This window comes from Cydia pomonella, chromosome 11 (genome assembly GCF_033807575.1).
Source record: "Cydia pomonella isolate Wapato2018A chromosome 11, ilCydPomo1, whole genome shotgun sequence".
Lineage (NCBI taxonomy): Eukaryota > Metazoa > Arthropoda > Insecta > Lepidoptera > Tortricidae > Cydia > Cydia pomonella.
In genome coordinates, this window is record NC_084713.1 from 20,264,334 (window position 1) to 20,336,422 (window position 72,089).

The 72,089-nt window shown below is 35.9% G+C and overlaps 3 protein-coding genes across 5 annotated transcripts; all 3 read left to right on the forward strand.

Moving 5' to 3' along the window:
• The first annotated feature begins 33,459 nt into the window (after positions 1 to 33,459).
• On the forward strand, positions 33,460 to 48,189 carry LOC133523054 (organic cation transporter protein-like). 2 transcript variants are annotated; one of them, XM_061858562.1, is made up of 7 exons: positions 33,460 to 34,404; positions 35,573 to 35,801; positions 37,897 to 37,981; positions 39,028 to 39,198; positions 40,929 to 41,570; positions 41,856 to 42,037; positions 47,977 to 48,189. In XM_061858562.1, exons 1-7 carry the CDS (start codon positions 34,196 to 34,198, stop codon positions 48,136 to 48,138), a joined length of 1,680 nt encoding a protein of 559 aa, XP_061714546.1. In that variant the 5' UTR covers positions 33,460 to 34,195; the 3' UTR covers positions 48,139 to 48,189. The 2 variants fall into 2 exon arrangements, with proteins under 2 accessions (XP_061714546.1, XP_061714545.1); XM_061858561.1 differs by lacking the exon at positions 47,977 to 48,189 and adding an exon at positions 42,535 to 42,897 and having other exon boundaries at positions 33,462 to 34,404.
• Positions 48,190 to 48,323: 134 nt separating this feature from the next.
• Positions 48,324 to 53,397, forward strand: LOC133523055 (organic cation transporter protein-like). 2 transcript variants are annotated; one of them, XM_061858563.1, is made up of 8 exons: positions 48,324 to 48,838; positions 49,026 to 49,261; positions 50,296 to 50,533; positions 50,608 to 50,692; positions 50,890 to 51,060; positions 51,602 to 52,243; positions 52,319 to 52,500; positions 53,092 to 53,397. In XM_061858563.1, the coding sequence occupies exons 2-8, from the start codon at positions 49,062 to 49,064 to the stop codon at positions 53,248 to 53,250; spliced, it is 1,677 nt and encodes a 558-aa protein (XP_061714547.1). In that variant the 5' UTR covers positions 48,324 to 48,838; positions 49,026 to 49,061; the 3' UTR covers positions 53,251 to 53,397. The 2 variants fall into 2 exon arrangements, with proteins under 2 accessions (XP_061714547.1, XP_061714548.1); XM_061858564.1 differs by having other exon boundaries at positions 52,319 to 52,455.
• A 112-nt stretch (positions 53,398 to 53,509) lies between these two features.
• LOC133523056 (organic cation transporter protein-like) lies at positions 53,510 to 57,941 on the forward strand. The gene is made up of 7 exons (XM_061858565.1): positions 53,510 to 54,511; positions 54,674 to 54,905; positions 55,090 to 55,174; positions 55,544 to 55,714; positions 55,852 to 56,493; positions 56,768 to 56,949; positions 57,226 to 57,941. Exons 1-7 carry the CDS (start codon positions 54,303 to 54,305, stop codon positions 57,379 to 57,381), a joined length of 1,677 nt encoding a protein of 558 aa, XP_061714549.1. The 5' UTR covers positions 53,510 to 54,302; the 3' UTR covers positions 57,382 to 57,941.
• The last annotated feature ends 14,148 nt before the right edge of the window (positions 57,942 to 72,089 follow it).

Here is a 72,089-nt window from a genome sequence, read left to right on the forward strand (position 1 = left end):
GAGTCATGGGTGTTTTCTATGTATTTAAGTGTTTATAAATATTGATCTTATATATATCGTTGTCTAAGTACCCTCAACACAAGCCTTATTGGGCTTACTGTGGGACTTAGTCAATTTGTGCAATAATGTCCTATAATATAAAAAAAGGATTTAAACCCTTTTGAATACTTTGAACGTTCTGCTTCGTAGTCGGGGTCACCAGTATCACTACCAAATAGGCTAGGAGGTCGCCAAAGGTCAAATATAAAGGTGACTTACTAATAATAAAGAAACTATCCGTGACTTATGAACAAAAACATCCAATCATAAAAATTCTTTAGGTTTCAAATCTTTCAAACTTAGGTAGAATCATTAGATTGCTACATACTACCCGGGTATTCTATAGCAAAAACAATAAAAAAGAATTTATATTTTAATTTAATAAAATGATATCATTGCATATTCAAGTGCACCATTTTTTTAACAGAACTGGATTGTTTGCGTATACATATTTTAATTTTATGTTTTATCGCCTGTCAGACGTTATTTAGTCCAGTTTCCCGAATAAATCCATATCAATAACAAATTCCAATCAACATTATTTTTATCGAAACACCGTACAAATGAATAGCATTTCTAATTTGTTTGTAGCTCGTCACTTAGCGGAATGTTTTTGCAATTGAAAATCGCTATTTCGAATCACTTCCACGCAGCACGCGCTGAATTCTAAATGACGAATGACTTGAATGCAAAGTCGACTCCATACTCTCATATCATCGTTGAAAAGTACAATCATATTGAAATAATCAACTCTTTCTCGCTAAAAATAAGGTAGGTTTTTAAGATGTACGATTGATTAAGATATGAGGTTTGGAAAAGTAGTTGTGCCACGCTACACTTTTCTCTCGCTTTTCTCCGGTAACAATGTTACGATTTTCCTTGATGCTTAAAAATTCTCAATTGCTAATTCATTTCGAAGGTTTTTTGCTGGTATATAGGGATTTTGGGTTAAAATAAATCGTGTCATGAAATATAATGATGACCTGTCTAATGGATAGTCATCCTACCTATGAAGCCGATGGTCCCGGGTTTAAATCCTGGTAAGGGCATTTATTTGTTAGACGAGCACGAAAATTTGTTCCTGAGTCATGGTTTTCTATGTATAAATAGAAAGTATAGACTTAAATATTTATCGTTGTCTGAGTACCCAAGGAAGTAGTAGTCGTCGCGTAGTCAAGGAAGCGTACTTGGGGCGACCAACCGGCCGTCGACCGATCGGGCGCCCCAGGTACCGCTGGTGTGATGTCGTGGAGGCGGACCTGCGTCGGCTGAATGCCAATTCATGGCAGGAAACCGCGCTGGATCGGGACAGGTGGCGTTCTCTCGTTTCGGAGGCCAAGATTATTTTTGGATCGCTGAGCCAAAGCAGTTAGTTAGTTAGTCTGAGTACCCACAACACAAGCCTTATTGAGCTTACTGTGGGACTTAGTCAATTTGTGTCATAATGTCCTTTATTATTTACTTATTGTAATATTGTAATGATAGGTATAATACTAAAGGTACAGTAAAGAGATACGGTCTATCTGAGGTGGGAATGTAAACGCTCCAGGTAGATTTCTGATAATATTTATTTATATTTTATACGTTCAGCTAGATAATAGAAATATCGACTAACTCAGATGCTTGCCTCTTTCAGAATGAATCGCCTGCATATCTTTACTCCTTCAGCATTTCATTCAGCGATAGTTCTGAATTCAAATAATCGTTGCCAGTTATCTATCAAGAGACAGTACTGTCAACTGCGGAGATAGTTGACCCCCCAAGTTGTTTTCAGAAGGGTCGACTGTATCTACAGCTCACTGTGTATTCGCCGTAAAATAAGAAAATATAGTTTTGAGAAGAGAGTTGTTACAAAAAGAAATAATTTTGAAACATTCATCCTAAATAAAGATTATTCCCAAATCAACCCTTAGGAGTTCAAATTAATACCTATCAATAATCTAATATTATCGATGGATTTTGTTATAAACCAAGGATAACAATCATATTAACTCTCCCATATCTACTATCTTTCCCAGACACCCCTTCGAAATTTCAATCCACAGGAAACAATCACACAGTAAATTGGTTAATTGATAGAAACCAGAACATTTATGAGACAGACAAATCATCGATATATCCAGATTGGTCCTTGTTTCATGAGAACCAGGTTCGTGAGAATAATGTGCAAAGGCCGAATCAAAAATGCACAAAATAAGTTTGCATTTAAATCTTTATATGCTTTCTTTGCTAGCAGACTGAAAGGTTTCTAAGTGTTTGTATTAGCTCATATTTATGTATATAATTGTATGTGTATATTATATAAACTTATGTATATTTATTGTATATGTTTTTTGTCGTTGTTGTTGAAATAGCATCGCCCACAATCTCTCTGCTTTGCCTTAGGGTTGACTGGTAGAGAATGCCTCATGGCATTAAGTCCGCCTTTTGTACTTTAAGGTTTCATTTGTGCTATATAGATCAAATAAATAAATAAATCGCAGGTTATGATGGGTTCAAACCCTACCACACCAAGGAATTCCTGGTGGGACTTACGTATATTATTATGCATATTCTCCGCCTGCGCGCCTGCTTTGATTTATTTACAAGTATAAAATAGGTACTTAAAAACTAATACTAAATAAAAATATAATATTTGGCCCCTTGGGCACGGTGGTGCCGAGGATGCTGTCAGCATTTCTCCGCTTTATTGCGACACTAATACCTTGCATGAGGAAACTGCCTCTTCGGTCACCAGTGAAGTCGACCAGTCTTTTAGTAAAATTTTTGAAAACCCAATTGTTTTGTTTTATTTAGTATTAGTTTTTAGTATTATTTTTGTTTTGTTTTACTTTATAAATAAGTTTATATATGAAAGAAGAAGAAAGAAGTATGTAGTCATTTCAAGAATGATAACATTATGAAGTATAAAGTAGATCCTCTGCCAGTTTTCCTCATCCTCACACCCTAGAACCTAAATGGTCACGCACTGTGCGGTTTAAGAGGAACTTCCTCCTGCACACGCTCCGGTTGTGGAATGAGCTACCTGCCGAGGTTTTCCCGAGGGTCTACAGTATGAGGTTCTTCAAAAAAGGAGTGTACAGATTTTTAAAGGGTCGGCAACGCGCATGTAACACCTCCGGAGTTGCAGGCGTCCATAGGCTACGGTGACTGCTTACCATCAGGCGGGCCGTATGCTTGCTTGCCACCGTCGTGGTATAAAAATAATTAACAGGGAAAGCTATTATGAGGGATCAGGAGCCTTCGCCACTCTTCTTACTAATATTTTGTATCAACATTAATTAACTGATAATTTTAACAAGATACGATGTAAAATGTGTATTAAATCAAATTAAAACCCATGTGAACGCCGGTACTTGAATGCTGGGATGATTTGGTGGAGAAATGAGTGCTAATACTTTCTAAAAAATTGGTTTAATAACTAGTAAAACTACAAGGTGTAAAAAAATTATAGGTTAAATAGCACGTATTCCATTTGGTGGCTTGAGGACGAGTGAAGGACGCGGCGCTGTCGGTAAAGCAGTAGGCTCGCGTCGATCGGGCAGGTTTCTTGGCGTATGCGTGTGTGAGTGGTGCATCATATATAGTTTGCACAAACACATGCTAGACGTTAACAACCCACATCTCCATTTACCAAAAATTCACCCCTATCTAAATTTCAATCACTCCAATACAAAACAATCACACACTAAATTGGTTAATTGATCCCCAGACCATTTATCAGATAGACAAATCATCGATACGTCGAGGATATTTTGACAGCGCATGAAGGGTTGGATCGGTAACAAGGGCATTCGTTATCACCGTGACACAGCATGTTTTGTCGGTGATATATCACTGGAGGGGCATTTGACCAGAACCCGAGTGGAGAAAATACAGTAGGACTTCTAATGAGTTTAAAAATTCGTCCGTCCGTATATGGGTTATTTCGTATAAAACTCTTCATTTTTGGAAGTCGATTAAAAATGTAGCCTAGACCGCTGACACAATACTAAGGGTATTATAAGTTTTCTCTCCTAGTATTATTTATCTGTTATTTTTTTTAATAAATAGACAGTGGATTTTAACTTGGTTTTGATTTTCACCGAGTACCTGAATTGTGATGAACTCGACGACTGGCACCTATTTAGCTTGACAAAGGAAGGGGGGGGGGGGGCTAGTTCTGCCATCCCAACTCCTCGAGGAATCCTATCAAACCTTTGATTTCGAGTAGGACCTCGGGGATCCGAGATGTAGCCCTGTATGCCACTCCGCTGCATTCAAGCACCATGTGAGAAGCTGTTTCTGCTGTCTCCATGCATTCTCGGCATAGGGGACTGACCATGACCTGTTATGACACTGATTACTGGCTCAGTCGAAACGAGCACCTTTTTACTTACTTGTACTTTTTTCCCATCAGATTTTGATAAAATTGGTAAATTTGAATAGTTCCTCATTCTAAGCGAAATAAATACGAAATAACAATTTGTGACAAAAAAAATTAGATTCTCCATTCAATCACGAAAATACTAAACTGAGAGGAAGGTTTTGTAGGACACACAGTAAAATTGCAATTTAGTGGATATGTAGATTTCCTTATAATATTGCACAAAAAAGGAAAATCTATATATCCACCAGATTTACACGATGGCTTAACCTAGCCACATAACACAAGTTCGCAAACACACACACACACTACTTCTGGCACACACACATGCACTACCCACACAAACACACGCTCAAATATGATGTTGAATCTTGAATAATATGTTTATTTAGTTGTTTTAATTTAGTTATTGTGTATTTTGTAGCTTGTATTGAAGTAATTACTTTTAGTATTAAGCACTGTATCATCTACTAATGTAAAAATAGTTGTCAATCGCTCTCGCAGACTGCCAAGATACAGGCTCAGCCTAATTTGGAGTCTGATGGATATATCTTATGGTAATAAAATATTTGTATTTGTAATTTATTGAATTATAACGAAAAAAAAACTAAAACTAAATAAAAATTTACCCAAAAACTGTTTGTAAATTCTTCTTGCAGGCCTACTGTGATCTTTCTATTGCGGAATGGTGGACTCTTTGTTTCCCTTCATTTCACTGACTGTGCGAAAGTCAAGGGTCATTTGTTGTTAAATTTACGGTCCCTAATATTAAAATGCCTTAATGCTAAAATCGTTTTTTGCGAACTACATGGATATCCGTCATAAAGAAAGACCTCAAAAGCTCCAACACGGACCCAGAGACGACCCAGAAAAGACCACTATGGAGACTAAGGATTAGAAAAGCCGACCCCAAATAGAGATGAGAATAAGGCCTGAAGAAGAAGAAGAAGAAGAAGAAAGAAGATTGCGAGACAGGGGCTGCGATCCTCGCTCTAGGTCGTATCTGGTTCAGCAGGTCTTCATTGCGGTTCAGCGAAGAAACGCAGCGGGAATAATGAGGACCTTTGAGCCAGGTACGATTCAGGGCGGGTTATTTTAGATTTAGTTTTGTTAAAACATGTTTGTAGTTTAAATGTTATTTTATTTATATTTAATTTTAATGTGACATTTTGTAACTGTAACTATACTTTTGTATTTTTACCATAGTGCAATAAAAGATGATACATTTTATAAATACTTAGATACATAGAAAACACCCATGACTCAGAAACAAATATCCGTGCTTATCACACGAATAAATGCCCTTACCAGGATTTGAACCTGGGACCATCGGCTTCATAGGCAGGGTCTATACACACTAGGCCAGACGGGTCCTTAAAATCTACTTATAGATTTTCCTACTTAGTTCCTTTATAACTTAGTATTTTAACGACGTTTGATTGTTTTTAAATTGACGTATAAATAAAGTTAAATATGTTTAATTTATTATGAATCTGTAATATTTGATTTTAGTATAATAATTTGGCGGTGTTATATAAAAAAAATATTTATCAACGTAATTCGACGCTCCAAGTATAATATATCCTTCGAGAACGTTATGATTATGTATGTATGTATGTACTCTTTAGTGTACAAAGGACAAAATATAAATATGGCACAGGATAAGCAGTACAAAGGTGAACTTATCCCTTTAAGGAATTTCTTCCATTTAACCTTTGAGTAGATGATAGTTATTGCGGAGGATTTAGTCTTAAAAAAAAAAAACAAAATCATGACATTTTTAACACACTCACCGCCTAGCTAAGGTCGTAACGCTACGTCGTGCTCGATAACATGGGTTTCTCGGTATGTAGTAGTCTGCTGCTGCTTCTTAGAGGCAAAACGTCGTTATTAGGGCTGAATGGGGTAAACATCATGTGATGTCTGAAAATATCGATACGGACAAAGTGCCAAAAATATGTATACACTACCCTAATATATGGGCCATAAAGTCGTGTATACATATTATTGGCACTTCGATCGTGTCGATGTTTTCAGACGTGACTGTACGCAGACAAAGCTACGACCTTATCCATTCACAGACTCGCAATGACGAATAATTGTTGAGTTCTTTATATTAAACACAGCAGTCTAAAACTCCACTGACCTCACTCATATTACTCGTATTTTTTTTATAAAACATCGGTGGCAAACAAGCATACGGCGCCACCTGATGGTAAGCAGTCTCCGTAGCCTATGTACGCCTGCAACTCCAGAAGAGTTACATGCGCCGACCCTAACACTCCCCGCCCTCGTTGAGTTCTGGCAACCTTACTCACCGGCAGGAACGCAACACTATGAGTAGAGTCTAGTGTTATTTGGCTGCAGTTTTCTGTAAGGTACTTCCCCAGTTGGGCTCTGCTCTAGATCTGGAATGACATCCGCTGTTCTGTGCCCTACTACACAAAGCGAGATGACATTTACAATGCCCATACCCCTCTTTTGGACGTAGTACAAGGTCGTACCCGGGTCCGAAATCGTATCTATGATTTGGAGCACAGGATAGACTCAAATACCTAAGTATTGTCATTAGTAAATACGCACATCTATTATTTTTTAGTGTGGGCAATTGAGCCCACACCTATTATTCAACACGACCATACCCCAATCATCGATGCATTTCACACTCGAGCGATTAGGCAATTTCTCGCTCCACTAATCGTCCGCAACTCGCATTTCATTTCAACAATATATTACAGGACAATATGTAATTTACCAGACATCCCTTGCGATTGTTCTAAACCTCATAACACACAGGGCATAACCACCAACGTCTTTCTACTAAAACGCGCTTTTTGCAAACTAGCGGGAATGCACCGCATAAAAACAAAAGAAACATCGAGATGCAATCGAAACTTTACAAATGAAGACTTTAATCATCCAATTTCAAGGTTGAATTTAGCGTGTTTTTAAATAGGACTTGTTACGTTTGAGTTTTAAAGTTGACAGGTATTTATGGGGTCTGTCAAGTGTAGGCAAAGCAAACACTTATCGATCGAATTTTCTGAACGGTTAGTAATTTATTTGCATACTTTTTTGCATGGGTTTTTAATGAATTGACACTAGAATAGTGTAGGTTGTAGATGACACTAGAACCCTTTTACGTGAATTAAAAATTGTTATTGTCCTCTACCAAAATTGGAAAAAAATAGTAGGTACTCTTATGGGACGGGACTCCCTCTGGTCGCATAACAACTTTTGTCATATTTTTAATTGTCATAACACTTTATGCATAAAATTGTAAGTCATAAAAATCTTTAGTCGGAAATATTCCTGAGCATAACTGGGTAATTCCACGAGACTAACGTCAGTTACCAATTCTTTCGTGTGATTTTACATGAATTAAGCAAATTTAAGTATCCAGATATCTACCTGTAGGGCTACGCCAGACATACAGACACTTAGATTTGCTTAATTAATGTAAGAACACACCAAAGAATTGGTAACTGACGTTACAGTCTCGTGGAATTACCCAACTGGGTTTTTGGCATAAATGAGTTATGTCATAATTTTTATAGTTATAAATTTAATTCACATAAAATTGTAAACCTACAATCGTAACGAATCTAACCAGATTCGTTAGGTATGCACAAAAAATATATTTACTGCTATGTATCTCATCAAATATTATGGCTAAAAATGTATGACTCAATATAATATGACTGTTCATTTGTATGCGCAATGATGATTATGACACAAGTTGTTATGCGTATCAAAGATATGACTTAAACTTGTATGCAACCCAATATGGACCCTTATAGTACTGAATGTTCGGTTATTTTTTATTTGTGTCAGTCAGAAATATCTCCGATCTATGATCTAAAATAACGTGCTTCAGAGGCAAAATATTTTCATAAATGCGGCTGCCTAATTACGTATGTAAATAAAGCCACCTAAAAGAAACTTCAAAAATATGCCCATAAAACAATTTCATGACGATTTTATAGAGGCAGAATTTCTTAATTATATATGGTCCTAATAGGGATATTTGAAGTTCGTAGGAGGATATAAAAATATTGAAAAAAATAAACTTTTTTCTACGTTTTGATACAAAATTACAAAATAACCTTAAAATGCCAAGTACATCATATGTTAGACCGATTTGTAAAAAAAAATCAGGGAGTACTTTATCTATAGTCTTGTGCACTTCCCCATGATCGACATCAACTTCTCCACGTTCTACTCTTCTTCTTCTTACTCGCGTTGTCCCGACATTTTGCCACAACTTCTCCACGTTCTACTAAGATGCTACTATTGGGACAGTTTTGCACCTAAGTGTAACTTGGGGACCAGTTGTAGGTACTATTGGTATATAGTAGAATGGTTTTATGGCGCCTCATATCGTAAAATTGCCTGTATTCTGTATCTAGAATATCTGTGCCGAATTTAATTTCGTTGTTGATTTTTTGTTCCATCAATTTTTTATGAAACTTGAGATGAAACGAAATCCCAATTTGAGGCAAATATATATTCAATTTTCCGTTGAGTTACGAAAATTCTAGTTCCGTCATACGGCGAGAATGTTATTATAATGTACAGAATAGAAAATGTATTCACCAATTTTTACCGAAATCTGATGAAAGAAAATGACTACATAATATAAATGGGCCTATCTACTTATACCAAACAAATGTGTATGAGGACAACTATACAGGCGTAATACAAGACTTGTTAAAAGGTCGTCGTCCCCCGAAACAAGGCAATTTGCCTTTGTCAAAAGTAATAAGACACTCCAGGAAAACATCCTTTTCAGGCGCATTTATTTATATGTCATACGTAGAAACTAAAAGGGTCTCTTTAAATAATGCTTTGTTTTACTTATGAGCATTTTATTTGTATACATGTTTCATTTATAAAAAAACGTAAACAATTTCAAGAACTTTGGTTTTATGCATGCAACTTCTTTGTATCTTATTACCAATTAGTTATAGGATTTTTTTTAGTTTTAATGCAAGTATTTAATAGAAAAGAAAATATTTATTCGTAAGCACAAAGACAGAAAAGTAAATATGCAAAAAAAAATAAAAGAAAACATAGGAAGAATGAAGTGCCACAAAATGTTTACATCTCATAACATAATAATTTTTAAATGTATAAAAATGGTAAACTAATACCATCGCAAAACCAAGCATCTTACCCTCAGAATAGCCAATAAATCCTAAATGTCAACTTTATAAAACTCACCTCAAAATATTTTTCTACATATTTATTTATCATTGAGGTATAGTACTAGAGTCGGTATCTCCAACAAAATGATTCCGCACCTCAATGAAGTGCCGGGACTTCATTGCGTTCAGTACGTCTCCGACTACTGGCGAGATGCCACGCATGCAACGAAAATTAAAAAAAGAAAACATAAAAATGCCTTTATGCGTTTTGAATATGTATTCTAATAATATCTAGAAACATAATAAAAAGCAATATAATAACAATTCACTGCGAAAAAACTATTGTTTTAAGCTCATTTAGATTATGTTGAAACGCCACTTTAAACACTCGCGGTGGTTCACCATTTTCTTTGGGGCATAGATTACCTTTCGCAGATGTAACACGGAGGTACTAATATGATAATCTACCTTTACAGTACATATGGGGCTACTTTATAGCACTAGTGCGAGAAGTAGCATATTACGTTACTGTGTCGAACATTTAAAGGGCCATATGTACTGTAAAACGTTGTACGATACATGTGCGAATAGGTAATTCGCAACTCGTGTCGATTTAAAACACTCCCTTCGGTCGTGTTTTAATTTATCGCCACTCGTTTCGAATTTCCTATTTTTCGCACTTGTATCGTAATGTACTATATTGTTTGCAGAATATATACACCAGGGGTTCCCAAAGTGTGCGCCGCGGCGCCCTGGTGCGCCGCGGCGCCCTGGTGCGCCGTAGAAAGTAAAGAGGGGCGCCGTGAGTTCTATCATTATCCGAAACCACAAATATTCGCGGGTACCTATTTGAGCGCTCGCATCGGTAAATAATATAGCGTCGTGTCACTCTTTTTCGACCGTGATTTTAAATTTACAAGGGCGCCGTTGCAAAATACTAAACTTGCAACTGCGCCGCATGTTGAAAAAGATTGGGAACCCCTGATATACACAATAATGATAATATTAATTTTTATCTTGAAATTTCTTGCAGTGTTTTTATTATATTTAAATAATATATTAGTTATAAGCGCGATTTGATCAAAATTACTACGAGTACGAGAGTCAAAATAGAAAGGATTTTATGACTATTTTTATAAATTTTAATATCGCCAGTTAACACTGGCGTAACATGACATAAGTAAAAAAAAAACATTACACTTTAACGGAAATAAATACATTTTATCTAAATTCTTTACAGTACATATTTAGGCAGAAAATTAACAGTTGTCATACATAACAGTTTCGCCTCTGGTTAGCTAGTAACAGACGTTTCTTAAGCTTAGTAACAGACGTCAAACGCCAAAAATAGCTGACACAAGTTATTCTCGACAGCGCGTCTAGTACGTAGTACAATTATGTCAATGTTATTTATCCGGTACTTAGATGCCCAATTACTGTTTAGTTGAAATATCTGCAAAAATGGCAAAAATATTCACTTGCTTCGCAAAAGCATTGCATATACCAACCCCGGACGTACTTAATAAAACTTTTCAGCAGCGTCGCACAAATCTATACATATTTAGTCGGTACCCAATTACTGTTTAGTCAAAATGGCATTTTAGATTTGCGACAGACTGCAAAATTTGCATGAACATAGTCAAACCGTATCAGGAGTTTGAAATTAACCTGGCCACCGGCTCGCAAACTTTTGTCATTCCCGTTCGCATGCAGTTGCAATTCTTGGCCGTATTCTACCTTTCAAACTAAAAAAGCCTTATGTGTCCGTATTTGTGTGGAGTTACGCCGTTTTGGATTAAAGAGTCACTATTGTGCAGTTTGCAGTAATGACTTCCAGGCACTGATTTTATGAGCTGGGCGTTTGATTATACTGCTGTGCTGAGTTAAATAGTCGTATCTCCATTTGAGTCCCATGGTGACCAACAGAATTTTAGCTTAGTGGGTAAGTACGGGTAAACATGCAAGTTTATGTTGGATGTAGGAGAAATGTAAACATTTGAGAACGAAATATTTTTGGGAATGGTTTTTTCGTAAATCAACTTTAGGTTCGGATCTGGAATCAAATATTTTAATTACAAACATCGATCGTTAACAGGTAAGAGATAGACAACAGGTAGATAATGTCATACTATAATTAAACAAAAAAAACTAGCACTTGTGAGTTGCTTTAAACAAAGCACAAAAGTGTCACTTGCTATAAAATTAAGTGCAAAAAATGAGTAAACATATTTTGTCATGTTATAATAATTTCCATTTAGTTAACAGCTTGTGGCAAAAATTTAAATAATGCAAGCTTTACTAGAAAATTCCTTCGAACAAGAGCACGGTCGATAATTGAAACAACAAACTACGTTCTCTGGAGTTGACACTTTGACGTTTAATTTTAGTGCGCACATTAGAAAAACAAAACATTAGATTTCAGATAACGGTTACTTGTTTACTAAATATTTTTGAAAACGGCTTATAATTTAATTCATGTGGAACAAATATAATATAACACTATATTATTTAAGATGCCTGACCTCAATTCAATTTAGTTACTAGACAGGCAAGTTATGAAATCAATTTATTTTCCCGACACAATCTATCGTAAAGAAAACACATTGCCAAAGAACCTAGACACTTTCAGTTTATTATCAAACTTGCTAAATTGCCGGCTTGGCCAGTTTTATGTACTTCCTTGTAATTGATTTTCCGAGTTTAAAGCAGCTAATAAATTTTATAATAAACTGCCTTTAGTACCGTTATTTCTCCATTGAAAAATGTTTTCGAACTTTTAATTTCAAAAGGTTTTGCCTGGTTCTTTGTTTACCGTGTATAAATATAATGAAAAGATTATTTACGCAATACCGTAAGTCCATTAGCTTCGAATTGTTTGCCCAAAATTCCATCCTGTTGAATGATTTTGAAGATCAATCGGCAACACGTTGTAATGCGAAATTACCTTTTTATTGGAGCTTTTGAATTTGGATTCAAAAAGTTCTAATCAAAAGGTAATGTAATTAAATGAAATCTTTTCCTGAAACTCCATATGTAGCTGAATTAACGGCATTGGGCATTGAAAGGGATGAAAAGCAAGAGGAACTTAGATCGAGCAACATTTTCCAAGTTCTAAATTTAGATTGTTGCTCATTCAGAAAACTGGATGAATACATAGACTTAAATTAAATGGATGAAAAGTCAGCGAAATAATTTGAACTTTTTCTTAAATGAGCTGGAGAAATTAAACCTGAAAGAAGTTCAAGTGATTATTTATTTAATCTAGCTAGGTTTTTTCGCGTTTTATAAACAGTTTCTTATTATATTTTTACTTGTAACTTGGGATTCGTGCGGCCACCACTGAAACTTAAGTTTAGAAATAAAACAATTTAATATAAACGCGAAGAATGGTCAAACTCATTTTGTTGTATGTTTAATTCGTTTACGTCTTTTCTGTAGACATCGCAAAGTTAATAGAATCAAAAGCAATTTTTTGTTAAATTTTATTGTATTGTCCACTAAAGATGCCTTCTTCTGAAATGTGTATGACCCAGAAGTCCTTTACGCTATGATGTGAGTATCTTCATAGAAAAAGTCTGCAGCAGTCCGATGTCAGCTTTACTGATGTTGATTCCCCAAAAATGCTTTTCTCTACAGCCAAATATGCAACTCATAGTAACGAGCTTGCAAAATCTACAACTACGTTTATAAAATATACTTAAGACAAACAAAAGATTTGACTTTGAAATTCAAAATAGTCATACTCGAGCTACAATGCTGGGCACGATTAGAATTCAAGTATTATAAAATAATACACCACAAGTGCCATCAACGTCCGAACCGGTCTTACAATCTCGTCAATGCGATGTAACATATTCCGTTCCCATGCTTGGAACACGTAGTCATTTTATTATGCCCTAACACGACCTCCCTTTTTCAATATAAGGGTAAACCGTAAAATTTTATTTTATACTGGTTACTTTGTTCATTGAATCCTCGTGTTATGCTAATCGGGAGATCACAAAGGCAGGAGGACCGCATTGTGGTACTACTTTGAATAAGTATTTACAGTAAACAGGGCCGAATGCATTAGCGTTGGCTTAAATTTTAAAAACGTCTCATAGAGTGTTATATATGGGCCTTAAAGCGCGGCTTGAGATATCATTAGTGCACGGAGCGCGCTCTCGGGCCAGATTAAGACTAGCACTGAGTTCTTTAGCCGACCTTTTCTCTAAGTCCGGGCCCTCACATGCGTAAGAAATATTTAAGAACAGATTATGTGGTGATCCGCAAACGTACTCTAAACTTCCGTGGAATAAAAAACAATATTTAAATATTTTATTGTAGTCCACTGATTCGTTTTTTGATAGCGCAATTTAGAAGTTGTATGTGCTCTGTACACCTTGACTACATAGTATCTTACTGCTTTGGCCTAGGGTCGACTGAGGCGAACCAGATCTCATGACGAATAGGATCCGTTTTAGTGCGCTCATACCAATGCAATATTTCAAATATACGCCTTGTGGTCTACAGTCTTCCTCCTTTACACTAGGTACCTATTTTAAGTCCCACTTTTGACGCTCTCGTCATCTCGGCATTTCCCACTACAATATGAAAGTCTGCTGAATGAAAGTGTACCTATAGGATCCGGATATTGACCAAATCATTAGAAAATGCCTGATTTAATATTGGACTTCCTGTGATTCATGAATTTTTTTATCCTGTTACCCTTTGTTGAGGTGTAGGGCTCGACTCATAATCTTCCACTGACTCCGGTTCTTGGCAATTTGGGAAACCTCTTCCCACCCCATCCCCAGTGCATCCAACTCTTGCTCCACATATAGGGATTCATAAATTTGTTTAATGATAATGAAGATGACGATGACACATTTTTATATAAGTTTCTATTTAAGGGGAGTAAATTAACTGTGCAGTAACTACCCATTATTTGGTAAACAAAGATCTCATGTGTAACCCCAACTTTAACTCACCCGGACTACGGCAAATGAAATCGTAGCTATAAAATGGTGACATCAACGGAAAATGGCAGTCCAGTAACTATTTTTGTTGCCTTATATCGTGAGCAGGTTTCTGAAGCACACAAATGGCTCCCATTGGCTCATTGTACTATGAAAATATATCCTTCCAGTTGCTTTTAAGTACGTGCCTATATCTATCTATGTGTTGAGGTGGCTAGTTGAACCTAAGGCAATTGTAGAACTATTCTTGACTGATGACCAAATAAGTACTGGAAGACGGAGCAAACAAACACCAAAATGGAGAGAGCGGAGATTTTTTAATTTTGTCTAAATCTTATATTTTCGGTTGACAAAATAATGCATAATCACGTGATTTTACACTTTCAGTTATTAAGTACTTATTAAAATGAGGTTGGAGTCACCGGTGGTAGAAGTCAGTAAAAATAACTGTTTCTAAAGAGTAAGTAAAGGGTCGAATTGCAGTTTCATAAGAAGTAGCTGCTTTGACTGGCCAGTACACTACCCTATTGTTTAATAATACTCGCGGTTTTGGTGTAGTAGTTTGTGCTATTGTTGTTGTTGTTGTTGTAGGTTTGTTTTCCAAAGGGAAGAAGAGGTGCAGTTTGACTTTTGCTTGCAAGGAATCGTCCGCGTGCGGCCTTCGGACTTGGGCGATCCAATGGGACGCTCCGGGCTCCGGGCCTTCGGCCCTACGCGGAGCTCGGACTTTGGCCTTCGCAACATAGTTACATTGGGGGTTGAACGGAAGTTGGAGCTTAAACACGACTCAATAATAAAAGTGTTTTAGACAAGCGAAACGGCGAGCCGGAGGCCGAAGGTGTCTAATAATCCCTAGAGGTATATGAGGAAAATGCTCATTGGGGAATGTCATGACTTGATACTTTAATTATTGGGCAGTGACGAACATAATGGTAAAGGTTAATCATTGTTATAAATCTTTTTAAACATTTTTTTAAATCTTTATTGTTTTATCATTATCATCCTCAGCATGTATGAGCCTACTGCTAGATTATTATGCCCTTACCATACCAAGCCACTGAGTTTGATGTTCATTTATCCTCTTCCAATCACCTAGTTACAGGCACACAGTTAGTTACGCTGTGCTAGATTGTTTACATACATTAATCTCATTAGAATAACCTTTACACAAATGGTCACCGTTAACTTTAGCTTAACCCCCATTGTACACCGCCCATTGTCAATGCAATCGCAACGTAAACAGACATTCAGTACAAAATTAGGCCATTTACAAAAGCAGATCTCTCAAGCCCCAGAATTCTACACTAATCTCAGAATGCTTCAGTTTATCTTGCCTAGGACTGGCTGCGTACCTATTCTCGTTGGTGTGCGACTCAAGTTAAGTAGATATTAATTATGATCATACCCCGACAGGTGACTATCGTGTAGTTTGGATGTGTACTGTGAAAAGGTTTGTGTATCAAGGTACAAGTAAAAATAGTATTTTCTAGAAAATACAAGAATCTTTAAAAAAAAAACAACTTAGGTGAAGTCCAACATGTTTATAAATTACTCGAGCGTCGACTTCTGCCATATCTTAGAGGTCCTTGAGAGAACATAATATCTCTATGGGACTATATATGTACTTATAAGTACATAACAGTCGCCATCATATATATCGAAGCAGCCGAGGTGCTCAAAATATCTGAACACGCACGCTAACGCCTTGGCAATAGAGACATGTTCAGATATTTGTGAGGACCTTGGCCGCTCCGATATATCTGATGGCGACTGTACATATATCTATTATATTCTCACTGTGTATACCTACCGTAAATTCTAAATTTCTACTAAGTACACTGGTTCTCTTGAACCCGTACGTCGCCTATTCTTGATAGCAATAGGAGCAACATCTTGGCTGGAAGCATAATCCTCAGTAGGCACATTATAAGGTATTTAAACGCATGCAGACTTACTTAAGAGGACTTAAATATGTTTGAGCCATATGCAGATTCTTAGTAAATCTTTTCTTTTATTGAATTCAATTTCTTAGTGTAGGGTATGTATCTAAACCTAGCGGTATAGATTGGATATAGGGTGCAAAAACTGAGCTCTTGGATTTTTCAGAAAAAGAGTTAATTTGTATTTTGTAATGTCCAGGGAATCTCATGTTTCATGTGTCCATAGACTTACGGCAACCGCTTTTCATTATTAGGGTCCTGAACCAATAAGGTACAAAAGGAACACTTATCGTCACATTGCCAAATATCTCGAGAACTACTTGTCCTATTGATTTGAAATAGTAACAGCGCTATTTTTTATGATATATGAGGCAATAGAGCAGACGAATCGCCTGATGGTAAGCGAATACCGTCGCTCATGGACATTGGCAACACCAGAGGGGTACGAGACTCATACTTGTTTTCTACGATGTTTGAAGGCGTTTTATGTTGTGACTACCAGCATGTTGAATAGATGGGTGAATATTTTATTGTAGAAGTATAATGTGAGTAGCTGTGTTGCCATGTGTTAATGTATGAATAAATCCTAAATAGTCACACACTGTGCGGTTTCATAGGAATAAAAAAAGGAAAGTTCTCAAAGGGTCGTCAATGCACATGTGACACCACTGACTAGATGCAGGCGTCTACAGCCTTTAATAACCGATTACGGAAGCCGTATACTTATTTGCCACCGTCGTTTAATAAAGTTTTGAAACTAAAGTTCTAAGGTCCCAGTATACTTCCTTGTGGCACTCCTCACTTCCCCTTAAAATCTTCGTAGGTTTTTAAGTAGGCGTTTTATGTTGTGAGCAATGACCAATTAGTTACTGCCACCGACGCCGGACAGAATGATGAAGATTTTATTGTACGAGCATAATGGATAGTACGCATGTGTATGGGTCTTGTATGGCTGGCAATAAGTTGCGAGGCAACAAAAGGTGCCACAGGCGATGCGCCCACACTGCACTTGATTGTATAGGCGTAGACCAATTAATGAGGATTTTTTCATCTTCTTCGATGTTTGTATGCATGTAATTATGTCGGGTCAAATCTTGCAAGTTAACCCACTGTAGCCGCCGTGCAGGTCAGGATGTCGACGACTTTCTTATTACTTCGATTTATAATGAAGTATAATTTTCCAAAAGGTACTAGTTTATAAGGGTTGCCAAAACGGTTAAATGTAGTAAAAAGGGTGTTGATAGTATGGAGGATGATGAAAGAGTGATTTGCAATATTTGATCAGTTCCTGCGTTTAGCTACTACATTGATTTTTATACAATAATAAGTTGCATTCGCAACACCCACATTCATCCACCAGGTGCTATTAACATCGATAATTATTTATTTTTTTATTTTTTGTCTAATTGATTTAAATGGAAAAATCGTAAAAAATCCAGGGGAAAGATTTTTTCGTTTTAGGATTGTCTGGGTTAAATGAGATTCACTTCCCATTATTGTTCGAGTGAGCTGAAACTTTACACACATTAATGTAATTTGGGTGGCAATGCAATATTATGGTACCATCGAGCTGATCTGATAATGGACAATGTAGGCCATAGGAACTCTGATAAAACAAGGCTACCCAATTGTGTTTGGGTGTATTATAATTATCTTAATATCTAAGTATCAGTAAGAGTAAGAGCGCATTGAGCTCTACGTTATTGGTAGTCAGGCAATGGTTTAATAAATCAACTAAAAACAACAACTTCCTACTAATTTTCAGGTCTTGAGCGCAAGACACACGCACTTACTATTAAGAGTAAAACTTTGACATTTGTTTACGTACAAAATTAAATTTTATTACTTAAAATAAAAACATATTGTTTGCATGACATCAAGTATGGATCTATAGCGCTATGAATGCGTTTATAAGGCCAATTTTGTGCAATGTAAACGTCGCCAGAGTGTAGCATAAATTAACATTACTTCGAAATAAATTATATTGCAACTACAATACCTCATTGATTAAACTAAAATCTGGTGGGGCATGTGTGAAAAATAAAACGGACGAGTAACTTTAGAAGCGAGGTGGCTCCTTGGATTAAGAGTTGGATCTATTTAAATATGCCAGAGCAGATTTATAGTTTTACTATTCAGAACTTATTCAAGAATTGTAATAATTCAATTCCTTCCTTGCTTTAATAAAATCGTAGGTATAAAACTTAAGATATCCCACCAACCAGAAATATCTTACTTTTAATCTGGCCAGATATCTAAACTTCAGTGTCCACGTTTTTGACTTCCTTAAAATATCCCATAATATAAATAAATTGTCCTGTATCAAAAAAAGTAAGTTTTCATTTTGCGAGGGTGAATCAAAAATTATTACCTAGAATTGCATATTTACAAAACCACTTTAGTATTTACGCATTGTTTTATTTTAATTTTAAGGTAACATTATGATTGTTAGTTGAAGATGACATTATTAGGCAATTATTTTTCTTGACGACCGGTTTGGCCTAGTGGGTATTGACCCTGCCTACGAAGCTGATGGTCCCGGGTTCAAATCCTGGTAAGGGCATTTATTCGTGTGATGAGCATGGATATTTGTTCCTGAGTCATGGGTGTTTTCTATGTATTTAAGTATTTATAAATATTTATATATTATATATGTCGGTGTCTAGGTACCTACAACACAAGCCTTATTGAGCTTACTGTGGGACTTAGTCAATTTGTGTAATAATGTCGTTTTTTTTTTTTTTTTTTTCGGAATTCATGTACGAAATATCATTTGATATTTACCAGTCGCTTTTCGGTGAAGGAAAACATCGTGAGGAAACCGGACTAATCCCAACAAGGCCTAGTTTATCCTCTGGGTTGGAAGGTCAGATGGCAGTCGCTTTCGTAAAAACTAGTGCCTACGCCACATCTTGGGATTAGTTGTCAAGCGGACCCCAGGCTCCCATGAGCCGTGGCAAAATGACAGGACAACGCGAGGAAGAAGAGAAGATTTATTTATTTTTAACCTTATTACTTCAGCCATTTCACTGACATAAATTATTTTGTGCAACAGGTCGTCTAAAAAGTCATACTATAAAAAAAGATTTTATGTAGCATAGTTAAAATAAAACTTTTGTTTTTGACTCTGTTCCTAAGAACTTTTTGATTCACCTTCGTAGTTAGGTAGATACACTGGTTTTTACTTTACCTGGCGTGGCTCCCCGTGTTTTAGTATTTTTCCTTTAATTGTCTTACAAAAGTTACAAGTATACGAAATTTGATAACAAAAAAAAATAGGAATATTTTAAACAGATCGACCTCTTCCCACGGCAAGTTCATGATATATAAGTAGGTATCAACATTCAAAATTTCATTAAACTACCAGTTATAGAAACGATAATGTAGTTCCATTAAAGATACAAATTGATACGAGACGCAGATGTCATGTGGGAGTCTTTATTTATGCTCATATTTCGTACATTGTCGGCGGAACGCCAACATTCAATAAGGTATCATAAATATGTATAAATGTCTTACTTATGATGTCTTCTTTTATAAAAATAATTTATTTGATAATCAAGTGGTGGCAAAGTGGTCATGCTTTGTAGGAAAATTTTAATAAATGTGTACTTTATTTGGTCTATGTTTACGAATTTTGAAAAATAATGTCAAGTGATATAAAATTAGAGCGCAATTAAATTATAACTGATATTACATGAATCTTATACCTTTAAATGAGCAATTCTTGTGTATACATATATATATTTATTCATATATAACGGCTCTAACGATTTGGATGAAATTTGCTATATGGGGGTCAAAGAGAAGCTGTTCCATAGAAGTGGCCACACTTTCACCATCACTGATAAGGAAACCGATGCAAGGAGGAGGATATGAGGGTTATCGAGGGCGAAAACTCGATCTACATACCTAGGTCTTATCTCTGAGAAAACGCGCATTATTGAGTTTTTAAATGTTTTCCGAGTAAAGCTCGTTCTCCCAAATATTTTATTTAAATAGTATCAAAAATACATTTGAGCTAATCTTACGTGATTTACTTTTTTAACTATAATGCACTGTTCTGAATTATGATTTTTCCCAACGAACAAGACCAATTTTTGTCAAGAAAAAATATTATGGCGTAATAGATCTAACAAGTTTTAGTAACGCTATCTAAAATTTGCTTCTACGAGTATTTACATCATCGTATGGAAAATCGCATGGATTATTACGTCCGCAATTTTTTTTCCCTATGAACAAAAAAAGTCTAGAAACTTCGCATTTCTTTCAAAGCTACAATAAACTTACGCTGCAAAAACTGCAAACTAGGTTAGATAACACTAGCCCTTAATTGCATTGTTGTGTTGTGCTGAACACGGAATAGCACGTCATGAACTTAGAATTACTGGGAAAGAACTAGAATGTTATGCAACACGACACGACTAACAAGACTTCTGGTAAAAAAATTAAGTAAAGCCCAAGTTTTATGTAGTGGTGAACAGTTCGAATTTCAATGTAACTTAAAGTTTGGATACATAAATTGTTTACTTAGCTAGATGAAATGGAACCGCGTGATCATTTCTCCATACAAACGTAGTCCCCAGATTAGAAGGACTCTATGCTCTATTTATAGTTGTTAAAGTTTATTAATTTCGAATCTTAGTTTAGGTTTTTTACAACATGAATATAACAGTAAAATATAACAACAATTTCAAACAATAAGAAAATATATAAACATGTTATAAAAAACCTACTCTTCTCTATATTAGGTTTTTCTAGCGGGGCAAGGCCCAAGCTGCCGATGATCTGGGTCGCAGAGGGAGGAACCGACGTACTATACGCGCCGTGCTCAATATTTCCGCCTTCTGCATCTGATCCTTGATCTAGCCAGCCAGCGAGTCTCTCTAAGTCATGATTGAGACTCTTCGCTATGAGACCATTCGCTGACACACGATCTATTGCTACGATGCTATTGGAACAATGATCGTCGAGTCCCACACAACATCCCACATGGCTGTTATCTCGTCAGCCAAGTCTAGGTAATTGCTGGACTTGCCCTTCTCGGCCTTCACGAGATTTTCATCATGGGAGATAGTGACGTTGACAAGCATGGTCTGGCGCTGCGATCGGTCTATAGACACGAAGTCAGTAAAAAGTCAGTTTCGCGTTATTGGCTAGTATTGTTATTATTATTAGGTATTTGGAGCCTGTCGTGTCTTACTGCTGGGCAAAGCTTTCCCAACTTTTCACAGATCTCTATCCAGTGCTGTGTTTAGCCATCCCTTCAAGAAGGAGTCCACTTCATCCCGCCATCGCCGGCAGGATATGCCAGATCGCCGATTTGAGTTTTCGGGCACCAACTCTGTAGTTATTTTTCGCCACCAGTTACTCGGCATCCGGCTGAAGTGACTAGCTCAGTTCCATTTCAGCTCCAATTACCTTTCAGAGAATAGCAAAACAAAAATAATTTTAAAAGCCACGAGTTGAACGTTTAAGAGTTGACCATAGCAAAGTTTCATCTTATTCAATTCTATAGGATTTAAACAGGTGAAGTCCCGTTACAAAAGATTACTACCATGCTACTTTGCACGTACAAATGCACGTGTAGACGCCTACAAAATGGTAAATAATGAAGTTTTCACACGTTTCACTGACTACATTTTATTCCTCCAATCCTCTAGGTTATAGTATTCCCACACAACAAATCTAGACGGTCCGTACCGTAAGCCACTCTATATTTAAAAGGCATGAATATTATTACAATATGAAATGGGAGGAGACATGCAATCCTGAGAGTTCAATCCGCGCAGCTTTGCTGGATATCCAATTGCAAATGGCCACAGAAAATGTAGCATTTAACGCCTCGCCGACCTGAGAACGACTTCCATTTAGTGACGAACTGTATAAGACGAATCTTGCACATGCTTATTATGATTTTGACAAGTGCGGCGATTTAAAGGCCGAAGGAAGGAGGAAGAATTTAACTTTCGAAGGAGCGTTACAACAAGGTACCTCGTTCTATACAAATATATTGTGTTAAGAAACACTGCAAAACATGGATATTAGTTACCTGAGGCACATTAGTGGTACTCTCAACGATATTTAATTGCAAATAGTCACAGTTAAAGTAGCATTAAATGGCTCCCGACCTGAGGATGACTTCCATTGAGTGGTGGACTCTGTATGATGAATCTTTCTTTCATCCTGATTTATATTAACAGCATGAAAAAAAGACGCAAAGTGACAAGGTCCAAAATAATACGGAACGTCGATTTGATCAAGAGCGCAGGGACCGCTCATCATGCTAAGCAAATGCGTTGAAATAAATATATTCATTTCATTTCATAAAACTATATCTGTAGTAAGGATGTCACGAATATTCGTATCATTTTAAACATTCGCATCAAATGAAGCGAATGTTTTGCGAATGAGCGCAAGTTCTCTCTCGCTCACGCCGATTGCTCTCGTCGACTCGGGCGTCGGCAGTGCGCCCAAACTGTTTTCAAGTACATAATGCAGTTTGACCAGTAAATAGCATTTTTCAACACTTTATAACATCTTATTCTAAATTAATTCATATGTTTTATGTATTAACTGTTTTTTTTTCTCATTAGAAATAAAAATAAGAACTACATATTCCTTAACATTCGTATTCGCATTCGGACATTCGCATCCTGGACATTCGGATTCGAAGAATGCGATATTCGTGACATCCCTGATCTTTAGATAGGCACATTAGTAGGTTCAACAATCTAAATAATTAGATGCCACTATGTCACTTCGGGCGTTCGAAGTAAAATTTGATGATGACAATTTATAGCTAGCTTACCATCATTTAATTTTGCATCCTTACAATGTCTAGAATCAATCTTTAGTAAGTCATTAACAAACGATGAGCAATAACTACTACACTGACTATACACACTGAACCATGCTTGTAAGCAGAAAGGAGTTATAGAGAATACAAATTTAAAATGTTTTCTCGCCACGATATTCGTCGCATACAACCGGCACATTACAAATGCTTACAATCAACTGGGTCCAGGCGAGTGCGGTTGCGACAGTACGGACCGGGAGGTTTAGAATATCAACAATACTTAAGCGAGTGTGCGGTCCCCATGCGCCGAACGGCCGGTGCGTACTCCACCAGATGAGCTTTCGAAATAGGAGCTCTAAATGCAAGCGACGCCATTCGATCGGCTCCACAAGACCTTGTAATGGCTCTCATACATATATGTAGCGTATAAGTATTTGAATTCAATTGCACACTCAAATAGATTCTGTCCTCGGAGATACAGTTTTCAATTGAAGTTATAACGGTAAAAGACGGGAACGGTATCAATGGTGTGTGAATCGGAATGGGTTACCTATAAGTTATAGGAGCTAAAAGTGCAGTCCTGCGATTGAAGTAATTGGTGGGCTACAACTCTATTTTGACTAGGGATGTGTAGTGTATTTTTCTGTTACTGGGAATATTGTAAATAAATGTGCATAATTTCGTTAGTGTTCTTCCGTCATCTAGACTCATTCAATTTAAATATGATATCGTTACGAGATGAAAACTGTACTAGAACCTTGTTAGTTAATTGTTCTAAAAGTTTTTCTCTAATATGTTGAGAAATTTTCACCCTATTCTACAAATAGAAGTTCTTCATTATGGACAAACTCCAATTATAAAAAAAATCGTATTGTACTATTTTAGTGGGCGGAAAGTTGTACGAAAATTATTACTGTATTGTTTTTACCTTCTAAAAACATGTTTCGACTAAGAAAAATCAATGCAAAACAGCCAATTACTAAAACCGAGTCTGCACGGCCCGGTACAAACTATCATTTCAAACTATACGTATAGGATAGAGTGACCGGGAGTTGTTCTTACAAGACCATTGTGCAAAATCGTGTGAAAAAGCTTAATAAAATTAAAAACGATACAACTATTATATATTTTTAAGGATCTCTGGTGTATTTAAAAACATTGTGTACATATAGCTTATATTGAACGTATTCAAAATACAGGAAAATGATTACTGTCTTAAAATTAAAAAAATAATAATTAAGGAGAGAATTCTTCTTGGCATTTTCAATGTGAAGATCCGATTCTAGTTATGCTTGATACTTACATATTTAATTAATTGCTTTGCCTAAATCCTCGTATGTTTGGAGAAAAGCACAAATGACTCGAATCGAAAGTAATAGCAATTCGTGGATTCGTTTTCTTTGTCGAACCTGAGTCGTTTCTTTGTCGATCCTGAGTCGTTTCTTTGTCGAACCTGAGTCGTTTCTTTGTGGACAAAGAAAACGACGACGTTCGATTGCGAAGCTGACTTCGCATCGTCAAATCAAATCTCCTCCAGGAATCGCTGTGGCTCTATTAATAAATTATTTCTCTTAATATTTAAATATGTAACGGTGATTCTTCAAATAAGATGTATTTTTAGCATTTTTAACATAATGAATATTTTTTCATGTTTCGTGTTATAAAGCCCCAATTTTCACTATAGAAATGCTTTAATAAAAAAAATGAAATAATAATATGTACTTAAACCGAATAAAAATGTATAAAAAATACTAGTCTAGATTATATATTATCTACAGAAATATATGGTCATAAAATAAACACAAAAAAATACTTAATAAAAACAAAACTTAAGTCCAGTCAAAAAGCCAGCAGTCTAGCAACATTCCCAGGCACTGAACATCACTAATTTTAACTGCTGACTATAACCATTGCGGAATCCGCAAGTTATGCGTTAAACTAACGTCTTACGCGGTTGTGAAATTTCCCGCGAGATGGCGCTTTGGATAAAGTTATTAAATTAAGACTTTAACCGTTATTTTCTCGATTCCTTTAGAATTCTAGTTTGCACTTTAATGTGACTTGTAATTGCAGTTCACAATGTACGTATATGAAGCGTCTATATAATTCAACCCACCGTAATGCTTTAGGATGTTAAAACACCTTAGTTATTAAAAAAATACTTATTTGTTAAATACATTTGTATCTTCGACAACTGGTCAAGCGCGTGTGAGACCCGTCAAAGAATTTCAAAAGGTCTTGTTTTCAGCGAGAGATCCGACAGGGGTTGACACGTGACGCACTAACTTTAGCACGCTGATACTCTAAACAGCTTCGAGTCCATTTTGCAGTCTGATTTGATAGACGGCCAGATGATTTTCTGTGTAGCTGACGTAGCTGTCTAGTGTCAGCCCCTTGCAGATCATTCACTGTTTTTTTATCGTTTCACACGTAAACTAAAAAAAGTGTACATATAAATAAGAGCGTAACTTTACGACACTTACCTATGTATACAGTAGGCCAGTTTTTGGTTATATCGGAGCATTTCCTTTCAATTGACTATAATGTCTATTCCATTTTAATCTTGATAAAGTTATTTCATATTCTGCATACGTAATTAAAATCTTGTAAAATTTAACTAAATATATGCTAACGTTAGAAGAACATCACATATATTCCGAGAACAAGATACTAAAAATTCACCTTCAATTATAAATACGAGTAACAACGTTACGTGTAAAACCCTAACTTCAGTAAAAGAGCTAGAACAACCTGCCCTAGGCGTTTCCATGTTTCCATAGCCCCAACTAATGTGGTTATATTCAAGATTATGCCAGATTTAAGGGAGATATGAAAGCAAGCCCCGGGGTCAACGCGGGTAATCTTGGACCCCACTTTGCCTTATTTAAATCTTTGTTTAGGACCAATTGCATTATCAACATTGGTAATGTCTGGAAGGGGGAAATGAGTTCCGGAGGGAAGTTTGTATGCATAGGTATTTAGTTATTTGCTGTTTCTATCAAATATAAATATATAAATTTAAGACTGAGTCGACCGACTGAACCTTTACCAATAAATTGGTTCCTTAACCAATTCATTTCTGTATAATCTAGTATAATTATGTTGTACCCCAATTTTTGGTCTCTGTCACATTTGCATAGGTCACTAGATAAGTTTTGCAATAGACAAATATGAAGCAATGAGGTGGCCTATCACATATATTTTTTTAAACCATAGACAATGTTTGGGCGGTAAACATTTACTTTATTTTTAAATTTACTTATTAAAAAAATAATTTAAACTTTGAAAACGTCGGCGCCGGCGGCGATTTACGCATATTTTATACAACATTTTCATATCATACAAAGTTAATATTTTTTATTAGGTAAATTTAAAAAGAAAGTAAATGTTTTCCAGCCAATCATTGTCTATGGAAATATAGTTTTAAAAAGTATATGTGATAGGCCACCTGTTTGTTTCATATTTGTCTATTGCGAAACATATCTAGTGACATATGTATTATAATAAAACTTTAATCTCGCGTTTTGTACACATATTTAATTATATGAAAGGGTCTACCGATATACAATATATCGCGGTAGACCCTTTCTCACATAGTTATACTTTGTCGCATAGTTTTATTTTGCTTATTTTTTGCTTTATCATCTAAACCGAAAAAAATAGGCAATAAGTAACACACAATTTTTGAATCTACCTAATGAAGGCGCCACTGTCGACTCAGTCTTAAGTGAACAACGAGCTAAGAGACATGTAACTATATTTTTAGATTTTAAATATAATATTAATAGTACATTACGATACAAGTGCGAAAAATAGGAAATTCGAAACGAGTGGCGATAAATTAAAACACGACCGAAGGGAGTGTTTTAAATCGACACGAGTTGCGAATTACCTATTCGCACATGTATCGTACAACGTTTTACAGTACATATGGCCCTTTAAATGTTCGACACAGTAACATAATATGCTACTTCTCGCACTAGTGCTATAAAGTAGCCCCATATGTACTGTAAATTATATTTTACCAGACCAGGAAGCCTAGCCAAGTAAAACCAATTGTTTACAGAATTCGCCAATTGAAACTTAGCTAAAGACTAAGAGTTTTTGTTCGTATCTTTCATCTCGAACGTTAATACATTTTTACTTCTAAATTGGCATTTATCGATAAACATTTATAATCTGGGTTACATCCCTATACCTCTATTTCTATATAAAACCATAAGCCCATTTTTTTAAAACCTTTTTTTAATAAATATATTCATATTTCATTTAAAAGATTAAAGGAAAATCTTATTAAAAACCAATAGCGGCCTCACTGGCGTGTATAAACTTATTTTGGATATAAAATTTAAATTATGATTGTTAATATCTCGGCCTATCGATTCATCGCTTGTCTTTTATTAATTCCCGATAGCCATTGCCTGCCCTCTACAAATATTTTATATGAAAATTTAATCTCGTTACGTCAACCTGGACTTTGAGACCATTCTCAAAACTGTAGATATTTTAAAGTAGACATATTACCATTACCAATATAAAAAACAGTATTCTAATAATTTTTGGTCAGTTACCGGTTTTATGACAATCGCCAACTTTTTTTATACATTCATCGTTCTATGTTTTTTATTTACGACGAATTTTTTTGTAAAATAAATGATAAAATATGTAAACAAACAAACTTGTTTAACAATTAAAGACTTATTCTTGGGTTTTTCATTAAGTGATATTTTAAATTCAGCAGTGAATAACTAATGACGTCATCCTCGGTTTTATATTATAAAAAAAAGATTATTTACTGCAATTATTCAAGTTAATCAACTGCAAAAATTAAACCCTAAATTATTAAATTAATATAAGTACAAATCATTAACATCAACCTAATGCATTTTTAATCCCTCACCGTAGCAATAAGATTAAGTAACTCATAATATTATATTTTGTATCTAAGAAGTTATTCATTTGAATAACTTCTTAACAAACCACATGTGGTTCCCCAACATAAACCATTTGACATATACAAGATCTGAATTGACTCCACAAATCACGCAAATCTCAGCAAAACCAAATTCTCTATCATACTTTATACTCGAGAATAAGCCCCCTGGCACGTGCAGGTCACGTGACTTCCCGGATTAAGCCAGAGGCAGATAATTAACTGAGCAAAATGGTGGCATGGACCACGATCGATAGAGGATTGGTCCCAATTTGAAGTACGCCATTATTTTTGATTGGTCAATTTAGAGTTATTAGTGGGTTTTGATTTTTATTGTGATTTGAAAAGTTTCCAAAGAGTGTTGAAGACATAAATACATTTTTTAATGTATCGGTGATAGATGCCAGTCGAAATTAATCGGTTAGTCAATTTTGACAATTAGCTAGCTGTTTAACAGAATTGTGAAACAGCTAATTTACTTTTGTTGAAAATACTTTACACGTTTTAAAAATAATGGTAACGCTTTAAATAACACCGAAGCTCTTTCGTCTTGATTAATAATTGTTTTTGACAGCTATATTATAGCAGATACTTAATATTAGGCGTATTCTTAATTAAATAACAGGATACGAATTAAATCTCGATTAGTTATGGACCTGATCTGTCAGTGTCAAAAGTGTCATTTCTTCAACCGGAAACGTCACTTTTGACACTGATAGATCAGATCCATATCTAATCCAGTTCTAATTAATGTCTTGTTATTAAAACTAGAATACACCCGTGTGTTAAATAAATGAGTTAATACTTCAATAAAAGTTACGCTTTCATGATCATTAAGGGTACTTTGGAATTCAAACGTTTACCATTGGGTCTAAAAATGCTCCCGTCATTTCCTTTCATGTTTGCGATCTGGGTTAGACCTTCAAACTTTTAACGAATCCACAAAGCTTCAGAAAGTCAACTCTAACAGGCGATTTTCATCGTGTCAGATTGCTAAACCGGGATTGTAACTTAAGAACATTGTCAACGTGGAGTGGAAGGTAAATCCCTTGATTGACGAAGTCCCTGACATTCAAGGGGCGCGCAAATACTCCCTTACGGCAGGTGTCTTATTGCGAAGAAAATGTTTTCAAAGTACTCTCAATTGCTAAAATTTCGCCTTTTATATCCGGTGTTTGGAGAATGAAATTTGTTTTTTTAACGATTTTCTGGCGTGTTTTGTTCGATTGTTATTTGTTTTCGAAAGTAAATATTTTCAGTCGACGACTGTGTTAACATAGTGTTGCTAAAAATAGTTTTTGTTTTGTTTCTGTGCTAGTTATCGAAATCGCAATAAATAGAGTCGTTGCTGATAAAATAATAGCAGCATAATATTTTTAGTATCTAACTTTACTGTCCTCTGAAACAAGTCCATATCAAAAATATTTTTCTGAGATCACTAGGGTTATTAGAAAATGCCTCTTTTATTACTTTATTATTCACATAAACAGAGCAACCTGCAATAACTTAGTATGTCTAGGGTAAACAAACTACACAAGAACATCAATAAAACTGTAGTGTTTTTTTTATGACACCAATAAATAAGTTTAAACAAACAAACATTGTGGAGCGATTACAGTTTGTAGGCACCGACCAACGATGCGATTCAGTTAGGGTGTTGCAACACCACGCGACTTGTTTTTAACCCCCAACGAAATAAGTGAGAGAGGCATTAAAAGTTTAACTCGTGTCTCTGCGTGTTTATTTGTGTCTGTCTGTGGCATCATGGCTTCCCAACGGATGAAAATATTGTAGTGTGGCTTATTCACTTGAAAGTTAGAAAAAAATCATCACATTAGTCAGGACACGTTCACTATGTGATAAAAGCCTTCCACGTGGATTCTTACAATAATCGGTCTAGTTCGCCCTCATTCAATAGTTCACTGTAGTCTTGTCTTCTTGTTGACTAAATTACCCCTTTGTCTTCAAAATTTCAGTAATTTACCTACCGTGTGCAAGTAAATATGGAAACCTTTAAAAATTCAATAACAAAAAAAGTTCCGATCGCATTGTGTGCAGACAAACTGAAAGCACAGTTACATAGTCCGCCGGTTTAATCTATCCGCGTTTACGCGTCGTTTGCCCCCAACAACCGACTCAATGGCGGATTGCCGAATTGGCCCGCTTTTTATCTTCGTTATGACGTCAATCATTTACTTTTTCTTTGTTTCACATATTGCTGGATACAGTCAGCAACAGAAGTAGGAACATGGGTTCAATTTTTTTATAAGATAGGAGGCAAACGATTCCATCCGTTGTTCATATCCTTGAACGTCTAACCACCAACCAAGGTGTTTACCTGCACTACCACTTTGGTTGCAAATGTGTTGCCCGCCTTTAAGATCGGAGTCTTGTCTTGAAGGTTTGAAGATCATATCGATACGGAAATACGCGGGCAAATGTTCATTCCACAGTTTAGCTAACTATGCGAGGCAGAAATTTTCTGGAAAAATCCACAGTCGAGGACTGCCATCTAAGAAGTGGAAGTGGAAATGTTGACCAAAACTTTATTTTAGCTATGTCACCCGGTAATTGTAGATTTGTTGATCATTGAATATTACTCAATATCTACGTTCAATGCTTGTAGAGGTTTCTTCGAATTGAGCCAAGACGAAAAGCGAGCCATATAATATGTGCTGCATGGAAGCATTGAAAACCTTCTTCTTATAGTTCTTAATCTGAATAAATCACGATTTGTTTTGGTTTTATACCAAGAATTATAAGAATATTCCAGTAAGCAAGTATTTAATAGTATTTACAGTACATATACTTTACCGCACTAGTGCGAAAATTAGCATATTACGTTACTGTGTCGAATATTTAAAGTGCCATATGTACTGTAAAACGTTGTACGATATATGTGCGAATAGGTAATTCGCAACTCGTGTCGATTTAAAACACTCCCGTCGGTCGTGTTTTAATTTATCGCCACTCGTTTCGAATTTCCTAACTTGTATCGTAATCTACTATTATGCATTGGTGAAAAAGTGCATGACAAAAATCAGTCTGAAAAGGTTATTTACCTTAATAATTATAATAAATAAAATAATGTAGCAGTGACACTTCAAACGTTGTCTTGTAAAAAGTAACCGCTTCTTTATTGCAAAGATTAGATCTCAAAATACCAAATATTTTATTATCAGCCGCTGATATACCACGGGAAAGCTGCATTTAACTATAACTTTTACTAATAGATCAGCTTATGTGTTCAGACATTATAGTAGGCCGCATAAATATCTTAGATGTCAAGATACAATTACCGGAGCCATTTGAAGCAATTCTAGCACAGCATCACCATCGCCTGACTGCAATAACTACCGCACTTTACCATAAAGTCATAAGTACCATATACTTCCTACGAAGATAATCCCTTTTGTTACAGTAGCAAAATTTCTAAACTATATTAACAAACAGCTTAAGTTCAACGACATTGCAACGGCGTTTAGGCCTTTTCATTCCAAAACTTTGCGCTAATAAATCGATGTGTTGCGCGCTAACGTTCTCATAACACTACATTCTTGTTTGATGTTCATTTACAGAGGTAAATAGCCAATAGGGCCGTGTAAACGCGCCATTATCTCTTCATGAGGCCTTTATGCACGCATTTAAAGTAGCTTAGAGAGTTAATTATGTGGTTGTGCGGTTTAAAATGAAATCGGGGAGATTAAAACTATTTATACCACGCACGTGAAAATGCAGCGTGGGTAGGTCAGGCCACCTACAAGTTTAAATGGATTTCTAGTTATATAAGGTTGCGGATGTACAGTGTATGAATAAGGGTAAAAAGGGATTGAATGGTGTTATCAGGTAATTTAGGTATATTACTTTGGCCTTTGGACACGGATCTGCGCGAGCTCCAGGTTGAAGACTGGAGAGAAACTGCACAGGACCGGGATCGGTGGCGAGCTGTCGTGTTGGAGACCAAGACACACTTTGGGTCGCTGCGCTAGAGGAGTAAGTAAGTAGTAAGTACTTTGGCCTTAACCTATTAAGAATGGGTCAAAAATCAGAATTGGTGAAACGAAAAATGCATCATCGGACATGATAAACAATAGGTAAAATGAATGTGATGTACCTTCTCAAAGAAGCTTATCCACCAAACATCTTATCTTCTCATACATATTTTATAGTGCATTAAAAATAAAATAGCTCATAAAAATAAAGAAGACCAAGTACTCTCTGCCTGTACACGCTCATAAAACGTATAGAAATTAAAAACAACGTCGCAAGTAACTAGATTTTTTACCGTCCCATAAATACTTTTCTTGTCTGTTTTACCGACTGCCATAAACTTAGATATGTTAAACTCACTAACATCACAAATGAATTTTGCCTCATTCACCGACCCAGTCAATAATGAGTCTTAGAAGTTTCAGATTAAAGTCGGGAGTTCCTCAGGGTACTGTGTTAGGAGTTTTTCATATCGTTCAAGCAGAAAACATTGGCAGAGCGCTTTGCCCATCATAAAGGGGGAAACTTTACAAATCTTCGGATTTCTTACGCTTTTAGGGGCACATAATATATTTATCTGCCCCTCGACACATTCACAATAGCTGGAGTTCGTCACTCGGGGGATTTGTTGGGACTCACATTGGCGCTGATTACGTAATTTTCATAAGACAAGTTACAAACCTTTGGGAGTTTGTCGTTTAGGTATAAATGCGAACATGGGAAAGTTTGAGAAGCGTGTATCGTTTGGAGCATGAAACAAGGTTTTTAAACTTTGTGAAGAAGTTTCTAAAACTGGATACTTATGGAGAATCTTTTAACTCATTACCTTTGGTTGGTGATAAGATTATCGTTAATAAATTTAAAGCATTACCCTTAATTAAAACAAAATTTCTTGCTGACATGGGGCAGGGTTTTTTTCACGCTTCTGAGAATAACAAATATAACACAAGCGATATTATAAAATGACCTTTTAGATTTTTTTTATAAATATTTTGTGTACATTTTTCAAAGGTACTTTAAGCTGTTCTTTACCTAATTTCAAAATTTTTGTGACGTAGCTATATTTGACAAATACTTATTTCTGTCGCTGTTGCAATGTAATAATTGAATCGTTAATTAGGATTGTAAATTAGAACATTCTAACAAAATTTACATTGTTACTAATATATTATTTATTTGTTTTTTATTATTTTTATCAAATAAGATTTCATAGTATTTCCGTAAATGATTAAAATATTTTTAATATATATATATACAGACATTTTGCGTTAGAATTTTAAGGCATTTTAAATTTCACTACATTTATTCGAGTAGGTAACACGTAGTACAAGTCTACAAATAATCAAAATTCAGTAGACTCAAACAACCGTTCGTACTATAATAATATATTTCCATTACACTACTATTATAATATATTATGCAGAATACTTTTATAATGATTATTTTTCTTTCAATCTCTTTCTGTATATTTTTTATTACAATGCAGTTTTTATAACCATCTATATTTGATTAACCCCTCTACTCACGGATGGTGGTTACGCAAAAGTAATTGATACGAAGGGAAATATCATTATTAGTAGCATTTATGTTATCATAATCAGATTGATAAGCCAATATTATCGTTGATTTATGTATCTACTATAAATATTACACAATATAAACGATAGGTATCGCATTCTATACTGCTTGTTTGTAAATACTTTTAAAATCGTAGGAGCAAGTGTACCGATGTGTATCAACAATATTAAATCTCAAAAATTTAAAAGTAGTTAAATACTTACCACTAACTTATCCTAAAAATAATGTTAAGTGATTGATTTTGTAGTAAATTTTTGACAATTGTGTAATGCTTTAATGTATTGTGCGATTCCTTACATATATAATTAAGACATAATGAAGTGGGGCGTATTTCAATGTTAGCATAAGTATGTGCGAAATATTTATTAAACATTGATGTGAAGCCAGTGGAATAGTGAATTAAAAACAAACAGTAGTAAACCAATAAACAAATAAAACATACAAAATGGAACAGAAAGATAATCAACCTAGTGACGTTCAGGTTGAGCAAGCAGAAGTGAAGACCCGTGTTGATCTAGACAAGATCTTAGTAGAAGAAATCGGTCAAGTCGGATGGTTCCAGCTACGGACGTGGGCATTGGCGGCATTTGCTGTAATATTTAGCGGATTTGCGGCCACTGAATATGTGTTCTCAACGGCGAGAATTGACACCAGGTTTTTTTTTTAATACTACGTCGGTGGCAAACAAGCATACGGCCCGCCTGATAGTAAGCAGTCTCCGTAGCCAATGTACGCCTGCAAAAAGAAAGTAATAAAATAAAGTAAAAAAGGTATAAAAGTAACAAAATTTACGAATAAACTAATGTGTTATTTAATTATTTAAACTATCTTGTTATATCTACTAGAAAAAATGTAATAGCCAAATATATGTCATTATTAAATGCTAGTCAAATAATTCCAAAACCTCAAGGTTTGGCACTAATAGAATTGACAATTCGAATTCTGATGATTATTGCATAATAATCGCCTTTTATAGTAGAAAACTGTGCAGTGTTAAAAAGGTGAAATACAGACATTTCTGACATTTTAAAATTACAAATAAATTTCATACTACTGGCTACTGTTTTTGTGCTCACCTTTTGGCTCCACTTAGATGGAGGTCCAGAAAAACAGCTCTCAAAATTCTCCTATGTTTATTTTTAAAAATACAATACGTTACACAAAGGTATTTTGAATTTGCCATTTTTTAAACCTGTTTAATTTTGCATATATTGTAGTTTGCAATTTTTTTAAACCACTGTCATTTATTGAACTATATCTAATGTTTACCATGATTAATCAAAAATGGAAAAGATTTACCTCAATTATGAAAATTCGCGATAAAAGACCTTGTAACCTCTAAAAATTTTATGCATTTTGAAAGACCTCCTTCTATACTAGTGCCCCTAGCGGCGAAATAAACCGCTTCAGCCCTCATTATGAATATTTTTTAGATAAAAGGTAGATATTATTATAAATATAATTGACTTCCATAATAAACTCTCTAGTTAGTCTTTGGCAAAACCAATCTCACTTGGAACCATAAAGTGAATAATTGGCAAATATTCCGTTATAAATGAATATTATATATTTCACCATTAATTTTAAACACCATCTGCAGCGTCTAACGGCCCAATTGGAACTTTAAGATACGTCAAATATTAGGTCTAGATACGATATGGGTCGGACATGTCAGTGTCGAAAGTGACGGTTTTGTTTAAAGAAACGTCAAGTGTGAATCGGGCCGGAAGCCTTAGACTGATTTGAGCGTTGTCATATTTATTAAATGTAAGGTATTTCAATTCATACATAAACAAACACAAATCACAACGTTGCTTTTCAGGTGCCTCATCTCCGAATGTGAATCTACAGACCAAACCATCGAGTTCGCACCATCATGGATCTTAAACGCTATTCCACCTTCTGGTTCGTCATTTGACAGCTGTCAGCGCTTCGCCAACATTTCGACCAACTATCTCAATGAAGTTTGTCCTGCTAGTCTGTTCGATTCTAGCAACGTCGTAGATTGTGAAGAGTACGTCTATGAGAATACTAACACTGTTGTTTACACTGTGAGTTTTAAATTTAATTAAGATTAGAAATAAACGATAGTGGTCAAAATGCTTATTCTCTATAGATGATACCCAATGGCATCACATATATTGACGATGATTGAGTAACACATGAACTGGTACAGTACCGAAAACTTCGATGTCTACCTTAGCTCAACAATTGCTATAGAAGAATGTATTAGAAAATATTGACTCCTCACTAAACTGGAGAGAACATATTAGTTCAGTGTGTAAAAAACTAGACCGTTTCATTTTCGCCCTAAGAAAACTACGTCAGTTTGTATCCTATGAAGCGGCCCTTACAGCTTACCACGGTTATGTCTCATCTATTCTCAACTATGGTCTCATCCTATGGGGTAACTCTGTGGATATGGAAAGAGCATTAAAAGAAAATGTGTTCGTTCAATATGTAACGCTCAAATTGGCAGTAGCTGTAGACCATTGTTTAAAAAGCTCAACATTTTATCGTTAGCATGTATTTACATTCAAAAAATTTGTAATTTTGTTAATAGGTTTCCAAAATACTATGTTAAAAATTCTGGAATATATTGTTCAAGTAACCCTAGACCACAAAACAAAAATATTTTAAATCAACCGCGCTGCATGACTGACATTTATAGAAGGAATGCTCTAGCCGCCGTGCAGGTCAGGATCTCGACGACACAAATAAAACTTCGATTTATAATGAAGTGAAGTATAATCTTCCAAAAGGTACTCGTTTACAAGGGTTCTTGCCAAAACGGTTAAATGTAGAAAGTGGGTTTTGATAGTATGGAGTGATTTTCAATATTTGATCGGTACAAAAGGTGGTTTAAATTTAGGTGCTTCTGATTGACCGCGATACAAACTATGTGGAGCGCTCCTATTGGTGCTTTTGAAAAGCCTCCGAATACTAGCCGAGCCCGACGGCTGCGTTTAGCTACTGCATTGAGAATAATTAATTGCATTCGCAACAAACGCTTACAATGCGAGTATTGATATATACAATAAATTACCAGTCCTAATAAAAGCACTCGAGGGCAAGGAATTTACTAAAAACTAAGATATTGGCTCATTTATCGATGATTTTATACTATAAATGATTTTAGAACCATACGGAGTGATGTGTTATATTACAACAATTTCTTATACTACTTAGTGTCTTCTAATTCTAATCTGAATTTAACTGACTCTTACTGACTCTTTTTTTTACTGATGTTATGTTACCATTTGTCGCATAAATCTATGTTGTATGTTATCCTAAGAACATTTGCATACTGTTTAAAACAGTTGAAAAGGTGAAAATTTCTTTTTACACTGATATGTATTACACATACCTTTACCCTTTTTATGGGAATAAATTATTGTTAGTTAATTTATTTTATTTTTTAATTATATTAAGTAAAATGAATGCGTACACGACAGGAATATGATAACTACTGATGAAAATGTAAGAAATACAAGAGAAGAGAAATGAATATTTATGAATTTCGATATCATATAAATACTATGTAGGCAAAAAATTATCGAATTTTTATTGATACAAGAATTACTTAGTATGTAAGGATCTTATTTTATGCGTTAGATAAGTGAAGGTTAGATTAATCTTAACAACCGATAATATATAAATTTCAGCTTAAAAAACTACAGGTAACGAATTATGAAAATAAAATAAGATAAGAGCTCAATTAAAATATCGATAATAAATCAATCAAAAATATCATAATTATCATTAATACCAATAATTGTGTAAAAGATTACTGTGATATACAATACACTCACGGTCATTGAAAACGGAATATTGTGTAGGTATATGAATTTTTGTAAAGTGACCAGTTTTGGATGCTAATAAGTGTAGTGCTGATAGGTACTACTCGTATCGTATATACTTGAGAATCATTAAGAAACATAGTTTTTCTAAAACAGTTTAGTAATATGTATTTGATTATCTAATACCCAGCAATTATGCAGATAAATAACAATTGTCCGGGGAATTCACATATTATCGGTTACATTTTGATACGGCAGCAGTAACGCTGGTTTAGTCAGAATCGGAATGTAACTATAACACATTTAAGTATTTTAATTAACCGATCCTGATTTCTACTAATTTCAGTTCGGGCTAGCTTGCCGGGATTGGCAACGCTCCTTCATTGGTACTGCGTGGGCGCTCGGGACACTGGCTGGCTTACCTATTGCAGGTAAATTAGTCAATTTACTTAATAAAGTACAATAATTATAAAAACATATAGTTGTCTAAGTTACGGAAAATTATAAAAGTAATGAATCCAAAGCAGTCGCTAAGGATTAAATAATTATAGATAAGAAGATAAGTAATAATATAAGTAACTATTTATTTACAGCCAAAGATAAACACTAAGATGTCCCTTATTTCGCGGTTTTCATAGATTAATATTTAACGCATACGCGTAAAATGCGCAAGATAATGCATAAATATAATGAGTAAAATAAAGATGATGACACAAGCGGTTTTTAGGGTTTCGTAGTCACCATGTCCGCCTGCGTCCGTCCGCGGCTTTGGTCCGCGATCTTTAGTGCTAGAAAGCTGCAATTTGGCATGGATACATAAATCATGCATGGGAAGAGAACGGTAAAATAAAAAATGCAAAAAATAAAAATTAGGGTACCTCCCACACAAAATGCTTTGTTGTTGTTTAGTTTTTGCTTTGACCCAATAGTATAGAGTATCGTTGGATAGGTCAAGACAAATAAGCCATTTTTTGATAAAGTTAATATTTTCGGAACTAATCGCTCTGAAAAAAAAAAATGTGTCCCCCCTCTAACCATGGGTCCACAAAATATAAAAAAAAATTGAGAAAATCTTAGTAAATACTTTCAATTAAAACTATAGCGAACATGATCAGTCCAGCCGTTTATGAAATTATTGCAAAAATCTTCTCGTCTTAGTAAAAAAACGTACAAAGCGCTGCGAATGTACTACCTTTTGCTTGTAATGTACCTACATGATACTTACTTACTCAGTTCTGACAGAATGGTAACTACGAAATCCTACAATGAGCATGACCTGCTCCCTCCCGACGTGCTCTTCGCTGATTTATTCTATTCTAATTACGAGTACGAGCATATCAGCAAAGATCATCGGAAAAGGAATATGTAATATGTTTATAAAACATCTTCTTCAATAATATGTACAGTTGGTATTGATTTTTTGATGACGTGATTTTTTTTTTGTGGATTATAATTTATAATGATGCTCGTGTACCAGGATTTGTATCCGACCGATGGGGGCGCCGTACAGCACTTATCATCAACGCATTCATCCGAGCATCCCTTGGTCTGGGCCGTTCCTGGACTAACACATATGTGGGCTTCACTCTTCTGGAGTTCCTTGAGTCCGCCTTGGGTGGTGGTGTATTCACCTGTGCTTATATTTTAGGTAAATCTAAGACACGTAAATGCGAGCCTCATGATACGGCACCACGTCTGTAGCTGATGATTTTTACTTTAACAAAACTTCAATGCCTACCTTTTCATAGGAAGAAGCCGTTTTCATAGGATTATAATAAATTCCACTATCTTGTGACGTTTTAGGCACACCACAAGGCTCTGTCACAGCAAAATCCTCAGAGTGACCTACCGACTTTATGCATCACCAGTATATGGTCAAGACGCATGCCGTGGCACATCACGACTGAGGACGTTACGGCTATAGACGAGATACCATATCACGAGGTTCTTCAATGAATCTAGATGCATACAAACTGAGCTGTCAATATGTGGCACAACTTCTATAAAAAAGTGTAATATGCCAGTTCGTCCATACACGGGAAAATATCTTGTATGGGATTTAACTGTGCCACAGCACGCAGTTTCAAGAATAGCGCTGTTCCCATGAATGTGTTAACTTTACTTATACCTTGGTACAATACACTACCCAAATATAGGATCTTCACAAGCGGTAGCGTGTCTAGCCAAGTTCAAAGAAAAATGAACTGGCTACGCAACCGTGTGTAATATTACACGAAACATTTTGAGCTACTTTTGACCCCTTGACACCTTGGAACCTATATTTACCTATAAAAATGTCTATATCATCAACATGAAATTTGGCACATTTATTCAAACCCCTCAAACAGTTATTTATATTATCGTTTAAAAACCGGCATTTTTGAGACTGACTGACTTATAGATCAAAAACTTTTCAAAAACCTAACCCACTTCCAGATGACATAGAAACTTGAAATAAGGCATCAAGGTAGACTATTAGGTACATAATGAGGTAAAAATCTAAAAACTGAAAATTATTGACATTTAGAGGAAAATCAATCATATGTTGATAATTATTAGATTAATTTATACTTATGGATCAAAAACCTAACCCATTTCCAGATGACCTAGAAACTTGATACTTGGCATCAAGGTAGACTATTAGGTGTTTATATCTAGAAATTATAAAGGATTTGACTTGGCTAGGTTTTACCAACGAACCAAATTTTAGAAAAGAACATAGACAAATATAAGCGCTTATAGGTACGTAAAAATAAGCCAAGACAAGTCTTTTATCATTTCAGGATTTTCTACACAGCACAGAACTTGGCACCCATATAGATCTCAATCCAATTGTCAGCGTGTCAATAACGACACATATTCTTAATATTGAACTTAGCTCTCATTTCATCTTTATGTTTTTGTTGGGTTTATTTACATGTCAACCAAATAAATATCTTATCGCAGTGTATACAGCAACACACACACACACACACAACGCCACAACGTTGAATAAAGACGAGATTGAGGAAAGTCACGAAACTTATTTTTTTTATTTTTTCATTGAGGTAGTATCTCACAAAGTTTTTCTTCGCTGATCTTTATGTAATAAATATAAATTCGGCTACCACTTCCTATATGTATGTGCCAGTAATCGTCATAATTTAAATATTCGTAGACAAGCCTCGCCGAAAATTGCATCTATTTTGTGAATGTTACTTATATGAATAATATAGCTCTTCATTGAGAAATGTCTATATCATCAACATAAATTACTGATTTTAAAGAAGATCTTCTATAAAAATACACAAAGACATTTAGTTTTTATAAGTGTAAAGTGTAAATTGATATAGAAAGACACAGTATGTATTAATTGACAATTGTCATTGTTTTGTGCAGTGATGGAGATGGTTGGACCTAGGATGCGAGTCGCGTTCGGAACATCGATGAATTCATTCTTCTCGGTCGGCTGCGTCATCGCTGGGCTATTGGCCTGGGCTTTTAATGACTGGCGCGACTTAACCCGCGTTTTATATACCCCAATGTTGATCATGAGCTTCTCACTCTGGTTCGTCCCAGAATCAGTCCGCTGGTACATGAGCAAGGGACGTTACCAAGAATCTGAAACTGTTCTCAAAACAGCAGCAAGAATTAATGGAAAACAACTGTCAGATAAGTCGTTGGAAGCTTTGAGGGAATCAGTGGAAGAAGAGAAGAGAAGGAATGAGACGGAAGCGGAGAATAAAACGAACGAGCCGTGGTTAATAGTCCAAGTGTTTAGGCATAAACAGATCTTGATCCGCTGTATAGTGTCGCCTGTCTGGTGGATAACCTTTACTATTGTATACTATGGATTGTCTATAAATGTTGTGAACATATCTGGAAACCGTTATTTGAATTATGTGGCGGTATCAGCTGTGGAGGTTCCTGGCTATTGGACTTCAATGTTTTTGTTGGGTATCATTGGGAGGAAACCGGTGCTTATTGCCGCGTTTTGGGTCTGCGCCGCCTGTCAAGCGACATATATCTTCATGCCTGATGGTAATACTTGCTTTTATTATTTTATTTTAAAATTCATGATTCAGATTAAGTTGTTGCCTTAGAAATTGATTAAAGTTTTGGTAGGTATTTTTGAAACTACTATCAAAGTATTTTTCAAAATAATCGTAAAATCTTGACATTGATTAATATTTAATAGCATCTTTATTAAACAAAATATGCACGCATACAGTTGTTGTTGTACCTATGTGAAGTAAGACGAAATGCATTTGATCATAAAGTAAATACCTATATATGTAGTCTGAGATTCGATATTTATTTTTTAAGGTTACTACGAAGCCTCTCTAGCGGTCTACCTTATCGGAAAGTTCTCCATCGCCATGGTGTCCGCAGGGCTGTACGTGTATACAGCGGAGTTGTATCCTACCAGAAACCGCCACAGTCTGCTAGGTTACTCTTCTATGGTCGGAAGAATCGGGTCTATTCTAGCCCCCCTCACTCCAGCTATGGTAAGTAATATTTTTCATAATCATTATAAAACCGAAAGACGATTGTTTTAAATAACGAGTTTATAGAGTTCATGTGGCAAGCGAAGAAGATCATATTATAAGTATGTTCAGTATCTCGGCCTTTCACTATTTCGGTGTTAGATTTTTATGTAAGATCGGGAATCATACGATTCTTTAAGACTATTCGTGTCAATCCTAATAACCTTTCATATTACATCGCACATGGTATCGGTACTTACCAAGTTTAGTATTTATCGCAGGCAATGTTTTTTTTTGGAAAAAACAACACTATAGTGGTAGTGTATGGAAGTTCATCACCAAAAAGCTTTTTACATCTTGTAGAGTCTTGTGGCGTTATTAATTAAACATTTGATCAATCATCATCAATTACGTCTATCATGTCTAATAGTGCAGTTTGTTAGAAAAATACAAAATATAACAGACCATTGCCAAATTTTATAAATAAGAGGTTTTAGTTTTCATTACATCTTTAACAGGGCAACTCCACATTCGACGAGCTACCGTTTGTCATATTTGGTTGCTTCGCGCTTCTCTCCGGGTGCTTAGTATTCATAACACCAGAGACCCTTGGTGCCAAGTTCCCTGATACCATGGAGGAAGCTTCGGACATTGGCAAGCAGAAAGATGGCGCTAAATAAAAATATGAATATTAGTAAGTTATTTTTAATAACTTATAACTGATGTATCAGTATTGCGATACAACGAGGAAATCCCGCCAGCATCCTTGGTACAATGCCTCATGGGCCTGTTTTAGATTTAAGCTAGTTATAGTAATCTTCTGTATATATCCATTATGTAAACTGTTATTCTTGTAATAAATATATACCTTTAAAAAAAAAGTTTAACCCAACCTCAATTCTCTCCCTCACTCAAATCACCGTTGGTAACTTGGTAGTAAAATGATATTTATTTTACTTTGGATATTAAGCCCCGTTATCAATGCTTAATTGAAAAATTGAATCGGCAAAACTACTTTTTCTGTAGAGAGCCCCATAACTTCACTCCAACTTTCCCCAAGTAAAATATGAAAGTAATAAGTTTACAAAGATTTTTTTTATTATTATGAAAATTATACTTAATCTGAACCCTACATGTTGAATTACTAATTGCCAATTTGATACAAGTGGACTTATGATTCAATGGTAGTTTTATTGTTATTTTTTATTAGTCTCTGTAGTTTCTTATAACTATGCAGTTCGTATAACAATCTATATTTGATTAATACTCATTTATAGCGGTTATGCTAAATAAATTGATACAAAGCGAAATATCATTAGCATCTGAGTTATCAGAATCAGCCTGATAAACTAATATTTTATCTTTCATTTAAGTACCTACTTTAAATATTATACAACATTAGCGATAAGTATCGCGTTGTATGTTGATTACACTGCTTGCTTGGAAAGATTTTAAAGTACCTATAAAAACTTTATTTAATCTCAAAACGTAAAAATAATGAAATATTTTACTCAAAACAAATTTGAATAAATTTTTTAGTGAGTGATTTTTTTGTAATAATTTGTAGTACATTTAGCTATTTCAACACTTACGATTTTATAGTTTTTTGTGTAATTTCCGATTCCTTATACATATACAACTTATTAAGATAGAATGAAGTGGGGCGGTTTGAAATGAGGCCATAGGCATCTGTGAAAAACAGTATATTAATGAAATTGAATATTGATGTGAAGCCAGTGGTGGGCCATTCAAAATGGAAGAGAACGATAATGAGTCTGGTGACGTTAAGGTAGCAGAAGTGAAGACTCGTGTTCATCTTCTACTCGTGATCTTAGTAGAAGAAATTGGACAATTCGGATGGTTCCAGCTACGGACTTGGGCGTTGGCGGCATTTGCTGTAATATTTAGTGGATTTGCGGCCACTGAATACGTGTTTACGACGGCAAGAATTAATACAAGGTATTTGATTGTGTCAACATTAATGTTCACTATGTCGTTTAGTCCGAAAGTACATAGAAGATTATACGTAATTATTAGATGCCTTTTGAGAAATTTCCGAAACTCAAGTATTGTTGCTGGTTGGATGAGCAAATCTTATTCGGACTGTCTATTGTTATATTTTGTTATCTTATAAAGTTATACATTCTCAAATTGTGCAATGCTGACAATGTTCACAAAAAATGCAGAGAATATGAAAAAAAAATCTTTATTCGCTGAATGGTGAGAAATTAATTAAATAATGATATGAAACATTTAATATCCATCGGAAGATATTTCTAAAAGACTTCTTAAAAAATTCAGACATCACCTTTTTTGCGAATTTTATTATTAATCGCTTTCTCAACAACAATCAATACTGCCTGTTCTTTGTCATGTTTATTGAATGTAACTAATTTTATATTCCAATTCATAAATAAATCATAAATTAAAATTTTGCTTTTCAGGTGTCTACGGTTTCGCCAACGTTTCCATCAACCAGCTTGATGACGTCTGTCCTGCTAGTCTGTTCGACTCTAGCAACATCCTAGATTGTGAGGAGTACGTCTATGAGAATACTGACACTGTCGTTTACACTGTGAGTTTTAAATTGAATTAAAATTATAGGTCAGGTAAACGATCTCGTGCTCGACATGCTTATTAAGCCCAATAGATTACATCCTGCTGTCACATATATTGACAATTATTTATGTTTATAGATAGACATACACTGTGACAGTACCGAAAATCACAGCTTAACATTGGCTACGAACGAAATTAATTATTAAGTAAATTGCTTTCAGACTGCACTTGCGTTATTATTAAAGTATTGCCGGGCAGAATTACTGCTGCAGCATTGCCACTTCGTGCATCAAGGCAGTCAACTACCATACAATACAGCATCAGTAACGCTGGTGAAGTTTGAATCGGCATATAATCTTAATACTTTTATTCGATCTAATGATACTGTTTTCACCTACTTTCAGTTCGGGCTAGCATGTCGGGATTGGCAACGTTCCTTCATTGGTACTGCGAGGGCACTTGGGTCACTAGCGTGCTTTCCTATTACAGGTGGAAATTCTTTCCCTATTTAACTAAGTACCTGCGAAAATACGAAAGACTCGTTATAGTTGACGTTGCTGCAGGCGGTTGCCACAAGTTACTTAATTTCAAATCTATGACAATAGACTACATTCGGTAATAATAATATATTAATTATGATCTTGAATATGACCTCTATTACTCCAGCTTCATCGTGTAGGTTTAATATCAATATAATGATGCTGTGTTTTATATAATTTAATCAAATAATGGTACTGTAGGATTCGTGTCGGACCGATGGGGGCGGCGTACAGCAATGATCATCAATACTTTCATCGGTGCTTCCCTTGGCCTGAGCCGTTCGTGGACCAATACATATGTGGGCTTCACTTTTCTGGAGTTCCTTGAAGCCGCTTCAGGCGGTGGCATCTTTAGCTGTGCTTTTATTTTAGGTAAGTTAATGTTATTATAGTTTAAATGAAAGTTAGGAAAGCCAGTACCTAATAAGGAAAGGAAGGAAAAGATAACATATTTTAATCTTCATCCCTGATACATAACGGCTTAAACTGTTAAATATCAAATTTATATTCGTAGAAACCTAAGAACATAAGTTCCGAGAAAGCCCAGCAGCATGCTTTACTTGTTGGCTATCAGTGACTGTAATTGAAATGAGATCAGATCTTTATTGGATAAAAGTAACATTTATTTCATATTCGTAAAGAAAACTTAAGACTGATAATTGCTCACTCATATATTGTTGATTTCTTCACTTTGACAAGTGTTCATCACCATCAACTTAATTATAAACTTCATATTAAGGTTTTATACAAATGTATATAAAATATTTTGTAACTAGATAATTTAAATAATTGTTTTACATTCCGATTGTTTTGTTCAGTGTTGGAGATGGTTGGACCGCGGATGCGAGTCACGTTCGGGACATCGATGAACTCCTCTTTTTCGGTAGGCTGTGTCATCGCTGGCTTATTGGCCTGGGCTTTTAAAGATTGGCGTTATTTAACACGCGTTTTGTACACCCCAATGCTCATCATGAGCTTTTCACTCTGGTTCATCTCAGAATCGGTCCGCTGGTACATGAGCAAGGGACATTACCAAGCATCTGAAACTGTTCTTAAAACAGCAGAAAGAATTAACGGAAAACAACTTTCAGACAAGTCGTTGGAAGCTTTGAGGAAATCAGTGGAAGAAGAGAAGAGGAAGAATGAGATGGAAGCGGAGAAGAAAACGAACGAGCCGTGGTTAATAGTTCAAGTATTCAGGCATAAACCGATCTTGATACGGTGTATCGTGGCGCCTATCTGGTGGATAACTTTTACTGTTGTTTACTACGGTTTGTCTATCAATGTTGTGAACATATCAGGAAACCGCTATTTAAACTACGTGGCGGCATCGGCCGTGGAGATTCCTGACTATTGGACGTCAATGTTTTTATTGGGCTTGATTGGGAGGAAGCCCGTGCTCATCAGTGCTTTTTGGGTGTGCGCCGCCTGTCAAGCGGCATATGTCTTCATGCCTGACGGTAATATTTGCTTTTATTATTTCATTATATTATATTAATACTTGTCTAAAACATTGCCTTACAAACATACATTATTTTAAATGCCGAAGATCGGATAAAATACACGAAAACAAGACAATAAGAAAAATTAAGCTGTTGCCTTACAAATTGATTAAATTTTTAGTAGGTATTTTAATCTAGGGTCAAAATATAGTAGGGTTTAATGGTTATTTAACATCATCTTTATCCAACAGAATATGGACGCATAAAGTAAATATTACCGCTTTGAAGAAATGAATTAGATGTTTATTTTTTAAGGTTACTACGAAGCTTCTCTAGCGGTCTACCTCATAGGAAAGTTCTCCATCGCCATGGTGTCCGCAGGGCTGTACGTGTATACAGCGGAGTTGTATCCTACCAAAAACCGCCACAGTCTGCTAGGTTACTCCTCTATGGTCGGAAGAATAGGGTCTATTCTAGCCCCCCTCACTCCAGCGATGGTAAGTTTAGGGGCTGCGATAAAGTTAGTAAAGTTTCCTTTTGAGGGTAGACTCATAGTAATGGATTTCTTATTAACTAGTGCTTATATACAGTGGTTCTGTCGTAACACTACATTCCTAATCTACTGCGATACAACGTTATCTAAACTGGATCAGCGCATTAACTTAATGTCGAGTTATCGTAATGCAGTAATAAGCGCTGGTGGCCTAGGAAGCGCTGGTGGCCTAGCGGTAAGAGCGTGCGACTTGCAATACGGAGGTCGCGGGTTCAAACCCCGGCTCGTACCAATGAGTTTTTCGGAACTTATGTACGAAATATCATTTGATATTTACCAGTCGCTTTTCGGTGAAGGAAAACATCGTCAGGAAACAGGACTAATCCCAACAAGGCCTAGTTTACCCTCTGGGTTGGAAAGTCAGATGGCAATCGCTTTCGTAAAAACTAGTGCCTACGCCAAATCTTGGGATTAGTTGTCAACCGGACCCCAGGCTCCCATGAGCCGTGGCAAAATGCTGGGACAACGCGAGGAAGAAGAAGATCGTAATGCAGTGATAATGTTTTGCTGATCCGCAGAATAAATAACATTTGTCATCATCATTATAAATTTATAATATATTATTCAAAGACAACAAACTGGACAAAAGAAACTTTGGGAAAGTCAAGACCCTATTTGATGCCACTATTTGTATTTTGTAGTCCATAGCCTTGCCTAGTAGTGCTTACCTACTATTGGTACCTACCAATGGTTTAGTACTTTTTTGTTACCACGAAGATAAATGTATATAAATATTTACTTAGCGTAATAGGCTATCGGTCAGTCAGCGATAATGCTATTTTGCGGAAATAGCCTTTTCACCGATCGGGTATCACCGATGAAGGTTAAAATTAGTCTTAGTCTTTAAAATCGGTGTTTCTTTAACAGGGCAACTCCACATTTGACGAGCTACCATTTGTCATATTTGGTTGCTTCGCGCTTCTCTCCGGCTGCTTAGTATTAATCACACCAGAGACCCTTGGTGCCAAATTCCCTGACACCATGGAGGAAGCTTCAGACATTGGCAAGAAGAAAGATGGCGCTAAATAAAAATATTAATTGTAAATGGAGTTACTTTTCATTATAAACAATTTTATCCCATTCCTCGATTTTCAATCAATTTTAACACAGCCTATATCACCCGCGTCAAAAAAACTAAGCGATTTACATTACATTTACGAAAATTGGTTGAAAATTTTACTCATACTACTAAAATGATGACCCTGCCGTTTCAGACACTAAACTTATGGGTGATGGCCACTAAAAAGTCGATTTTGAAAGATATGACATTGGTATTGTGCAATCCATTTATGCGACTGCGCGCAAGTTTTTTTAGTTAGAAACAAAATTTTGTTACCCACTACTGTGATTGGTTATTTCGAGAAAGTTTAATTGCTTAGCAACATTGGCAGAATCTGTCACGTGAATCAGATAATAATTTGTTTTATCTCTGCGCATGTGCTGCTGCAAGTACACAATAAGATTATCTTAAGTAGACGAATACAAAACGATAGAGATACAGAAAATTATCTGTTGGACTTTATACCTTAATATAATATTCACAAAGTTCGGAAGACTTTTCCACTTGCTTGCTTTTTATTGTCTAGACAATAGAGTTCAATGAAAAACTTAAGCAATTAAGTGGCTGATGATAGTGATGATATCTCGAGTTATCTCACAAAACACGTTCAGTCTCACACCTGTCTTTGAATTATTTGTAGAGAGTGGATTTTACTTACAGTGTGTGAATGTACGAATTGAGTTTTACCGTCGAAAACGATTAGTTTTTTACTATTTATTTTGATAAAGGAAAGAAATATTTTACATAAACAAGATGGCAAATTATTTCATTTCTTTATTGACTAAGTTGAATTAACGATATTAATGTAAGTAATATGATGAGCTATCAAATGAAATAAAGTTTCAAACATTGCTAGGAGAATTCATCAACTAGTTATTAGTAAGTAGTTAAAATGAACGACAAAAACGCTCACCCTGATGATTCTAAAACAGAAGAAAACACGGATATAGATCTGGACAAGATCTTGACTGAAGAAATTGGACAGTTTGGTTGGTTCCAGCTTCGGACAGTGACATTAACAGCGGTTGCCGTTATATTTAGTGGTGTTGTTGCCATTGAGTATGTTTTTACGACAGCAAGGACTAATACTAGGTAAATTTTATTAAAAAGTTACGTTTCTATGAAAAGACTTTAATGGTTTTCCAGCTGAGAACAATCCCCCTGCTACTCGTATATTTCATATAAATGGAAGCTTAGGGTAACTGCAAGCTTAACTGAGTTGATGCTTTGGTATCCTAGTGATACACGGCCCGATAATTTGAAGTCGCAGAGGTCCTGGGATGACTTGCTTAGTAAAAGGACTGCATTCCAAATACTCAAACTTTGAACAGCTGTACGACATTATCCCGGTTGCAGTGGAAACCGGTGGATACTGATGTTCTGAGGGGAAAATATTTATTAAAAATCTGGGGCAGCGTTTGACAGAGCGAGGCTGGAGTACCCGTTCTAGCTCGTACCTGGTCCAACGAATATCGCTGGCAGTGCAGCGCGATAATACGGACAGCATGTTTGGAACTTTTGCACCGAGTATGTCTCGTCCCAAGGATTGACGGGAAGGTGTAGGTAGTGTTAGCTTTTTGGACCAACCTTGTAGCGGATTTTATCTTGTAATTTTTGAGGGAGACTGTGGCGGATTATCACTAATGTAGAGTGGACGAAGTTTGTTGCGGATGACGTTTAGTACGCTTTTGACGAAACCTGCGCTGTGGTGTGGATAGGATATCCCAAGTTAGAACGTTCCGTGTCCAGGCCGGGGCTTCCGACACTTCGTTTTTTATGACAGGTGACAGGAAAAAACGAAGTATCGGGCGCCCCGGCTTGGGCCCGGACCGTTCTAGCGTGAGTCATCCTTTAAGGTCATGGCTTGTATTTTAAATCTACGTTTTGGATAAATACTGGATTTTATTTATGACGAACTTAGTTCCTAACTTCCTACGTTGTCAATTTTGTGTGATCATTTAGGTAACCTGACTGTATTTCTACTATAATTTCAAAAAGTAAGAGATTAGCAATCACATTACGTATTAAGTTTCAAACAACATACAAGTACATCAGTGCATAGAGAAAATACACAAATAAGTAATTGAAATAGGTTTACACAAACTTCAATGTTTATTGTTTTTCAGATGCTTAATACCCCAATGCGAATCAACAGATCAATCCATCAATTTCTCTCCACCATGGATCCTTAATGCTGTCCCGGCAGCAGGATCCTCATTTGATGGCTGCCAACGTTTTGCCAACATTTCTACCAATGATAATGCCAACGTCTCAGCAACTTGCCCAGCTAGCCTATTCGACACTAACAATGTCTTCAACTGTGAGGAGTTCGTCTATGAGAATACTAACACTGTTGTCTATACTGTGAGTTCCGATAATCTTCCAAGACCGAGAATATACCTGTTTCTGACAAATTATGATGTGGTGTGGTTTTCTAGTTTGGGCTTGCATGCCAGGAGTGGAAACGCTCTTTCATCGGATCAGCGCGGACTATTGGTACACTCTTTGCGCTACCAATTACAGGTACATATTTCCTTTAATATCTTGATAAAATGTCCGCATAAAAAATATAATAGTTCTATTGTACGAATGAAGAATACGCATATTATAAATAAATAAATAAATAACCGCACCCTCGTGAATTAGGTACTCATTTAAAATAATTCCAATACGCTTGTATTTTATATCGTAAAGTAATTAAATAATAACAATGACTGCAGGTTTCGTGTCAGACAAATGGGGACGGCGAACAGCATTGGCCATCAATGCGGTTATCCGGGCCAGCCTCGGGCTATCTCGCTCTTGGGTCAACACGTACGTGGGATTTACTGCTTTGCAGTTCTTGGAGGGCGTATTGGGGTCTGGTGTCTTCTCTAGCGCTTATATTCTAGGTAAGCTTAACAGGTAATTTTCTTCTTATTATAACGTAATGTTTACCATTTGTAAATGTTGCTACTTATATGTATTTATCATGTCATTATATGATGTTACTAAATAAATATTGTATTGACTTATTAAAGAGCACTTGAGGCTTGCTGAATAAATTTTTGAATTATGAATTTGAATTTTGAGTTTTATGTAGATTCTTCGCTAGTTTTTGTCAGACACGACACGACACGACATTTGATTTTGACGAATTTTTGATACGACATTTTTTAAACTCCTGCTTTAATTGATGTATGTTTCAGTAGGTTAAAGCGATACTAATAAATGATTCGACGTTTAATTGCCACATGCGTTTAATTGCATGTAAGCACAGTTTGTGAGGCCAAAATCGGAAGTGCCACAGATGTGGGTTGGAAACAGCGAGGCCGTTTTCGGGTCGAACACAGATGTGAGAATATGATCATAAAAAATGATGAGAAAGAATGTAGAATGCAAATATACTTTGTTATTTTTTTTATATAATATTTTACTGTCTTCTTGTTGCAGTTATGGAGCTGTTGGGTCCGAAAATGCGCGTCATCGGTGGAGCATCTATGAACACGTTCTTCTCTCTTGGAAGCATCTGCACTGGTCTGCTTGCCTGGGCCGTACAGGACTGGCGACACTTGACCCAAGTCATCTATATCCCAATGCTCATCACAAGTTTCACTCTTTGGATCGTCCCAGAATCAATTCGCTGGTACTTGAGTAAAGAACGTTACGAAGAATCTGAAGCTGCTCTTAAAACTGCTGCCCGACTAAACGGAACACGTCTTTCTGACAAGTCTCTACTGGCTTTAAGAAAATCGGTAGAAGAAGAGAAGAAAAAAAAATCTTTGGAAGCATTGCAGAAACAAGCCGAGCCTTGGCTGATAGTTCAAGTGCTTAAACACAAACAGGTTTTGATTCGATGTATCGTGTCTCCTGTTTGGTGGATTACATATACTTTTGTGTATTATGGACTTTCAATCAACGCTGTAAACATCACTGGTAATCGTTACTTGAACTTCGTGGCAGTTTCGATTATGGAAATACCTGGATACTGGACATCAATGTTTCTGTTTGGGAAGATTGGACGAAAACCTGTCCTCATCTGTGCTTTTTGGTTATGCACTGCATGTCAAATAACATATATTTTCATGCCTAAAGGTAAGCTAGAATCTAAATTTGAATTATATGGTAGTTTTACCAGCTATAGTAATGATTAAACTATGCATATTTTAGGTTACTACGGAATCTCCCTGACGGTGTATCTAATTGGCAAATATGCCATCGCCATGGTGACCTCAGCGTTGTATGTTTACACAGCAGAACTGTTTCCTACCAGACATCGGCATAGCCTCTTGGGCTTCTCCTCTATGGTAGGAAGGGTTGGCTCTATTATAGCTCCACTAACTCCTGCCATGGTAAATAACGTTTTCTAAAACATTTGAAAATGTACTAAGCATTAAATTATCAGCTACTTAAGAGGGTTTTTCCGCTTCTAAATATCTTCCATTCTCCATGATTTTGATGAAAAACTAGGTTTATAGGTTTTTATTTTTTTCAAAATTTGCAAAACAAAAATAAAACTTAAAAAAAAGGAATCCTATAAACCTACCTATAAGAATATATTATGCTGAAGCGATCAACATCAAAATCAAAGTGATTTGTTTGATTCCATATCGGGAGAAAACGGTTTTCCCTAACTTATTAGTGGAAACTGTTTTTTCCCGAAATCGAATTTCATAGAAAAAATTCCGTTATTTCGTTAAATTCGAAAAGCTATTCTTCCCTCTTAATTACTGCTGAAGGGAAGGGAGAAAAGATACTTAAATTTTAGTTGCTATGTCTAGATTTAATTAAAACTGTGTAAGTTATAATTAAGGCATCCTTAGTTAACTTGTTCTCTTAGTCATGAAGGATTTTACAAAATAAAGTGCCGTTTTCATCTCAACGTTAAAAGTGACGAAGGTATATCTTATTTAGCTTATGTGTGGTTCTTTATACATTTTCAGGGCTACTCTACGTTTGAAAAGCTACCATTCGTGCTATTTGGAAGTTGCGCTTTTCTGTCGGGCTGCCTCGTATTTATCACACCTGAGACCCTCGGAGCTAAGTTCCCTGATACCATGGAAGAGGCTTCTGACATTGGGAAAAACAAAAGCGTCTCTTAATATGTAGATTCTACACATAACAGCAACACAACTTATCTAAACATTGGCAGATCTTATTTCGTTGAAATAAAGTTCACGAATAGATAGGTACGATTATGTTTACTATAATAAAAGTGATACATGAAAAATAAAGTATATTTTATAGTATTTTAAATCGGTTTGATTTAAAGAAAGTGTTTAGGGCAACGTGAAAAAAAGCAGACAAAATGATCAATACGATTAACATTTATAAACGTGTTGTTTTTCCGATCTAGGTTCTGAAACTCTTTTCTTTGTTTAGATATTGAATGACATTGTCAGCATCTGTAAGGAGACTTTCGCGATAATGATATTTTTTATCTTTGAGTACTTATATGGATTTAGAATCTATTCTTATAGTGAGAGCATCGTGGCAGACAAATATAGGTCTATGTTAGAGGAATATTTAAAACATATTTTAGTTTATGTTATAATTATAAGCAGCAAGTGAAAGAATAATTTTGTAATGTATCAACAGATCTACTTTTATACAACTATGTATCTAGGTAATCTAGTACATGTTTGAAGAGCTACAATATTCTCATATTACAATGTTGATACTTGGTACAATGTTTATTGAGTTTAATTGCGTATTTATTACATACACAATTGTTATATGCCCAGCTATTGTTTTAAAGATTTTATATAGGTACTTACACTTTGTCGTAATAAGATATGAATAGTCTGACTTATTGACTCAGATATCCTTATCATCTCAAAAGGATGAGACAGTGCACAACTTATCATCTACAAAGTCGACTGACACGTGTATAACATAAATACGAACCTGACTGATAAATACATAGTGAATTCCATAACTTGCAAATCCGTAGTATTACAAAACTAGACATATTGGCACCATAATTAATAAACTTAAAGCCATTTTGGATAACTAGTTTGCTTTAGTGTTGACTTTATAATTAATAACATATATAGGTTTCGTATTAGGGACGTCCATGCCTTGATGAGTAATTTAAGTACGCGGAAAATCTCTGATGATTAAGAAACAAAAGTAAAGAAATATTTAAGTTAAAATGGAGGCGAAAAGTAGCAAACCTGCTGACGCTAAAATGAAACAAACAGAAGCAAAGACTGGAATTGATCTGGACACAATTTTACTAGAAGACATCGGACAGTTTGGATGGTTCCAGCTTCGGACAGTGGCGTTGTGTGCACTTGCTGTGATATTTAGTGGCTTGGCTTCATCAGAATTTGTTTTCACAACGGCTAGGATAAACACCAGGTATGTAGGTATATGTATTATAATTGAAAAACTAAAAAGTAGAAAAAGAAGTGTGTTCCTAAAAGCAAATATTGAAATACAATTGTAATCCGAAACATTGGGAGAAAATTAAAGAGATATGATAGCATCAGGAGCAATGAAAAACCTCAGCATTTTTTACAGATGTCTTATTCCCGAGTGCGAATCAGACGAACAAACTAATGAGCTTTCGCCATCTTGGATTATGAACGCTGTCCCGCCTTCTGGCACCTCATTCGATAATTGCCGGCGCTTTGCTAATGTTTCTGCCGACATCTTTGCTAACGCCACTTGCCCCGCTACGCTCTTCGACTCTAACCACATTGTCGGCTGTGAGGAGTTTTTTTATGAGAATACTGACTCCGTAGTTTACACTGTGAGTTCGTGTTTTCGATGACATCTTAATTGATACTTTTGTCTTCCGACCAAGTTCCTCGTCAATTATTTGCTGTTAATATTAAACTTTTTAATGACGATTTTTATTCATTTTAATAAACGATTTTTATTTTCTTAAGAGTCTGTTACACTTGTCTATATGTGTAATTAACTTGGTTTTCCAGTTTGGGCTGGCTTGCCAGGAGTGGGAACGTTCTCTTATCGGGTCCGTGCGCAAAATTGGCACCCTTGTTGCACTACCCATCACAGGTAAATTATCTTTAAATTAGCTTACACTGGCAGATAGTGCATGCAGGCTTTAACAACTAATCTATGAACTGAGAACTGTACACGGTTATTGAATAATTTGGTTTCGTTTTTACGTGTTCACCATTCATTCATATCATTTTCTCATTTAAAGAAAAAAGCTGTTTGATATTATTTCTTCTTTAGTTTTTTCTTTTCTGTTACTTATACTGCTTACTGCCAGCCTTTCTCTGCAAACGTTTTGTCTGGTTGCCCTTGGCATAGCTCTCTCCCATATTCCTCCACGCGTCTCTGTCCAGAGCCTGTCTTCTCCATAAGGCTCCAACTACCTGCCTGAACTCGTTTTTTTCTGTTATCTGATGTTACTTACAGGGTATGCATCGGACCGTTGGGGAAGAAGAACAGCGCTGGCTGTCAACGCCCTCATTCGCGCCTGCCTAGGATTGGCGCGCTCCTGGGTCAATACGTACGTGAGCTTCACTGTCTTGCAGTTCTTGGAGCCCGCTTTTGGTTCTGGCGTCTTCACCAGCGCTTATATTTTGGGTAAGACTTATTTCATATTTGTTTTATATTAAAATCAAAAAGTAATTATCTTTGTCAAATAAATAAAAAAACCCAAGTCGTTTTAAGTCGTTACAAAAGTTTTGATGATTTAAACTTGCATTTCTTATTACATGCAGTGATGGAACTTGTTGGACCACGCATTCGAGTTGTTGGTGGAGCATCCATGAACACTTTCTTCTCTGTTGGCAACGTCTACACTGGTTTAGTCGCCTGGGCAATTCACGATTGGCGTCAACTTACCCAGGTCCTGTATGGGCCAATGATCATAATCTGTTTTTCATTTTGGCTCATCCCAGAGTCAGTCCGTTGGTATATGAGTAAGGGACGCTACGAAGACGCCGAGGGTGTTCTTAAAACAGTAGCTGGCTTTAATGGAACACGCCTGTCAGAAAAATCTCTGGAAGCTTTAAAGAAAGCAGTAAATGAAGAAAAGAGAAAGAAAGCTGTAGAAACAGTTGAAAAGCCGAACGAGCCCTGCTTAATGTTTAAAGTGATCAAGAACAAACATGTCTTGATTCGATGTATTGTGTCACCCGTTTGGTGGATGACTTACACTTTTGTATATTTCGGCCTCTCGGTCAACGCAGTTAACATATCTGGTAACCGGTACCTGAACTACGTGGCTGTGTCGGCAGTGGAGATTCCTGGATACTGGACTTCGATGTTTTTGTTGGATAGGATTGGGAGAAAGCCTGTACTTATCAGCGCGTTTTGGATATGCGCCATCTGTCAAGCAACATACATCTTCCTTCCTCCAGGTAATTAAATTCGATTTAGAGTCATAGAATGACATTATACATAGGTATACGGATTATACAAATCAACGGGATTTTAATAGAGGTCCGATAAGTCAATCGAGCAGTTATGATTAGGAGAGTATCATAGGTCTATATATCAACAACAGACAGATCAAAGTTCTCGACACTCGAGTAGCCTCAAAGCCTAAAATATTATATTTCACAGTTTTGAGTTCAATATAAAAGTACTGATATGAATTGAGTTTTGATACTATGCTTCTTTATTTGGTTTTAGGTTATAACGGAATATCCCTGACGGTGTACCTCATTGGCCAGTTTGCTATCGCAATGGTAACGACAGCGGTGTACGTGTATACGGCAGAGCTGTACCCGACCAGGTATCGCCACAGCCTGCTGGGCTTCTCTTCCATGGTTGGGAGAATCGGCTCTGTTCTAGCTCCTCTTACTCCAGCTATGGTAAGTATGATCCAGTCATCAAATCGATCACATTTTCGAGCGTTTTAAATAGTATTGTTTCCAGAAAGGAACCTATATCCAAACTGTAATATCCAATTAAGGTGATTTAAGGGACTCCACCATTTAAAGAAAGCAAATTTAATTACATTTTATACAAAATGCAGGCAGGCTAATGCCTGATATGTATGATTTATCTGAAAGACTGATGAATGATGTATGACTTTTTATCAATGTAAATGTGTTAAGGACTTTTATGTGAAGGATTTTTATTTACAGGGCCAATCAACATTCGAGGAACTACCATTTGTGCTATTTGGAAGCTTTGCTCTTCTCTCAGGCTGCCTTGTATTCATCACACCTGAGACTCTTGGAGCCAAGTTCCCTGATACGATGGAAGAAGCTTCGGATATTGGTCAAAAGAGAGAGAGATAGGTACTAAATAAATATGCTGGATTGGCGCTGATCTGTAATATGTGTTTGAATAAATATATCAAAATTAATAGAAAATGACTAAAATAAATTTGATTCGAAGAAAAAGTTTAATAAGTAATAGACATAAAACAAATTGTAACGTTCACCAAAATACCGTTTTCTTTGTAACGTTGTTTAAGAAAGATAATTACTAAATAAGTCGCTCGATGATACGCTTTTTTTAAGCTTTTCGTTTTATTTATTTATTTTAAACTTTATTGAACAAATACAAGTACGTAAAAACGGCGGACTTAATGCCTTGAGGCATTCTCTGCCAGTCAACCAGTCAGTCCGTTTTTATTTCTTTTTTAGATCTCTTGTATAATATGCTTCACTTAACTTGGCATTATACACAGTTTATTGTATATTAATCATTGCCATGCCTTTTCGTTTGAGTTATCAAATTACTTAAAAATATTATCTACAACGTTAATTATCCACGGAGGAAAATGGAGACTACGTTTGTACTAGAAGCGGTACGTGACGTGTCAATACTTAATAAAACAGCAGTTTTTCTTTCAGTTCATCATTTGTATTCCCAAGAAACCCACACAATTATAAGACAAAACAAATCCACTGTATTTTTCTCTAGCTCCGTCTACGGCGCCAGTCTGGATATGAACTCATAACACTTTTATGAGCCCCGCACGACGGCCGCAGATAATATGGCGGGCGTTAAAAACGGTGCAACCGGCCTGTACTGTCATCTTAATTAAAATCTACTATTTATCGCTGGTAGCGGTGGACAATGACGTAATAGTTGGGTCGTTTACATTTCTAAATTGTGTTTGCGTTAGATTAGTGATATAACGTTTTTCTTTTTTTTCTCTATTGTGGTACTCTTACTACATATACTCTGGAACAGCGGCGACGTTGTCAGAAGAAAATTTAAAAAATGGGTGCGAAGAGTGGTCTCCCATAGGAAATATGAATTTCGCGCCTTTTTCTACGGACAAGTTGGATGTGTTTCAGTATTATCCATACTAATATTTTATATGCAAATGTAACTCTGTATGTTACCTTTTCACGCTTAAACCACTTTAGATGACTGAGTTAGGTGAAATTTCGTATGGAGTCCGTTTTGAGGCCCGGGAAGTATATACTATACTTTTTAACACGTGCATCATCATTCAGCGCAGAAGTGGCGGACAGAAGCTAGTACAGAATATCATTATTTCATTACGGGACTTAATCGCGTCTAATTAAGTTTAAAAATTACCTCCGACGTTTTGAGGACAGCGTTGTCCCCATGGTCTCGGAGAATACTGGCTAAAGTTGACATCAACATCTGCTTCTAAGCCGCGCGACTTTTTCAAACTATCCGTATTTGAAATAAAAAGTGGAAAAAAGATCCTCAGAAAAGATGCTCAGATGGCAGAGCGCTGGAGTATCGATCCAGCGGCCGTGAGTTCAAGTCTCACCCAAGGCAGTAATTTTCCCCCTTTTAAATTTATTCTAAGCTTAATAGCATCGTCCGCAGAAGTTTCTGCTTGTTAAAAAAAAAAAACCGTACTTGGTCTACCTATCAACTTGTACGCTTTCCACACTAACATTAGAACTTAATTACACACGATTAAGTCCCGTTTTTGTAAATAATAATTTGTAAAAATCGTGAAAGTTAGTACGGAATTTCTGCGTGTTTACCCTATACTAGGCTTCTAAAAATTCACCAAAGACAAGTCTTACCAAAGGCTTTGGTCCGGCCTAACATTACGATTTCCGTTTGACCCTGTGTTTCTTTGAGCGGACTTACGGTGAATTCGTCTTGAATTATATTGCGGAAGTGTTTTCGAACTGGTTTGTTGTTACTGTTGCCTTCTTAACTCTCGCTTCAGACTAGTCAGAATAGGCTAGATGACGACTTTTTTTCTAATCGTCGATCAGATATTTTTTAAGATCAACTGTTTATATTTAATGCCATGCAATGGCATTAAAGCAATACAAACTTCAATTCTTTTTCCATTTTTGTTTATGTACAACTCAAGCTCTTTTAAATGATGCCCCACTTAACCTAGTGACTAGATTTTAAAATGTTGACCCTCCTCCCTTCCTGTCATTACAATCTCTTTCAATGCGTCTGGGTTAGCCTTGTCCATAACTTTTTCGAATTCCAAATCAACAGCGTAAGGAGTTCTCAAGATATGTAGCAATGTAACAGACAGACGGACGGACAGAGTCGCATCATAAGTGTTCCGTTTTACCTTTTTGGTACGTTACCCTAAACCATTTGATTTAGAGGTTAGGTTTGTGCTGTTTGGTTTGACTAAATAACTCTTCAACTTGAAATAGCTCTGAAAGTGATAGAATTACAGGGTTATATAACTATTTTTAGCGATTTCCTCGTACTTTGAAGTTAAGGTAAATATTTGAAGGGTTGATATTAAATATTCGGTCTCTGAATTACTTTAATGGGTTTATCGGTGTTTTCATTTGTCTTTGATGATGTGAATTATTTGGGATAGAGTTATATAAACACATTGTAAGTTAAATTATCATTGTTGAAAATTTTAAGGAGAGTCGATTACGCTGGTACGGCCATGTCCTTAGAAGTGATGATGACCATTCTGTTAAAAAGGCCCTAAATATACCCGACCAAGTCAAGTCAAGTCAAAATATTCTTTATTCAAATAGGCCTAGCAACAAGCACTTTTAAATCGTCCAATTTTACCAATATCATCTTAATCTAAATATCAGAGCAATTTATTGATGCAGTTATTATTGTTCTAAAAAAAAACATTGAATTATTATAGATATGGTAAACTTAATGATAACAATTTCACAAAAGGATCGTCAAAAATCAAAATTGTATAAAAATACTAGTCTAGAAACTTTCTAGAATAAAATCTAAATCCCGAACAATCCCGAGGAAGGAGATGACCAACCGACACCTGGTGGTCAGATATGCAAAAAGAAATCCGGAAAGAGAACCTGAGTACGCAGACAAGCCAGAACAGAGCACTCTGGCGCAGACATACAAGACCCGACCCCAGATAATCTGGGAAGAGGGACAGGCAAAGAAGCTATTTAACTACTCAAGGCGTGAAAACTTCGACGAATATTTAAGAGTAACATTTTTTTTTACTTTCACGATTTTTGAAATAAATTACCTCGATGAATAAATTATAAACTTATAAAGTCAAGATTAAGGGTGATATTTGGATTTCAACTGCAGCTGTATTACTGCTGCGGGCGCTATATCTATCAATTTCCTTAATAAAACGAATCAGGGATGTCACGCATGTTGCATTTTTCACATTGCGAATGCGAATTAAAAAAAAGAAAAAAAACAATAAAGGCGAATAAAGGGAATATGTAGTTATTATCATTCCTAATTAGAAAATAATCCGTTAGTACATAAAACATATGTAACCTTAGAACGTCTTGCCGTCCAAAGCAGACCTGGCGCCGGACTATAATTGCAGAGGCGAAGGCTATTGGGAAGACTTGGAGCGAACTCAAGCACGAAGCTCAAGACCGATCCAGATGGCGGCGCACTGTGGACGCCCTCTGCCCCATCTAGGGGACATAGCACAATAAGTCAAAGTAAGTAAGTCAACCTTAGAACGGGATGTTATAATTATAAAGTATTAAGAAATGCTGTCTACTGGTCAAAGTGCATTGCTTGAAAAAAGTTTACGCGCACTGCCCATACGCGAGTCGGCGAGACAGGACACGATCGGCGCACATTCGGATTCGCAAAACATTTGCTTAATTTGATGCCAATGCGAATGTCGATGCGAGTGTTTAATATGATGCAAATTTTCGTATATGTTGGTGCAAACTGAAAGTGTTTGGACCCGGGTACGTCCTTAAACTACATCCAAAAGAGAGGTATGGGCATTGTGAATGTCATCTCGCTTTGTGTGGTAGGGCACAGCGCAGCGGATGTCATTCCAGATCTAGACCAGAGCCCACCTGGGAAAGTACCTCCACCTTACAGAAAACCACAGCTAAATAACACTAGACCCTAATACTCATAGTGTTGTGTTCCTGCCGGTGAGTAGGGTTGCCAGAGCTCAACGAGGGGGGGGATGTTAAGGTTGGCAACGCGTATGTAACTCCTCTGGAGTTGCAGGCGTACAAATGCTACGGAGACTGTTTACCAGGCGGGCCGTATGCTTGTTTGCCACTGACGTAGTATTAAAAAAAATATATAGAAAAAGGAGAACTAATTAGGCCGTCACTCTTTATTGTAATGTGGGCTTTAACTCTTTCTGATCACGCGTACATATTTTCATTAGGGTAAGATTACCGTGTAGCGTACACAGCTCCTTCTTCCAATGCCTCTTTGTATGTTGATTTTAGGTCCTCGGAGGTTCTGTATGAAATTCAAGAGGGGTACGTATCGGGATTAAGTTTTTTTTTACATATAAATATGTATGCATGTTTTTTTTTCACAGTGTCATACGAATATTAAGGGATTACAGAAACTGCTGATAGACAATTTTTTATAAGTCTTTTCCTATTAACTGCACAATTGCGTTTTAAACTTTTGACGTCGCTCTTGAATGACATGCTTCTCTAAGATTATCCATTAAAGAACTACAAAAGCGATTAAATTTGATATATTAAGAATGAAGAGTCGTACGAGAACTAGGCTTAATTATGAAAATTTAACTAACTCTGTAGTTGGCTGAGCCCACAATGAAAATAGAAAAAAAATCTTGGGTCGAAATTGGGATAACGCTTGACGTAAAATTTCCAAATTACCAGCAATCCGGAATCACAAGTAACGACCAAATGGCTTAAACCTCAAAAAATTATAAAGAGTCATAAATAATTATGCTTCTTTGTGTTATATGATCTCTAAGCAGTCATTCGAAGAACTTTTTGTAAGCATCCTTTCTGAAGAACGAGGGCAACCCCTCGTATACGTAAATAAAGTCGAGAGTCAAACTTAAGAGCTACAGCCAAGCCTTGAACTCTGACCCTCAATTTTCTAATAAAGTTTCAAGTCATGCTGAAAATTGCTTAATAAACTCATAATTACAACAATTTTGTCATAAAACGTGTCAACTCACTCTAATAAATCATTTCCACCCAAGCAAACCAATCAAATCGAATTCTTTGACATCAGCTCAAACAACAAAGTTACGAAACGTATCATTTAGAAACTTTTACACCAAATCAAAAGACAATAACTCACTACGATAAGCTTGTAACTTATGCCTTTTCGTGTTTAAAATTGTTCCATTTTCCTTATTTACGATATTCTGATAGGCAACGGGGTTTCGCCAGTTGTCGTCAACAATTTATTTTAATGACCGGGCACTGCTCGTGCCTGCTTGGCGTTTGTGAAAAATTGTATTGCCCGGTTTACACGACGCCAGTGCATGGGACTCCCTCTGGTATCATAACAATTTTGTCATATTTTTAATCACTTTATGCATAAAATTGTTAGTCATAAAAATCTTTAGTCAGAATTTTTCTTGAGCATAACTGGGTTTTTATCATAAATGAGTTATGTCATAATTCTTATAGTCATAAATTTAATTCGCATAAAAATTTAGGTTAGGTTCTGCTATCCCAAGCAGCACATTAGTGAATTTTGCAGCTTATCTTATAGCTTTATGTTCTAAATGAGTGGTTTAACAGTGTTTGATAAAACTTATACCTTTAAACACAACTCAAAATTGTATATGAGTTCATCCTGTCACTTGTAGTTGCTTAGGAACGTTTATTGTTTCTACTTTATTACTTATGGTTGGGTAAAGTCGATTTTGCTACTTTAAGTTGCATGCAGGTTTTAATTGTCACTGAATAAGAAGCAATAGTGCTATATAAGGCCCTAAAGTCACTTATAAGCAACTTCTACATATAAGTGGGAACATACCCTTATTTGGAACTTTTAATTCCAAATGACTAGTATAATAGAGTAGTATATCACCAATAGTGGCTAAAGAGATAATTTTACGGCCCTTTTGGAACCTAAAGTGATTGCAACTTTAAGGGATAGAAATACTCTTATTGCCACTCCAACGCATAATTAAGTCTCAATAGGAGGTTCTTGAAAACTAAAAGCAGTTATTTTCACTTATTTCAAACCACTAACGATCTAACAGTTCCAAAATTAGGTCATATACATAATATCCTATCAAAAATATTTTCATGAAAATGTTGCCAAGACGAAACCATAAGGCTCGCACTGTCAAAATGTTATCAGATTTCTCGTAGAGACAAGCTTCTAACTCTACAAGCCCTAACTTCAGAAACTCTACAACAAGAGTCAAAATATGTGGCATGGCCGTTTCGCTACTGTCACATGGGCGTAAGGTGCAAAATTTATTCACTAAGTACCTATACTTGTAGTAACGAAACGGCCAAGCCACATATTTTGACTAAGGAGTAGAGTTTGTGAAGTAAGGACTTGTAGAGTTAGAAGCGTGGCTCTACAAGAAATGTGATAACTTTTTGACAGTGCGAGCCTTATGGTTTCGTCTAGGCAACATTTTCCATGAAAATGTTTTTGATAGGATTTCACTTCTTTTTGTAAGTTGCTTATGACAATCTTCCATCCCCTAATATAAATGGTAAAGTAAGTAAAGTAAATACACTTTATTGGACCACAGAAGAAAAATTCAGTAACAGATTTACAATGTAAATAAAGGTAGCAACAGGCGTTCTTATCGCTGTGAGCGATCTCTTCCAGACAACCTTAGGGTAGCAGGATATAAAGAACAAAAAGCTTTAGTGACAGGTAGAGGTGCACGAATACATTACAAGAATAAGAAAATTACACATTACAATGAAATACATACCAATGGGTACATACAACCAAATAGTTAAATATTTAACAGATACATATATCATGGTTGGGGGAAATTTACTATTAAAAATCCCGAAATACGTATCTGGGGGCATCTTTTATACAATCTTCTTTTTTTACTGATCCCCCCCTACAAACTTTCCTCTATTCCCCCTAATGCCCTTTTCCTTAATATAAATTTCCAATTTTTTTATTTCTTTTGTTGTTTGTATACTAATACTATGCTACATACCAAATTTTTGCTTCCTAGGACTTCAGGAAGTACCCCAAGGGCATGATCATCAGTGAGTGAGTGAAGTGAGTCAGTGACGAAAATGGGGTTTTTCCGATACGAACAAAATCTTAAGTATGAGAGCTATGCATCTGAATTTTTTTATGCCTAATAAGTCCACTATTGACATTATATTCCGAGAATTTTGTTTATCTGTTATAATCCAAACCCAAGTTATGAGGGTTCAAAAAAACGACGAAGCGCTTTTAGAAAAGGTAGGCCATGCGCTTCGCTTTACTCGTCTTGGCGGGGGCACTACCCTGCCACCAGATTTATTTTTCCTATTGCGGCGCCTCCTCTGTCAATAGCATTCACTGCTTTGCCACTTGCAAGATACAAATAAGTGATTTTCTGACCTGATAGTTCTAAATAGAGCACAAATAAGTGAAAATAAACACTGTAAAATATTTTTTGTTCCGCCATGTTTACAAATGGAGTCCTTGAAAATGAATTATTTTAAACAGGATTTTATCACACTGACGCATAATCACAGACCTTTGATAGTTGTGACGGTGTTACTTTAACATTGTACGTAACCTACAATCATTAGGTCAGGTTTTTAACAGTTTTATTTCTTATCAGTATCAATTCCTCATTTGATTTAGCACTCTCCTTTTAAATATTCCGGGATCAAATCAAAGGCGCATCGAAATTTACAAAGAAACCATACTATAGTTTCACAGTAAAAAATAATTCGCAAGGATTTCGTGCTTATTTCAATTCCTGTATTACGTGAAGTTTTCATCACTTTACCAAACAGATATGTACATCCAAAATTAAAATGGCAGATCACATTCATTTTTTAAAAACACAACTTATTGCCTTAATTGTTGCCACGCCACTCAAAGGAAATTGGGCGTCTCATTTATCACTCCTTGACCGAACTGAAATTGTAATACATTCATTCGTTCAATATAAATCGTTCACTGTGCATAACTGTCACCCATAGTTCTAATTGCCACTTAAGGTAATCAAGAGATCTCTTATGGATTCAATTTAGAACCAAAAATAGGCTGCAATTTTTCTCCTTTTTGGTCTATATTGGGTCTATATGGGTTCTTTCCACCTATATAGAACTTAGTCATGGCTATATATTTCACTTAAGTATCTAAATAGATATGATATACGAGCTATTTCCCACCCCGTGTGCTACTTGGGATGTATGTCATCAAATATTATGGCTAAAAACGTATAACACAATATAATATGACTTTTCATTTGTATGCGCAATGATGATTATGACACAAGTTGAAGCGTATCAAAGATATGACTTAAACTTTTAAGCTGGTTACAATAGTGGTTAAAGATATTTTAACTTTAAACCTTATTAGTGAAAAGTTTTAAAGCTAATTTGAAGTAAATTAGTAACTTGTTTTAAAGTTTTGGTCTAGGCTTTAGTAGCAGTACGCTCTTTACATTTTAATTAGTTGGGTATAGACTTCAAACTGTTAGAATGTGTTTTATGATTAAATAAATTTTAACAAAGAGAAACAATTTTTTTAAATAAGATTAGGTACAACGTATTTTAAGTTTTCATTTAGGCTGTTAGAACACTTGCTGCGTAAAATTGCACATAAACATATTAGTAATTAATCAAAAAGTAAAACTACACGTTTTAATTGAATAACAATATAATTTACGTTTTATTTATGCTGTAAGAATGCTCTTTAATGCATAGGTTTAAACAATAACATACAGTTTAATCTGATAAATGTTTAATTAAAATATATCTGAAATACAATTCCAAATGATTTAAAAAGATATTTAATAAATAACCTTATGTTGTATTTTATTCGCTAACTATTTTGTCTAAGTCACTTGCCACTACATTAAGTAAGTAAGTAAATATTCTTTATTGCACCACAAAGAAAACAAATTTAAAAAACAGATTTACAATGTAAAGAAACGTAGCAACAGGCGGTCTTATCGCTGTAAGCGATCTCTTCCAGACAACCTTAGGGTAGCAGGATATAAAGAACAGTAAGTTTTTAGAACAGGTAGTGCACGAATGAATTAGAGGAACAGGAAAATTACACATACATCAAGCAGACAGTACATACAGTACTTACATTTACAATTTAAATAAACACTAATACTAATATAATACTAATAATAATTATTATTTAGCATATATACGTCGCACTGCTGGGGCCACCTTCTCTCATGCGTGAAAGGGCTTGGACTTCACAAAGTTATGCCTTTGAATTTATTAGCGGGTGTATGCAGGTTTCCTAATCATGTCTTCCTTCACCAAAAAGCTAGTGGTAAATATCAAATAATATTCCGTACATAAGTTACGAAAATGACCTCCGAATTGAAAGTTGGACGTCATATACACCAGGTCACCACCGCTTAAACATTTTTAACCCACTCATTACGCGTCACTATATTAAACATTTTAAAATATTTAACTAGCCTCGTGTAACTCAGCCATTACGTGCTTCGTGGACCGGCAATTTTTCACGCGGTGACGCGATAACACGCTCAGGTGTTGGAATGATTTGTGACCCCTGACCGCCCGCTTCTTGACGTTTGACAAACACTAGGAGGGTTTAGTGCAAAAGTCATATCTATTTTACCGATTTAATAGATGGAAAAGGATTTACTAGGTATTTTTCATGTATTTTTTTAAATATATTTATGAACTGTTCTAAGGTATTCTTGGGACTGTAAATAGGCATATTTGGGTTTTAAAACTATGATATTCATTTATGTCGGCGGCCGATCATAAAATCAGGCAGATCATGAAATTCCTAGGCATATCGTGAATCGTGAAATTCAATGTCTCGTTCCCTGTGTCAACGGAGGCTCATATTTTTACAGTTTTACATTTTTACGATCTGCCTGAATTTACGATCGGCCGCCGACATATATAACGCGCGATATATAAGATAACAATCTCAGGTGTTGGTGGAATGATATGTGAGTTTGTGACCTCTGACCGCCCGCTTCTTGACGTTTGACAAACACTAGACGCCACTTGCACCATCCCACTAACCCGGGATTAACTGGTTAAACCGTTAACACAGTGCCAAATTGTACTGGTAACCATGGTAACTGCAGGTTTAACCGATTAACCCCGGGTTAGTGGGAAGGTGCAAATGGCCCTAGGAAGGTTTAATGCAGGAGTATCTGTTTTACCGACTTTAAAAGTGGGAAAATGTTTATATTTTGTACAGTACTTCATCGTGTATTCTAAAATGTAACTAAGTCTTAGGGCTGTCAATAGGCAGTGTATACCGTCACTTCAAAAAAATAAAAAAATCTAAAAAATCAAAATTGTTTATTTCTTTCAAAAACCATGACAAATAACCTGTGCAAGGAGGCACCGCTCTTCCATAGCTAAGTACAGTCCGTATTATACTATTGTATTCTTAAAGTAAGTGTGTGTGTGTGTGTGTGTGTGTGTGTGCGCGTGTGTGCGTGCAGCATACGAGACGACCGATCATCGTAGTTGGCTCCGGTTCGAAGGACCAGTTTTGTTATAAATCGTTTCGTTTTAGATATTTACAGCTGATATGTTGATCTATTCATTAGTCTTCTACCTTAACTTTTGATTGCGTACGGTCACGTCTGAAAATATCGATACGGACTAAGTGCCAAAAATATGTATACACTACCCTTATATGGGCCATAAAGTCGTGTATACATATTTTTGACACTTTGATCGTGTCGATGTTTCCAGACGTGACTGTACAAGCCTTATAAACAAATTCATAATTGTGAAAAAACACATCATTAAACGGCTGGTTCCTTACCGCATAAAGCCACCCAAAATACACTACCGAATCAAAACACACTAACTACACTTAAGCTCCGTTTACACTTACTGCCTTTTAAAAAGTATAACTTTGTACTGCTTTTAATTGGGGCTGAAATTGTGATTAATGCGATCAGATAAAACGGCAAGGCACGAAAAAAGGGTTCGCGTTTGAACCCACACATTAACCTAATTCGTTTTAATCACCCAAATTAATCATTTGTAAGGACTTTTAAGTGAGTGGGTCCTAAGCTTATCCACAATGTGTATTTTAGTCATTGACTTCATCATTTAGACTCCTTATTGAAAAAAAACTTGTGGTCGTAACACGAGACCTTTAATACTTGATAAATGATTTGAATTAGGTACTTACTCTATTGCATTCTGCTATTGCACCCTGTTTTACTACAAATTTTAATCTACGCGCATGGTGAAAGCCTGGGAAGGTAACAGGCGTTTTCTTTTATATTTAATGCATGTAATGCCTATTCCATTTTTTGGATAATGTTGCCGAGCGGACTGCAGATTCCCTTAGATGAGAGCTGACGCAAAAATAATCATTTAAAAAAACCGACTTCGCAAAACAGTACGAAACGCCATTATAATTATTTACGACCATAGTGCACATTAAAACTATATTTACAATAAGCCCCAAGACGTAACTACGTACTTCTTGTGGAAGAGTTCCATTTTGGTCTTCACTGGTAGTTCCATTTCACTAAATAACAAAAAAGACAAATCGCTAAATGTGAAATACGCGTCGTTCCATCAGCATTCCCCTACATCAAATGTCACCATTTTGAACGTAAATCCTTTGTTTGTTGGCGAGAATATAAAAACTAGGGATCGGAAACCGGTATTTTTTGTATGGAAACGAAAACGGTATTTTTTCGTTCTTTGTTAATTATTTCATTTCTAATTGGGCAATCTAACAATACGAAGTCGTTATCTAAAAACATAACTGAGTTCTACATTTGGAGTATAGAATAAACCGAAATATATGGTTATTTCGATGTTTTTGCAAAAAAAACCGGTTCCGATCCCTGATAAAAACCACTTTATAAGTAAGTATACCTATAAGATTTGAGGAGTTCCCTCGATTCATCATGAATCCTATCATCAGAGCTGAATTTGACAAAAATGGGAAATGGGACCAATCTATAAGTAGGTATATACTCTTAAACAAAAAAATAATAATTTTACAAGACGCTTAAGAAATGAGGGAATTTTGAGATTACAAACATATAACCATCAAAAGTGAAAAAACGGGACAACACGGATCACGAACGTGAACGTATTTACTTTACATAACTGAATCGAGGTGTTGTTGTTGAACTGGTAGGTAAGTAGTGTAGCGCCAGAGGTGGCGCTAGTCGTGGGCGACGTGGGCTACCGCCTAGGGCTTCGAGGGACGCAACGTAAAATATTCGTTTTTTCTTGCGTTACCAGAGAGCCTCGCTAAATGTACCTTGCCCACACCAAATTTTGGTCTTGCCCCGCCACTGTGTAGCGACAATACTTTATGAGTGCGAATCTCACATGTTCCAGTGCGTCAGTGATCTGTGAAAAGTATAATCCATGTTGTGTATTTTAGCTGTTGATTTATTCGCTGGCCTCGCGTCACGCGGAAAGTGAAAGCGTTAAGCGACACATAATTTTTCACACGCCGGGTGAGTTTCAACGCTACGCTTACCTACATCGTGGTAACCCCGCAGGACTTGTAGTAACGCCGCGGTGAAAAAATCAAAATTATAGTCTTCTTCTTCTCTTTTTTTTAAGTATGGCTTCAGTCCAGTGGGACTATTTTGCCAGTTTCAAGGTGTTAACCCTTTTCCAGGCATAGTACGATTTATCTACCACATACGCGCCAGTAGAATTTCAACCTTAGCCATCCGATTTAAGATTCAAATTAGATTGCACTTTCAGAAAATGTGATTTGTCTTCAAATGAATCATCAAAGCTGGATTTATTGGAAGATATTTGAATTTTTCGGGAAAACCTTGTAGATTGTTGCGGCCTGGAAACGGGTTAAGAGCTTTAAATATGAATAAAATTGTACGCTTAGTACAAGACAGTGTACGGTGATTTTATCAGCTCTTGTAAAGCGATAGCTGGACTTTACAAGCAGCACGTGGACTACCGGCCGTTGACTCCAAAATGGTGGTTAAACGCGTTTCAATATTAATTCTCCATTCACTGCACACTACCACATTAGTTTACTGTATAATGAGCTATCGATATTACACTTTAAACATTATTAATGAGCAATTAATCACGATGCGTGACTATCAATATGGCGCAAACAGACATCTCTCTTGGTAACTTTTTTAATTAGCAAAAAACATTTTCGAATTCAGTTTGCAATTTACCAGCTATAAGTGTGTTTATTACATGTGGAAATTACTAAGAGATTACATTAAAGACACCTTTTTTTCTAATAAAAGAACAATTTTTGAAATCGGTCCATCTATATCCTCGAAAATCGGCCAAGTGCGAGTCGGACTCGCACAGGAAGGGTTCCGTACCATAATCTATAAAAACGGTCACCCATCCAAGTACTGACCCCGCCCGACGTTGCTTAACTTCGGTGATTGGATGAGAACCTCGAGATTGGAAATAAATATTTAATTTATTCTGTTTTTAGTATTTGTTGTTATAGCGGCAACAGAAATACATAATCTGTAGAAATTTCAACTGGCTAACTATTACAGTTCATGAGATACAGCCTGGTGACAGACGGACGGACGGACGGACAGTGGAGTCTCAGTAATAGGGTCCCGTTTGACCCTTTGGGTACGGAACCCTAAAAACCAATATACGTGCATTACATCGCGTAAATTAGTTCGACAATTTGCCGATAGATGGCGCTGTACACAATTGTACTTAGTATAGGTACTTCTGATCAAAAGTCTTTCGCCTTTATAGTTACACAAGATATTTCAAAGTGTGTACGGAACCCTAGGTGCGCGAGTAAAACGAACTCGCACTTGACCGGTTCTTTTTCATTTGAATAAAAAAATTCAATCATATTGTTTAGTTATCATGCGTCTCGCCCGCGCCAATACAATTATGAGCGAAAAACACGATAACTGAATGACATCAGTGAGAGTCATTCTGATATTAGTGAAGTTATAATTATTCTGCAAGTCTAAACTCTAATCCAGAAAAACTAATAATAATAGAACAAATTAAAGGTATACTCGTTTCCAGTCACGATGGAATCCAAACAAATAAATAATTCAAATAATAATGCTTTATCGACTTCGTAGTTCAAGGAATATGTAATGAAATAAAATATTTTGCAAGTATATTCGTAAATATTTTAAACGACATTCCGACGTAACAAAGCCAGAAGTCACGAAAGGGAATAATGGTAGCTGTTCGTGGGACGACCGGTTAAATACATTAATATAAAATCACTCCTTGGACGATAGCTATAGTTTTTAGCGTAAGAAAGAAGGTAAGCGATGTTGACGTGTATTTTTATTGAAAAAGACTTTTGAAAAATAAGTCACGGGAAATATGTCACAACTTTTAATCATATATGATCATTTACATTCTTTTGTTTACTTTTTTCTAATGCTATAAAAACGAATTATAAAATCGTACTTGTAACTGTAAAGAAATACTTCTACAAAGTTTAAAGCTCAAAGAACCACTATATGAAGAAATTCTAATTTAATAAGTATTTTTCATACTTACAAGTTTTTTACATAATGACATTAAACAATCATACGTCACGAAAAGACTGCAATACACTGAAATAACTAGAAGGTGTGCTAAAAGGAAAACAGACGTAGTGTTCATTTCGAATGCCAAATGTATAAGACTAGGTGTGCCACAGGGAAGTGTACTTGGTCCCTTGCTCTTTC

Coding starts and splice junctions, on each gene's coding strand:
- LOC133523054 (XM_061858562.1), top strand. CDS start 34,196: ATGGAACAGAAAGATAATCAACCTAGTGACGTTCAGGTTGAGCAAGCA. Junction 37,982..39,027: donor GGCTGGCTTACCTATTGCAG/GTAAATTAGTCA, acceptor CTCGTGTACCAG/GATTTGTATCCGACCGATGG. Junction 41,571..41,855: donor ATATATCTTCATGCCTGATG/GTAATACTTGCT, acceptor TTATTTTTTAAG/GTTACTACGAAGCCTCTCTA.
- LOC133523055 (XM_061858563.1), top strand. CDS start 49,062: ATGAACGACAAAAACGCTCACCCTGATGATTCTAAAACAGAAGAAAAC. Junction 49,262..50,295: donor ACAGCAAGGACTAATACTAG/GTAAATTTTATT, acceptor ATTGTTTTTCAG/ATGCTTAATACCCCAATGCG. Junction 50,693..50,889: donor CTTTGCGCTACCAATTACAG/GTACATATTTCC, acceptor CAATGACTGCAG/GTTTCGTGTCAGACAAATGG.
- LOC133523056 (XM_061858565.1), top strand. CDS start 54,303: ATGGAGGCGAAAAGTAGCAAACCTGCTGACGCTAAAATGAAACAAACA. Junction 54,906..55,089: donor CTGACTCCGTAGTTTACACT/GTGAGTTCGTGT, acceptor TTGGTTTTCCAG/TTTGGGCTGGCTTGCCAGGA. Junction 56,494..56,767: donor ATACATCTTCCTTCCTCCAG/GTAATTAAATTC, acceptor ATTTGGTTTTAG/GTTATAACGGAATATCCCTG.